This window comes from Phaseolus vulgaris, chromosome 2 (assembly GCF_000499845.2).
Source record: "Phaseolus vulgaris cultivar G19833 chromosome 2, P. vulgaris v2.0, whole genome shotgun sequence".
Lineage (NCBI taxonomy): Eukaryota > Viridiplantae > Streptophyta > Magnoliopsida > Fabales > Fabaceae > Phaseolus > Phaseolus vulgaris.
Genome location: NC_023758.2, coordinates 16800899 through 16872532, shown reverse-complemented (window position 1 = coordinate 16872532; position 71634 = coordinate 16800899). Strand labels below are relative to the sequence as shown.

At 41.5% G+C, this 71634-nt stretch overlaps 3 protein-coding genes across 3 annotated transcripts; 2 read left to right on the top strand and 1 right to left on the bottom strand.

Annotated features, from left to right (window-relative positions):
• The first annotated feature begins 20117 nt into the window (after positions 1-20117).
• Positions 20118-36554, top strand: LOC137809110 (uncharacterized). Its single transcript, XM_068610251.1, has 5 exons — positions 20118-20304; positions 29322-29401; positions 29765-29844; positions 31124-31364; positions 36189-36554. The coding sequence occupies exons 1-5, from the start codon at positions 20118-20120 to the stop codon at positions 36552-36554; spliced, it is 954 nt and encodes a 317-aa protein (XP_068466352.1).
• A 7158-nt stretch (positions 36555-43712) lies between these two features.
• LOC137809109 (uncharacterized) lies at positions 43713-44258 on the top strand. Its single transcript, XM_068610250.1, has one exon. It carries the CDS (start codon positions 43713-43715, stop codon positions 44256-44258), a length of 546 nt encoding a protein of 181 aa, XP_068466351.1.
• A 13302-nt stretch (positions 44259-57560) lies between these two features.
• Positions 57561-58169, bottom strand: LOC137809108 (uncharacterized). The gene is made up of 2 exons (XM_068610249.1): positions 57951-58169; positions 57561-57803 (listed from the first exon to the last, which is right to left on the bottom strand). The coding sequence occupies exons 1-2, from the start codon at positions 58167-58169 to the stop codon at positions 57561-57563; spliced, it is 462 nt and encodes a 153-aa protein (XP_068466350.1).
• Between the last annotated feature and the right edge of the window lie 13465 nt (positions 58170-71634).

Sequence of the window (71634 nt, the reverse complement as noted above, 5' to 3'; positions counted from 1 at the left end):
CAGGAAGAGTTCAAACAGCGGCGAGAAGGTTAAAAGACCTGTTTGATGAAGCAGGTCGAGTGGAGCGGTGTTTAAGCCAGCAACTGAGTTACAGTTCGTTGCTTGAGGGATATTTTTACGATAAGGTTAATTGCCTTAAGATTACAAGTTGATTAAAGTGATTGTTGCTTAAGTTTGATGTGGTTCGAAGCAGTTAAGTCAAAAGTCGTGTTTACAAAATCGTTAAGTTAAATCCGATGAAGTTAAACACGCAAAGAAGGTTAAAGCGGTTAAAGAAGCCATGAGAGGGAATACCCAGACTTTGTCATTAAGATAAGTATCAGTTAAAGGCACATATACATGAGTTTATTACAAAATGGTATACAAGGGAAAGCACGAAGGTAGCAGATGAAGAAGAGTTGATTAATCTTCAGCAGGAACGACTTTTCCATCCACTACCTCATTATCCAGAGACACCATGCTGAGATCCAAATCAGGGAACAAGCAGGCGAACTGTTCCCGCGCAGCTTCGAATCCAGCAGCCAGAATCTGAGCAGAGTTCAGCTTGAGTTCTTCAATCTGCTCCTGAAGTTCCTCAATCCGCTTCTTGAGATCTTCAGTTTGCTCTTTCAGCTCCTTATTCTGTTGCTCCAGCTCTTCAACCTGCTTTTTGAGTCGTTCATTGGTCTCTTGAGCCTGGAGAAGGTCTTCAGCAACCTTCTTGGATTCCGTTTGTGCTTAGGCCAATTCAGCAGCTACCTTTCCTTTCTCTTTGTTGGCCTCGGCGAGATCAGCTATGGCGTCGTCCCTTGCCTTTTCCACTTGCCCAAGGAGTTTCTCTCGGTCGGCTGACCTTTGCTCCAATTTTTGCACCTTATCGGCGTCAGCATTTATGAGAGCCTCCAGGTCAACCACCCGGACGCGATAAGGCACGATCTTGCTCTCCAATTGACCTTTTCTTGAGCAAGTTGATGCACCTTATGGCGGAGATCAGTGGCCTCCTTGCGCGCCAATCTGAGCTCGGTGCTCATTGCGTCTTCTACTCGGGAGTGTTCAATCTCCGCGAGTGTCAGATTGGCGGACAACTTCTCCACCTCGACTCTGATGGTGCTGTTCTCGATTTTGAGGGTGAAGAGGTCGTCTTGGAGCCTCCTGGTAGAGCTCTCCACAGCTCTGGTTATGATCGCCGGGATGTCTTCTGCTATGGTTTTCAGCTTAGCAGATAGAGGCTCCCACATCCTCGTAACCTCAAGGGGGAGGTTTGCTGCTTGTAGAGGCACTAGAGGCACTGTGGGGGCCTGTTGTGGGTTTTCGTCGCCACCTTCCTTAGCTGGTTCTTCAGTGGGCACTTCTCGGCGTGGTGACGACATCGGGGATTCAGTGATTAGAATCGGAGAGGTGTGGGCAACCTCATCCCCGATTGGAGCGGCATCTGCAGCTGAGGCGTTAGAGGGAGGACCCCCTCCAGCTGATACATATGGCGTGGAGGCGCTTGGGGGGTCCTCCAAGAAATTGTCTTCGGCGGCCTCACCCGCGGGCGGCGCAGTGGCCAGCGGGATCGCTTGGACTGGTGAAACAGGAGCTTGTGGGGGTGGCGATGATGGAGGAGGAGCAGGTGTGGATGGTGGCGTTGACGTGGGAAGAGGGGGTGGTGCAGGTGGTGAAGAAGGTGCCACCCTATTCCTCTTTGTAACGAGGTCGTCCTCGGTGACCTCGTCATCCTCTTCTTCCTCCTCGTGGATAACTTGAGGGGCTTTCCTTTTAGGTCTCTTGAGGACCAATTTCTTGCGTTGGGCGGCAGGTTGGACCTCGGAGGGAGCTGATTCCTTAGGTGGCGATCGTCCGTGGACGATGGCTTTCTCCACCACCGAGTTGGGCACTGTTTGAGAGCCCGTCGCCAACCTGTGGGTTCGGGCGAGCGCCTTCAATTCAGCAAGCATACCCCTGCCCAACATGTTGTCTGCATGGAACGAAAATGCATGGGTTAACTCAAGGAGAAAATGAGTGCATAAGGCGGCATGCGGCGAAGCAGATGAGTGATGCAGAAAAATAAAACCAAAGTCTTGCGCATAACGCACAAGACGCCCAGAAACAGCTAAACAGAAGCAGCATTAAAACAACAGTTTAAATGTTCTAACCTATTCGAATTTCGAGTTGATCCTCGTAGAATTTGAAGCAGATCAGGGTGGTGGTAAGGAAAGTAATGTTGGCATCCGCGACCCTTTTCCAGAAAAGGCAGAGATCTCGGTCCGACACTCCCATGCTGTCAGGACTTCTGGGTCTCCTGAAGCAGCTCTTGGACTCTTTCTTCCCCTTATCCACCCAGTACAAGGGGAAGCCGTCGAGAAGGGAGGCGTCCTTGTCATTAGGGCACACTTGAACGAACCTCCCTTTCCAGTTTTATAGGACTGCTGGAAGATGGCAAAGATCGACCTCCCAGCAATCCCATTCAAGCTGACCCACAGGCGGTCTCCTGGGTGCTTGGCTTCGAAGAGGAATAGGAATACGTCCACCGATGCGGGCAACCCCAGATGGTCGCACATCACTTGGAACGCTCGCACAAACGCCCAGCTGTTGGGATGGAGCTGGGCGGCGGCGATGTTGAGCTCGGTAAGGAGCTCCCTTTCGAAACGGGTGAAAGGGAACTTGAGCTTCACCTTCTTGAATAAGGTTGTGTAGACGAAACCTTGTCATCAGCACAAACGGGCAGATCGGGGGGGCAAGGCAGCACTATCATTTTCTCATCGTGCTCCTTATGAAACGTTTGGTTAGGCTCATCCCCCTTTGTCAGCCGCAAAACTGCCCCAGCAGTGTTCACCGACGATGTCTCCCTCAGAAGGGTCGAGTTGGCCCAGGGATACAGGGTTTTGAAGTCTGGCAAGGGAACGGGGGCTCCTCCGGCGATAGGTGGAGTCGCCTGGGCCAGGTTAGGGCGGGAAGACGCAGGCCTCTCAGCCTGGGAAGATGAAGCGCCACGAACTCGTGGTGGGTCGTGTGCTTGTGAAGGGGGGTTTCGTGATGAAGGAGGAGGATTCAGGGTGATCTTTGTGCGAGTCATTGTTGCAGCTGCAAAGGAAGAAGAAAAGGAAAAATGATCAGGGGTTACAGAGGCTGACTCGATCACGAAAGGAAGGTGAAAAATGAACGAACGTAGGTTCGTTGCGATGATTGACGAAGCCCTAAGTTACGTAGGAGGAGAAATGAAAAAAGCAACCCACAGCGTATGCACCAAGCAGTTACAGGATGATGCGAATCGATTAAAATGCAAGAAAAACCAGCAGAAGAAGGAAAGTAGGTACCTTTCGATGATCAGGAAGACGATGAAGGATGATGGTGATTCGGAATGTTCAAGAGCGCTGAGAGAGTTTTTGCAGGAAAAGGTGAGAGCGTTTGAAGATACGAAGAAAAGTGATGGAACAGTGTGGAGTGAAAATGGGTTTAAGGGTTTTTTCGAAATGGGTTTAGGAAGCGCAAACGGCAACTGAAGAGAGCCGTTGATGAAGCCACGTGTCGAGCGATGGGTGAGGGGTTTGGTGGAGCGTCAGATAAGCAGAAGGTACAACCGCTTGGAATTCTGCGACAGGGCCACGCAGACCGGTGTTGACATGACTTTTTCAGTCTTTTCGCTGGACAAGTCTTCGCTTAAGACTGGGGGGCTTGTGTACCGCCCTGGTAGTCGGGAGTGATGACGTGGCAACAAGCTACAGTATAGGCGTGTTGACAAGGCGCCAGGTTAGCAGAAGGGAAGGAAGTCGGGGGGCTCGTGAAGTCGCCAGTTGTTAAGTTGGCGTGCTCCGATCTCCAGCATACCAGAACCGGCGATCACCCAGTGAAAGATGAAGTCGCCAGATGTAAACTCAGGCGACCACATGATTGGAGATCGCCAGAGCAAACACAACGCCAGAACTAAAGGTGGCACAGATTATGAAGGCGGCCGGCGAGACCACATGGAAGGTGTATGAAGGCACCCTAACTCGCCAGTTCCAGTAGAGATCGCACTCCCAAGTTAGCTATGTACTGGGCAGCACCATGCATAAATAACTTAGCCAAAAAGAGAGTCAGAAGCAGCGCCCAAGTCAAGGAGGCTCCAGATGATGGCACGTGTACAGTTGGATGCGAGCCACGTGTTCAAGTCTGTAACTGCCAGGAGAGAGAAAGCAGCCAGGTATATAAGAGTTCTCAACGAACTTTCTGAGGTACGCACGTTCAGAATACACTCTTTACGCTTGCGAGTTATAGAGCTGACTGTGAGAGAGGATTTGCACGGTTCTTGTTCTCTTAGTATTTGGTGATTCGGTTACTGACTTGGGCGTTGGAGTGCGATCGGCCGCAGCGGCGCCGCTCTGTTTCTTTGCAGGTTCTTGAGGTGGATCTCGAAGAGGAACGGAGGTGTGAAGCGGTGCACACGTCGATCCTTTGACGAGGCAGTTTCCAGCGTTCCGGTCAACAGGTAGGATCAATAAACAATGATGATGATTGTTTAATAAAAGAAAAAATAAAAATAAAAATAAGGCTTAGTGTAGCTATTTTCAATAAATTATAATTCATTTTGTGTGTATATATAGTATAATTATTTTAACTATTTTGTTTTGCAGTTGCCATAACATTATTTATAAGTTTTTTTTTCAAAGTTACGACAAAATACACTACAAGATAAATTGTTTTTAATAGGGGTTATATTTAGTGTTTTCGGCAATTTTAATCTTTGTTAAGTGTGTTACCCGTGATTTTTTTCTCTTAGAAGATTTAGTGTCATTAACGAATTATCAGCGGTTTTGAGTAACCATTGGAAGATCAATTATTTTTCAGCAGTTTTGTACCCCTAGTTACTTCCAGGGTTTTTCAAACCCCCATTAATTACATTGGTTTTCTAATCCCCCTTTACTTCTAAGGTTTTCCCAACCTTTGTTATTTCATGGAGTTTTCTAAACCCTCGTTACATTCAGGGATTTTAAAAAATCTCATTATTTCCAGGGGTTTTACAAACTCCTATTACTTTCATTTTATGTTTTTTTTTTTAAAATTGGTTGTGTTTTTTAATGCTCATAAATCCTAAAATAGTTGAAAAATGATAAAATCAAATATTTTAAAAATTTGAAAACTTAATTGGCTCCAACTTTTGAAATTTTTGTTCTTAAATGAAGAACCTAAACAAGTTCCCTAAATGCCACATATATTTATGTATATGGAATCATATTTCTTTTGGAGTTAGCTTATAGTTTTAGGTGAAGTGGTATAATAGTATAACTTCAAATCAGAAGTAGTTTTGATAACATTTTCCAACATTTACCATATTTTATATTTCACTTATTGCTTTTATTTTTCAGTTGCTCCCAACTAAGGGTGACAATGTGGGACAAACTCACTAATGTAGCCCACTAACCCGTTTTGGCCCGCTCCACACAACCAGCAACCCGCGTGGACCAACAACGAGGTAGGACGAGTTGACCCACTTACTCGCATAAATAAAAAAATAATTATTTATTTTTTTTGTAAAAAGAAAATCATACCCTATTAACCCATTATTGCAGTGTGACCTTTATTTTATTTTATTTTAAAAATATTGAATTTAATGTACTAAAAAATGATTGTTTTATTTTAATCATCTAAAGGAGTTAGTATTAATAATGACAGTGAATTTAATTTTAAGTAAAGTCTTATATTTAAAATTTGTTAATAAAAAATAATATAAAGAAGATATTTCAATAGGATAGTTAAAAAATTAGTCATCTTCATTAAAATATTTTGTAGCAAAACTTTGATAAGATACTCTTATACATTTACACATATATAGGAAAAAATAGATGCAAAACAAAAATTTAATTATTTTTAATCAAATCTTCTAACAACCCTTATACTTTAATTTTAATTTTTCAGTAGTAGGAATAAGTTTTTTTATAATTTAATAAAAATGTAATTTTTGAAAGAAAAAGGGTTGGTCCGCAAGCCCGCGAGTTACTTCTTATATGGGCAGGCCAGTGAAATGAGCCTGCAATCCTTGCGCGGGGCGGGCTAATCTGGCACGCATTTTGCAGGCCAAACGCGGGGCGAGCCAGCCCGCATTGCCACCCTACTCCCAACAAGTGATAACACTCAAGAACGTGAAAATGCAGTAGCTGAAGAGAACATTGTTTTTTATGAGTAAAGAGATGCTCCAAGCATGGTAGAAGGGAGTATAGAGGAAACCACTGACACACGTGATTCTCAAGTACCCAAAGAAAATGGTTCTAATAATTACATTTATAGGGAAAGTAGTTCTAGAAATGAGATTACTTCACCACCACAAAGAGGAGTTCCTAGAATAATGTCAAACATGTCATCTCCATTTAGACAACCAAAATCTCAAAGCATAGCTTTGAATGAGAATATTGTTAATTATTCAACAAAAGCTTCTCTGTCAAAATTTTCATCTCCAACATCTTTAAGTTTCTTGGCTTCAAAGTCTAATCTTACAAAGAAGTAGCTTTGGCTCTACCAGGTACAATATTAAAACCATTGTTGGAAAAGGCTTAGATGGACAAGGTTAATGCTAAAGAAGAGATATGCAATAGTCCATTTGTGACATCTATCAATGAATGTATGTGCCAAAGTGCAAGCCACTGCAAGCTCCGCCGTCCCTACAATCGCCGTGAAGACCACCGTCGCCACCACAAGTGTCGCCCACCACCATTCTGCAACTGCACGAGTGTCGCGAAGACCTCCGCCACCACCACTAGTGCCGCCACCACAAACTTTTCCATCCCAAAAACCTCCGTGACCCGCGCTGCGACGGTTAGTGCGACTATCGCCGCCACCACAAGTTTTGCCATCACGACAATTGTCGCAACGACGCCTTGCCGTATGACCACCGTGACTCCCACTGTGCTGTGTCGGTGTTCTCCCTCACCGCCAACATCTCCTCCTTGTCTCACTTCTTAACAAAGTTCCCGTGCGTAAGTGCTTGCTTCTTTTCCATTTCAGCTTCGTTCCACTTTTCAGGTTAGTATGTTTTTATTTATTATTTAATAATATATTAAATATTATTTACTACATTTTGAGCGTGTTTGTTCTAAGTTAGATATTGATTTTATATATTGAACACACTGAGTTTGATCCCAGGTTGTCCGACTTTCGGCAATCTGAATTTAGTTTTTAATGAATACATATTTTTTCTATATATTGAACATCCTAATTCTGAGTCCGGGGTGTTTGACCTTTCCACAATTTTGATTTAGCTTTTAATGATTAGATATTGTTTCTATATATTGAAAAAACTGATTGAGTCCGGAGGTGTCCGACCTTTGACAATTTTGATTTAGTTTTTAATGATTAGATATTGTTTTGACATATTGAACGCACTGGTTCTTAGTTTAGCAGTTTTATGGATCAGAGTTGGATGAATACACCACGAATAAGTGATGCTTACGAAAAAGGGGCCGAAGAATTCTTACAGTTTGCACAACATAATGTCGTTAGTAGTAATAATGGAATAACAATAAAGTGTCCTTGTCTCAATTGTTTGAATGGAAGGATATTGAGTGTTTTCGAAATTAGAGAACATCTTTGGTGTGATGGATTTTTTAAAAATTATACAACATGGACGTGGCATGGTGAATTGTTAGACTTTCGAAGTGCGTGGAGTTTCATAGGAAGTTCATTTCTCTATGGACGATAGATTAGAAGACATGATTCGTGATGTCAGAGCAGAATTTTTTGCTAATGCAGTTTTTGAAAATATTTCTAATGATGCTGAAATTGATGAATTCACAAAGAAAGGTCCTCATGCTAAGGTTGTTTGATATCTTCCAATAATTCCAAGGCTTAAGCGTTTGTTTGCAAATACAGATGATGCTAAAAACCTTAGGTGGCATTGCAGATAATAGAAAATGTGATGGACTACTTCGTCATCCAACTGATTCTTTGTAGTGGGAAAAGATTGATAAAGAATTTCTTGGATTTGGAAAAGAATCAAGAAACTTAAGACTTGGATTGGCAACTGATGGAATGAATCCCTTTGGAAATTTAAGTAGTAATCATAGTTCATGGTCCATTTTGTTAGTGATTTACAACTTACCTCTTGCTTTGTTTATGAAGCGCAAATACATGATGTTATGTATGATGATCTTTGGCCAAAACAACCTGGAAATGACATTTTTATCTTAATCCATTGATTAAAGATTTGAAATTATTGTGGAATGAAAGGGTTGATGTGTTTGACGCGTTAAAGAATGAATCTTTCCAATTGCGTGCAATATTATTTTGTATGGCAAAACAAAGGATGTTGTGCATGCACGTTTGGATTTGATTGAGATGAATATACAAGAGGAATTGGCACCGCAAGAAGTTGGTAAACATACATACTTGCCTGCAACGTGTTACACTTTGTCAAAGAAAGAGAAAACAAGTTTTTGTGAATGTCTTAAAGGTGTTAAGGTACCACAAGGCTACTCTTCAAATGTGAAGAGTCTTGTATCTATGAATGATTTGAAACTAATTGGCTTAAAGTCTCATGATTGTCACGTTCTAATGCAACAATGACTATCGGTGGCTATTCGTGGAATCTTACCAAAAAATGTTAGGCATATAATCACTCGACTATGTTCATTTTTCAATTCCATATGTAGTAAAGAGATTGACTCTCAGAAGTTGGATGAACTTGAAGAAGAAATAATTGTTATCTTGTGTCAACTCGAGATGTTTTTTCCTCCATCTTTTTTGATATCATGGTACACTTGGTTGTTAGTCTTGTAAGAGAAATCAGATTATGTGGGCCAGTTTATATGCGATGGATGTATCTTAACTGATTTCTGGGATCACGTGACTGAGCACTAGAATAACATGATTTGACAAGATATTCAAGTATGTAATTTTTTTTACTTTGTTCAATTTGAAGTTCTTTTATACTTTGTTCAATCTGAACTTTGTTTATGAACTAATTATCCCAAATAATGTAGACGCATTATGATATGATTCCAATAGCAAGATATAGATGATTCTTTGACATTTTATGGAATCAACTTGAGTTGGAGAATGAATAAGCACTTTTAATAGAAATGGATCAATGTTCTATGTTTCAAGAACTCACCAAAACTTGCACCAAACACCAAACTCACATGGAAGACCCATTTCTTGCCAATTGAACCGATTAAAAGAGATAAGGAAGCAAATGAACCGTTTAAATTGCTTAGAAATTGAAAAGCATCGACCAAATCAGTAAGAAATGAAGAAAAAACAATTGAATCCAGCAAAAGAGAATAAGAACCGAACACTACATGAAATTAAGCTCAAAACACCGAATAGAAGGAACCTAGACATGTTTTTGAATTCGTATGAACATGGAGATGAAAGGAAGAGATGGAGAAGAGAGGAAACTTATGTGAGTGAAGACTTGGTTGATGAACACGCCACTTGAAGTATGAATGCTCCAAGATAAGTGTGGGTTTCCGCCACTTGAGGGAACCAAGGCTCTCAAGATGAGACTAGGAAGAGGAGAAGACAAGTTCTGACACACTCAATCACCAATTTGGGAGAGTTTTGCTAATTCAATTATCAAATCTGAATTATGAAGGACCCAAGCCCTCCTTTTATAGGAGCAAGGGCCGGTCAAAAGCTTACAAAGCTTATTCCATAAGCTACCCAAAAGACTCCTAAACTCACGCCCCTACTAAGCTCACTCCCCAAGCTTCTAGAATTTCCTAAACTAAAGCCTAAAGATGCTTTTACAAAAGAGGTGTCTAATGTTTCCCTCTAAGCACCTTTTAATACAAAAGATACTATAAAAAGAGAAAACAACCTTCCACTATTTCCTAATTCCTTAAACTTGCTCCTTGTAAGCCTATGGGGTGGGCTAATGACTTCTTGAGCGTCTACAACTTGGGCCTCTACCTCTTCTTTTCCTTGATTATTGGCTTCTATTTCTTCTTGATCTTGTTCTCCATCACATTACGAGATCCCGAATGTGGAAACCTTGATAGCGAAGGTTCTTTCTAATGTGAGTGTCAAGTTTCGTCAGTTTAAATCAAAATTGACAACAAAATTTATATATGGTGAAAGGAAAGAAGAAAATCCTTGTACATTATATGCATCCCTTGATGAAGAAATTTGGCAGCAGTGTGTGAAGATTCGAGAAACTGAGAAATGGCAGGTTAATATCACTTCTTATATTTGGATGTAGTTTATATTAACTTTTGAATGTTCATGATAGGATGTTCGAAAGAAAGCAAAAGCCAATTAGGCACATAGTGAGACCCCACACTATTGTCCCGTGGTAGTTATAAGATGTTAGAGCAGAAGATGCTTGAAGAAAAGATTAAAGCACATTCTACTTCCATTTAGGAAGGGAATAATGTAGATTCTTCGAGGACTCCATCCCCACCACCCCGACATGAGATGTGGAAGGGTGTCCGTATAAAGCCATTAGGGACATGGAGTTCCAAGTCTTCAAAACAAACAGTTGAACGAATTGTAAGAAATATGTTCTCTATGTGTTATTTTAAATTCAATGTGTTCAAGTTTGACAATTTCTTTTAATTTGTTTTAGGATTCTATTTCTGAGCAATCAACAAAGAGGACTTTTATTCGATGTGGTCGCGAAGATATTCTTAATGTTGCTATCAGACGACTTGAGCACCCTGGACGTGTTCGTGTAGCTAGATATGGGGTTGGGATTCGATCATACTTTGGACCTTCATCACATAGTAAGGAACAATCGTCTAGTCAACCTATCCAGGAGTATTTACTACAGTTACATGAACAAATAAAGGCTGAGGTAACTCAAGAGATCAGAGAAACTTTAATGGAGGAATTTAATAAGCGGATGGATAGGGAGTTTGAAAAGCGGTTGGAGGGTTTAAGACTCTCACAGCAACCACCTACTATGGTACAAAATGAACCACCTTCGCCTCCTATTAAGAAAGTCAATAATAAAGGGAGTTGTTCGACGATTGATCTATCGGGGGATGACTTTGGCTCAACTAGCCAATGCGAGTTATATGTTGAGAATAATTCTTTGACCCGATTCGTTGCCCTGGGTAAATGTTATGAAGGAGTCACAATGTGCCTCTTCCTTCTAATTTCATAAAGGTCATGGTGGAGAAGGTCCTTTATGGTGATGTTGCAGTTCCTGTGCCAACATTAGAGGTGACAATTGTATCAGAGGCATTACATTCTTTCGTTGCCTGGCCTAGACATCTCGTCAAACCTATAGAAACTACGGTATATCTTTTCACTAATAGGATTATATATTAGATATATTAGATTCTAAGTAATTTAATTATTTGTTTGTTTATTGATGAGTAGCAGGAACCTAAGAAAAAACTGCCTCTGCGAATGAAGAAAAAATTCTCCACTGATGATCTTGTGGCAGCATTGGTGACAGTTGCTACAACTTTAGATACAACCGTCGTAGAGGTTCCATGGGATGCCAATGTTTTTGGTAGGCATAGTGATGTACCCTTGTACTTTTACATGTCTGATTTGTTGGACCTTGCATCCAGAAATCAAAAGATTAACATAACAGTTTTGCAATTATGGATGATGTAAGTTCAAATATTAAAATCTTTATACTTTTGATTTATTAAATATATTAGTACTAACTTATTGAAATTTAGGTATATTTGAGGATTATGCATCAATAATGGAAAATATATATATATATATATATATATATATATATATATATATATATATATATATATATATATATATGGGGTTTTTAGACCCTCTACTCATTCAATCACTTGGAAACAAGACGTCAGAAACACAAACATACATTACCACTGCCTTAAAGAATGGAGGAAAACAAATTTATTTTGCTTCATACATCCATGAGTAAGTCCATATTTATTAAATAAGTTATACTAAATTATTGAAATAAGAGAAACTAACTGATTTGTTATATAGGCTTCATTGACAACTATTGATTATATCTGTTCAAGATCATACCGCTGCATGGTTTTGCTCCTTGCATAAGAAACCCCCTACCTATTTTAAACACATTATAGATAGGTACGACAATTTCATTTAACATTTATTATTATTTATATATAATATAATTTTATGTATTCTAACATGAAATTTTCTTATTTCAGTGCTTACTCTGGATATAACATGTTGAGTGGGAGGGGAAGTGCAAACACACAAAACTTACTTGGATGTACCTTAAGGTATTTAAAGTATATATGTTCACTCAATTTAATGTGTCTCATTCATTCATTTATTACATTTATTTTCACATGCAGTCCAACCGACAATCTGAAAGTTATGAGTGCAATTATTATGTTATGCAGTGGATGACGACTATTGTGCGAGCTACAATTGATAGAGGTTGGAATCAGGTAAATACCTCAATACAAAAAACACTTTAAAATTTAGGGTTTATTATTTTTACACTAATTAAAAAAAAAATTCAAATGTCATAGATTTTTAATGACCAATAGTCGCTAGTTTCGAAAGCATTGGAGTACCTGAGGACAACACGGTCAAAGTATTTTGTAACCATATATAACAACTTAGGATAGATAAATTAATTGTATTTTAAAAATAACAATTGTTGGGATAGATAACAACACTTTCCTTAAAAATAATTGTTTTTTTAAATATGAGACACACTTCCAACGATGCCGCCCTTAAAAATATATATTTTTTTAAAAAACTTATTTACATCATAGCAAGAACCGTCGTTATAAGTGGCTTATTTATAACAACACCCAGAAAACCGTCTTTACATATATTTTTTTAACCGTCGTTATTGTACCTTTTGTACTAGTGTATGTATGACACAAATGTTAGTCAACACATGCATGTGGTTTGGAAAAGGATAAAATGTAGTAACAAAGATTACTGAATTCTAGAATTAAAAATCATAAAGATTAGCATAGTAACAACCATCTCACCTTGTGTTTTCCTTTGATAGGATCATAAGATTCGATAACACCTTCATAAAACCTAAAACCTGTAATGAATATTTTAAAAAATAAAAATTACTGAACAAAATAAAGCAAGCAACAACAGCACATATACATTAAATAAGATAAATATTTAGTATTCTTAGAGAAAACTTCCTAAACATAGCATTTAGCTCTAAAGCTAAACTCAGAAAAAAAACCTAATTTAAATTATTTATCTAAATCACATAGCATATTTCTTAATTCAAGTGTTCAAACACAATCCAATGAGCCACCCTAGAGAAAAGAGATGGTAGATGACCATATGTGCCTCCACTCTATTTTCATAAGCACATGCAATCATCTTACGAGCCTACTGAATGAGTTAGCTAAACATGGATAGTGATTTTGAAATCTGAAAATTCAAAGAGAATGTATCAATTATAAACCTTTACAATTATTTTTTTAAACAATCCCCACCACAATATAAAAGATATAGCACATGAGAACTGTATTAAGAGTTGACACAGCAAGTACAAATCATAAACAGATGCTTACGGTAAACCTTCATCCTTCGTTTTGTACGTGTCTATGGATTCCAAACCCAACTACCATGTATACTATAGTTTCTTCTAAATATAGGTATTGTCCTAAACTCATAGGTCATAAGCATGAAACTACATGTTAGAGCCAAGATGGCTTAGCTTCCCCTATTGTGTTTTTCTATTCTCTTTTCTCACTGCAACATGAAAGGACCTAATGCAGTTGAGGCTATAGTATGCTTACATAGAAATTGACAACAGAGGAGTGCAGAGATATAAATAGGTCATGATTTTGTCAAACTTATTTAGAGGTTGATTGGGATTAATTTAATATAACCAGTGATAAAAAATAATTAAAAGTTATTATTTATCATTATTTCAATATTCACCACTCTCAAATGTTATTTGACACTATCCATGTTCCATCTTATTGTAGTAAATTAGGTGCTTAGTTATAAAACTAGGATTTATGATTCAATGTTGGGTCATCAATACTACTCCATTTGTTAAGCAGTGAATTAAAGTAAAAGACTGTTGAATAACTGTTTTTTTAAATAATTATAATTCTTCTTTTTACAAAAATGCAATTATAGTTCTTTGGTTGATGTGAATGTCATCATATCATATCAAATAAAAAGAAAGGCGTGATTTTTTTGTTAAAAATTTTATATAAATTAGAGATAAAAGTATTTTATAATATATAATAAATATAAATTTTATTATATAGTTTTGTAAAGTTGAATTATATTTAAAGTTTGTTTCTTAAGAATTTTTTTATTTATTTCTTATTATAGTTTTATAGTAATGGATCAGTTATGCAATTATCATTATATAACATGATTTAGCAAATTCAGTCAACTCAAACTTCAATTATATTACAAAACTATAACATTACACTTGAAATAGAAGACTTTTTGGCAACTATTGTCATGCCATTAGAATAATGATTAATGAATGGGTCAGTAAATAATTTAAAACTTTTAATTGAAAGATCAAATCAATAACATTAAATGTTATATTTTTCAATAAACGGTTTCTATATATAATTCTATAACTATTATACAAACTAATTTATAAACAGGCAACATTTTTTTTAATAAGCTTACTTATAACCCTTTAAGTTTATTCGCACTCTTGATGATGCTCTTAATTAGTGGGGAAAAAGGTTCAAAGTGGGGAGATGCCACTTCTCAAAGAAGTCCTTACAATATTATTATTTTAATGTGGAGTGTAGAGAATTTTACTTCATGATTAAAGAGTATGAAGGCATAAGAGAAATCAAAAGAAACATAGAATATTTTTTATTATATGTGACTTCATGATTGGCTATAGCATCAATCCAAAAATTACATTGGAATTCCTTTCCAATCTTCTTATTCATTCTATAATCGAAATACCAAGTAGAAATATGGTGGAAGAAAAGAGATTCTACTACAAAAATTAAAGGCAACTAGGGTGTAAATTTTGTCAACTTAAAGTGAAAATAAAACAAAACATACACCTATATGGAGATTTTGCTAAGCTGAGTGAACAAATGAGTTGCACAAGTCTCGTTAATTAATAGTATTGTCAACAATGTTGGGTCTAATTAATTATAGAAAATACTTTGTTGTATGCCAAAAGAAGAATTGTGTTATCCTAATCTTTATACTTTGAAACATCTCAAATTAATAAATAATAATAATAATAATAATAATACTTTTTGATACTTTTATAGATAGCAGAAAGACAACACGCTTGTTGAATAACTTGAGACGTGGCCCCAACAATTAGTTTTTTGTGATGCTTTGAGGGTTTACATTGGATGATCATTGACTCATATCTTATCCTTTCCCTTTTATTCGATTAATGTCAATTAATTATTACAAACACTTTTCAACACACAAAAAACATTCCATCGTGTTGCACATTCTTTTCTTTCAAATATAATTATAAACTTTAGAACAAAATATAGGTCCAATATCTTAGATGTTCATATTGATCTATAATTCAAAATTCAAATTTTGTATTTAAAAAATATCAAAAGGTGAATGTTTTGTTTGGCGTTGAAAATGTAGTTCAAACAAAAAAGTTAGATTAAAAACTAGTTAAAAACTGAACATTAAAAAATCAAACTAAAAATGTTAGAGAGAATAAACTAATTAACTAGTTAAAAAATATAAAAAAGTACATGATTAATTATTAAATTAAATCTTAATATTAAACGATGACATATATTTAATAATTATAAATTTATATTCTTAATTTATTTAAAAAATTTACATTCTAAAAATTTTATGTAAAACTAATTTTCATGCAATATTTTCTTCAACTTTTATAATTTATTATAATTTAAAATAGTTATCCAATCAATAAAAAATATTTTGTTAAATTTAAAAAAAAAGATTAATAATTAAAAAAGAACAAAAAAAAAATGATATTAAATCAATAATCCAACAAAGTGTAAGTATTAAACAACTATTAAAAATTATAGTCATAAAATATGATTTTGACAATAATTATTTTATTCACTATAAGAAAAAAAGTTTTAAGGAAGTTATTTTGAGGAGGTTAACATATCTAGGAATTGATTTAATTAATGGAGGTTTTTTTAATCTTCTTTAAGTTCCAAAAATTTATTTAAAAACCTAAGCAAAATAACGAAAGTTTTTTTAACCTTCGTTTAATTTCAAAGGTTTATTCTAAATCCTCAGCAAAATAACGACGAAGGTCTTTTTAACCTTCATTAAATTCAAAAGGTTTATTCTAAAATTTCAGCGAAATAACAGAGGTTTTTTTAACTTTCAATTAGTTCCAAAGGTGTATTCTACAACCTCAACAAATTAACAGAAGTCTTTTTAACCTTTGTTAAGTTTCAAAGGTTTATTCTAAAATCTCAACAAAATAACAGAGGTTTTTTTTAACCTTCATTAAGTTCCAAATATTTATTGTAGAACCTCCATAAAACACTTCAGATTTTTCAAACTTCAATAAATAAATATAAATAAATCTATTTATAAATAAATAATAATAAAATTTATAGTTTTAATATATTTTTTATAATTTATGACTAAATTCTCTAAAATTTTGAAAGTGTAACTTTACATTACAAATAAGTTTTCTATAGTTTCAAATATTTATTTTAAAAACTCAGCAAAATAACCTTGGATAATAAGTATTTCAACAACTAATCTTGAACAATAAGTATTTCAACAATATTTGCATAATTCTTAAGATTGTTGTAGTTTGTTTATATAATTCCTAGTTTTTTTTTACGAGCTCATTCTTCAAAAAAATCTGACTTATTTTATTTCAGCTTTTGATCTACTTATATTTTATGTGCAATTTTTGTTTTAGTTAAAATTGTAAATATTTAGTTCTCATAATTTTGAAATATTTTAAATTAAGGTCTTTATTTTAAAATGCATCTAAGAATTAATTCACTGTGAAAGTGAAAAGTAGTAAAGTTATTATCTCCTCGCAATATGTTCTTGCAATCTTTAACCAAGAACACACATGGCTTTGAAGCCCATATATGAAAAATAATGCAATTATATATAAAGCAGTGATAAACACTAATTGTTGTCGAGCTAGGTAACGAATGCTTGTGACCCAAGTTGGTGAGTAAGGTGATGAAAGAAGAAATATTGGAGTAAGAAGAAGATAGTGCGTTATTTAGCGTTTTTTTCTCCTTAGATATATTAGGCATAAGTGTGGTTGAATTGTGATTCCTTGCTAGGACTGCTGTCGGTGACCATTGAGTCTGTGCCAGAGAGCACTGTGTCTACGATGGAAGAGAGAAGTCTGGAGGATCGTTACAGATGGTGGAAAATGGGGTTGAAGGTTATTTCAAACGGCAAGTCATTTCATGAAAATTTTGAAACCCAAGGTATTTTACGGTGGGTTTTTAAACCCATGGTATTTAACAAAGATTTTGAAACCCATGGTATTTTACGAAGATTTTGAAACCCATGGTATTTTACGAAGGTTCTTTTTCTAATAAAAAACTTTCATGTTAAACATCACTACGCAACTTAACATCTCAGCTAGGATGACACCTCAAATAACAACAATCATCTGCCATCACATGAAAAAAAAAATTATTAAAAGAAAAAAAGAAAAGAAAAAAAAAACAAAATATGGGGGGATTAGACCAAAACCCATATGTTAACAAAAACGATACATAGGTAGACTATACCTATTCATAAAGAATTTTCAGAACAAACTAGATGGAAGCCTATTATACCAATGAAATGATTCTCTATGAATAAATCCTAAATTAACTAACTTATCAGTACACGCATTCCCTTCACGAAAAATATGAGTAACCCTAAACCTGATTTTCCCACAATAATTAAGACAAGTATTCCATAGATTACGAAGCATCCACGAAACATTAGTCCTAGCAGTAAAAATAGCACATACCAAGGCAGAATCACATTGAAGCCATACATTATTAAGCCCCATTGATGTGATTTGATTTTAGGATTGCATATTTTATTGGTTGCTCTTTGTTTAAGATTTTTGAATTAGCAATTTAAGGTGAGAATTCTAAGAAGATTCCCATTGGACACGAACTTAACCAAGTGGTTAAGTAAGTGTGAAGGTTCACTTCAGAAGGGCAAAAAGAAAAGACAATTATAAGGTGACAAATGATGCATCAAAATTAGAGACAAAGAACAACTGAAGAGAACCAACAATTTAAAGACAACATGAAGGAACATAGAGGAAGGGGAATGGAATGAGCAAAAAGTAAGGGGAAGAGATGAAGAGAACTTATGGGGAGAAAGGAAGCCACACCACTTGGAGTAGAGGGTCTCTAAGATGAGTGACACAAGAGTCGCCACTTGAGATATTACCCACCCAAGATAAAAGCAGAGCCGCCACTTGGGATGTTACCCACCCAAGATAAGACCTAAATAACTCAGAGTACTCAGACTCACAAATTCACTCAAGCAGAGTTTCTTTACTTCCAATTTCAAGTTGAAAATACATGAGGCAAGACACCCTATTATAGGAAGGGGTGCCTTGGTGGGCAAGATGGGTGAAAGGTAGAAATGGCAAGGGAGAGGGGTTGCCTAGGGTGTTGACCATTGTCAAAACCGCATCTTTAGGCATAACTTCTAGAAGGAAGGTTAAAAACTCTAATTCTAGGTGCCTTGTCTTGAAAAAGTGGGCTTGGTACAAACCCATTTCGCTAAGTACACTCCCTTTTATGCTATGTGAACCTACTTTAGCCTATTTTGCTATTTGGACTCCAAAAGTGAGCCCAAATTATTTACAAACATGTTTTTGTCTTTTAAGAACACCAGAAGAAAGAACAATTGTTGTTCTGGTCTATGCCAAGTTCTTCTTCTAGTAAAGTCTGTCTGATATTTGGTGGGGCCTTGACTTGATTACTGAGATGAGTGATCACAGTGTGAATTGTCTCTTGAGTCCTTGGTCATCTTCTTGGCTACTTGGATTATATTAATTCGAGTGCGCGAGGGAGCGGGCAGAGGAAGCTAAGAAGAGCGCAAAGGGTTTTTGGAGGTTTTAGAAATGAAACAATGAAGGTGAAATGGGTTTCAAACGTTGGTTTATGCGATTGAAGGAATGTTAAGCGGCAACGGTTTCCTACCATTGATGAAAGTGCCATGTCTACGCCTAATATTGAGTGTGGTGAGACGTCACCTCAGACATGCTTCGTGCACTGTGCCACACCTAACCCACCGAGAAACTGCCGTGTCAGCCACCAAAGCACTAAAAAAGCCTCTTCGCTCAGCCAAGCTTTGCTCGAGCCTGGGGAGCTTGTGTACCGAATATAGCGCTCAGTGCTCAGAGCTCGGTGCACGGGTGTGGGTAGGTCATCTTGGTAGTTGGGACCATGGTGCGGGTCGTGAGTTTTGGCCCAATTATATTGGTAAGCCTGTTAAAGAATAATTAAGATAATATTTTTATTATATGTTAATATAAGGTTACTAGTAGAATATATTTTAACCTAACTGTGCCTTTGAGGGCACATAGTGGTTAAGTTACATGCATGTTGAAAAGATAACGTTGCACCGTGAGTAAGGGTGCCCATGTAAATAGAGTATTTCCCCGCTGTTAGCGCCTAAGGTGGTGTCCTGTTGGCAGGTGGTTTTTTTGTTATTATTTTATACTCTCAGTAGAGATAAAATTCTTTTATGTTGTAGCACCGAGAGTGAAGGTGGCCATAAACATTTTTTTTTGTTACGTATGCTTTCGGTTGAGATTAGATTCTCGTGGATGAAAGTTGTTAAACGAGTAAGCTATAAAAGGGGTTTGAGACCCCAGATAAAGGTACGTTGTTTCTGAGACTGAAACTGAATACTTATTTTATTTTAGTAAGCTCTCACCAACTTGATCGTTAGAGTGTGATCAACAGGTAGAGCCCCCTCTGTTTCAACGGAGCCACGTTCCAGTGCAACAAAAAGACGTAGAACAAGATTCAAGAGGAGAAAGATCGTAAGTGGAGCTTCTCACCAGAGTCAACCGGTGAGAAAGTCAAACAACAAGAACATTTGGCGCCTACTGTGGGGCTCGATAAAACTTGATCCCATCCATAATTGTGTTTGAGTTTTCCAGCGATATGAGGAACACTAGGCAAGGACCTATGGGATCTGAAGGAAGTGAGGTCCCCACCTTACAACAACTCATGTACACCGTAAGAGCTCTCTAGGAAGCCAACAAGAAGTACAGGCAAGAGCAGGAGAGGATCCAACAAGAAGCTAAAGTCAAGCAGAAGAGGCCAATGGCAAAAGCTAAAGATGAGCAGGAGAAGCTCATTGTGGAAGCCCGTGATGAGCAAGTGCTTAGGCAAGATCAACTGATGGCAGAGATAGATGCTTCGCAAGCAAACAGTGAGGAGTTGCGCAAGGCCAACGAGGAATTGCGTAAGAGTCTACAACAATGTGATCAACGCTCCACAAGGGAGCGAGGTTTGAATGCGCCCTTGAGAGTTTGTGATGAGAATCAAATAAAGGAGGCTTTTATTAATGGAGGAAGAGGACATCCACCCTCACATTTGAAGTTCTTCCTTCTAGTCTTCTCAAAATTAAAAGAAGAAATAAAATAAAGATGAGGCCCAAGCCCAAAGCCCAAGCCCAAGCCCAAGAAGGCCAAAGCCCAAAGAGCCCAAGTCCATCCCATGAGGGGCAAGGCCAAGCTTTGAAATACTCTTGTATAGTTTTAGGAGGTTTGGTTATTAAATAAAGGTGTGTGAAAATGTAAAATAAAGTCACATTGTCCATGTGACTTAGGAGAGTGGTGTAGGTGTAGTTTTTGGGAGGTGTCATAGTAGAAAAAGGTCACACCTCCCATGTGACTTGTTTTTGGTGGGAATTTCAAATGAGTTTATTTGAAATTTCCCACCTATTTTTCAGCACCTTAGGCTATAAATAGAGGTGCTTCCTTTGTAAAATTGAGATTTGAATTCATCTAAAGAAACTATACTCAAAATTGGAGTGAGCATTTGGAGAGCTTTTGAGCTTCTACTCTAGTCTTATCTTGAAGGACCATGGTTTCCTCAAGTGGCGGCTTCCACACTCATCTAGGAGCATCCATACTTCTAGTGGCGTGATCATCCAACCTATCTTCCATCTTCATGAGCATTCTCTTCTCCTTCCTTTCTTCTCTTTCAATTACTCTTGTTGTCTTGTGTTCTTGAGCATTTTTTGGTTCGGCTGTCCTTAATTTTCCAGCACCTATGTTTTGGTTTTCTAAATTCTGTTTGGTACATTTGTTTGTGTTTTAATTCTGTTCGGTCTTCTCTTTTATAATTCCTTTGTTGATTCAATTTGACAATATTTGGTTCATCCAAATGAGTTTGGGAATTGGTACTTGTTTTGGTGAGTTCTTGACTTAGAACCATGATCCAACTTCTAAGAAAGTGCCTCTTTATTTTCCAGCTCAAGGTGATTCCTCAAAGTGTCAAGAATCTTGTTCTATGTGGCTATTGGAATCACATCATGTGGTATCATGAGTCTTAGGTTCATTCTTGTTTAATTGTTGAGTTGTGTGCACTTTATTTCAAGAGCTCTTTTTAATTTCTTGCAATTTAAGTTTCTGTTTTAGAATTTTAATTGAGTTTTCTTGCTGTTTTTCTTTTGCTCCAAGTGTTTGAGGAAAGGTTTATGGCACTCATAATTCTTATGAGTATGGTTGCTCTTTTGGAATGGCATTATCCTTCCTAGAGTTTACCTTAAGCTTCCTTTCATTTGTTACAATTTGTGTTGTGTCTTTTAATTTTTGAATCATGTCAAGTTGTGTCTTAGTCATGTTATTCCATATATGTCATTACTTCTAGTAGTACTTTTATTGTTTTGATTGTTTCTTGCTTTGGTGTCATATAATTTTCTGAATTGATGTTGATCCTTTGTGCATTTTCTTTTTAGAATTGAGTTCATACTTGTATTCTAGACCTATACAAGTTCCAATACATCATTTTCTATTATGTCTTTGCTAGTTCATCATTCTGTTTTTTTTATTCCTATTAGGTTTCCTCTGTTTCTGAAAAGAGTGCTTACTGTTTTTCCTTATTGCAACTGATTTACGTACTGTAAAATTCTGAAATTCTGGATTTGAGATATTCAAAGTGTTAGAAAAGAATAGAAAAAAGAATCATTCAAAAATATGAAGTACACAAAAAATGATAAATAAAATAAAAAAAGTGTACATTCCTGCCGAAAAAAATACGGTAATCTGGCAGTGATTTTAAAAAAATTTATTTCTCTCAATTGGCTTACTGTTTTTAATTGATTCCAGTGCCATTATTGAGTTAACATCTTGAAGTTTCTGTGGTATAAATTTCATAATCCAGTTCGCTCTACAACGTTCCAGTTAAATCAGTGAATATCAAACACAGTTTGCATAATTTTTTTTTTTTTTTCCAGTAGCTAATATTTTTGTTTTCTTCATCTACTCTAGTGCTTTTCCTTAGGTATTCTTTTGTGTGCCTACTTTTCTCATTGAGTTCTTTATTTTCTTGATTGTCTTTCATTCTTATTCTTTGAGTTTGTCTTACATATAGTATTCCTTTTGCAATTACCTTTCCTTGCTTATACCTTTTCTTGTTTGTCTTTATTGTTTCTTTGGTTTTGTGGTGGTTTGCTCTTAAGATTGGTGTGCTTGCTTTGACATATTTCATTTGAGGATTCCAAGGCCTCAAGATCAGATTGGTGCAAGAACATTATTTCTTTGAGAGTGATCTCTTTTTTCAGCCTCATTTCACTTCGGCAGTTTCATTGCCAAGCTCACTGTTTTTGCTAATTTTGTTTCTTAACTTGTTTGCTGTTTTTGTGTGTTTGCTGTTTTTTATTTGCAAAATGGCTGGCTATTCAAGTGGTGCATCTTACAAACAGCATTCTCCTTCCAAAGCTTCAGTCCTTGGTGAAGAAGAACATAGAAGAAGGAGGCATCACCATCATTCTCATGAAGAGAGCTATAACCGTGACCAAAGATATCACCAAGTGTTCAACATTGCTTGTAAAAAAGTCCCTAGTTTTAATGGTGATAGTGATCCTAATGTGTATTTAGAATGGGAGACTAAGGTTGATCATTATTTTCATGTGTATAAGGTCCAAGATGACCAAAAACTTAGAATAGTTTCTTTATCCTTTTTGGGCTATGCCAAAGAATGGTGGCATAAAATTGTAATGGACATTATATATCGCAAGAAACCTCCCGTGGTTTCTTGGAATGCTTTGAAAGAGTGTATGCGCGCGAGGTTTGTTCCTCCTTCTAGGAAGGAACACTTGTTGAAGTTCCAAAGGCTTCCTCAAGGACATAGGATGGTAGAAGAATACATTAAAGATTTTGAAACAACTTTGACTAAAATGAATATGCATGCTAATGAAGAGTCAAAGCTAAAATGGTTTGTACGTGGTTTGAGAAGAGATATTAGAGAAATTGTAGAATTAAATGAGTACTCTTCTTTAAAGAAAGTGTTTCGCCAAGCCATCAAGGTACAATCCTATCTTTTGAAAACAACTTTCAAAAATACTCATGATTATAATTTCTACAACTCTTCTAGGAAGGATGCCAACAAAATGTCTACTCAAAATTGTCCTTCCAATTTTTCCAAACAAACCATGTTTCCAAACAAAGTTTCTACTACAAATCTTTCTACTCCTAAGTCACCTACCAAAACTTCAAATATCAAATGTTTTAAATGTTTAGGTTTTGGGCACATAGCTCTTCATTGTCCACAAAAGCAAATCTTAAAGATAAACAAGGTAACACAAGACCTAACTCACCCACTTCCCACAAGTCAAAATAAAAAAGACAAAGAAGAACAAGTTGACATGAGTCTTCTCCTTTCACCTCCAAGGTGTTTTCCTTCCTTATCTTTTTCATTACCCAAGGTTTCTATTTCAACACCATCTTGGTTAAAAAGTGTTAGGGATGATTTCATACCTCCTAATGGTTTTCACCATTTAAGATGCCTTTTCCCAAAAGATATCATCATTCCCAAACAAATTTTTCCAACTTGGTCGATTTATAGAACCTCCTTTTCTGAAATCCCATTGTTTACAAAAGATAAGTCATGTTTACATTTTTCTTCCACTTTTAATTGTAAAACTAAACTGACTTTGTTATATGCAGGGATTCAGAATTCGTGGACGAATTCTCTCCAACTCGAGGAGTATGATGAGAATCAAATAAAGGAGGCTTTTATTAATGGAGGAAGAGGACATCCACCCTCACATTTGAAGTTCTTCCTTCTAGTCTTCTCAAAATTAAAAGAAGAAATAAAATAAAGATGAGGCCCAAGCCCAAAGCCCAAGCCCAAGCCCAAGAAGGCCAAAGCCCAAAGAGCCCAAGTCCATCCCATGAGGGGCAAGGCCAAGCTTTGAAATACTCTTGTATAGTTTTAGGAGGTTTGGTTATTAAATAAAGGTGTGTGAAAATGTAAAATAAAGTCACATTGTCCATGTGACTTAGGAGAGTGGTGTAGGTGTAGTTTTTGGGAGGTGTCATAGTAGAAAAAGGTCACACCTCCCATGTGACTTGTTTTTGGTGGGAATTTCAAATGAGTTTATTTGAAATTTCCCACCTATTTTTCAGCACCTTAGGCTATAAATAGAGGTGCTTCCTTTGTAAAATTGAGATTTGAATTCATCTAAAGAAACTATACTCAAAATTGGAGTGAGCATTTGGAGAGCTTTTGAGCTTCTACTCTAGTCTTATCTTGAAGGACCATGGTTTCCTCAAGTGGCGGCTTCCACACTCATCTAGGAGCATCCATACTTCTAGTGGCGTGATCATCCAACCTATCTTCCATCTTCATGAGCATTCTCTTCTCCTTCCTTTCTTCTCTTTCAATTACTCTTGTTGTCTTGTGTTCTTGAGCATTTTTTGGTTCGGCTGTCCTTAATTTTCCAGCACCTATGTTTTGGTTTTCTAAATTCTGTTTGGTACATTTGTTTGTGTTTTAATTCTGTTCGGTCTTCTCTTTTATAATTCCTTTGTTGATTCAATTTGACAATATTTGGTTCATCCAAATGAGTTTGGGAATTGGTACTTGTTTTGGTGAGTTCTTGACTTAGAACCATGATCCAACTTCTAAGAAAGTGCCTCTTTATTTTCCAGCTCAAGGTGATTCCTCAAAGTGTCAAGAATCTTGTTCTATGTGGCTATTGGAATCACATCAGTTTGTCCCAAGCCATTCACGCAGGCAATCATGGATGAGTTTGTGTCACCATATTACATCACACCCAATATCATTTTCACGGGGGTAGAAGACCCTGAAAACCATCTCACGGCGTTCAATGCCCAGATGATTATTTATGAGGGAATAAATGTTATCCATTGCAAGATGTTCATGGGTACATTCACAGGTACAATGTTGCAGTGGTTTAGTGGGCTTCCTGATGGCCACATCACCTCTTTCGACCAGTTTTCTGAGCTGTTCAGGCACAATTCTCTGTCAACCAGGTCAAACCTCCGATTTTATATGACCTTTTTAGCGTGAAACAGAGGCAAGAGGAGTCTAAAAAAATACTTAAACAGGTTCTGGGCATTTACAGTGAAGCTCCAAACCCATGACGAGGTCGTGAAGGTCAACTCCTTCGAACAAGGAATCATGGCAGGACCATTTAGCGACTCACTTATCAAGAATCTAGCAGAGACATTCGTCAAAATACGTTGGCGGGCTGTCGCTTATATCAACGCAGAAGAGGCTGTGTCCGTGAAGCACAATAACTCGTATTCAGGGTAGACTAAGCCCAAGGAGGGTAGCCGATCCTGAGCTCTAAGGATCAGCAAAACTTTGAATGAGAAGAGAACGGACTCGAGGCACGCGCCATACCTAACCAGGAAGAACGTGCCCAAGGCGAAGGCCCGAGAAGACTTGGCATTTCGACCCAAATTTCGAGTATCTTACAAGGAATTGCTGAGAGTACCAGGGGTCATGGAAAAGATGAAGTTTCCTCAGAAGTCTGACAGGAATCTAGGGCCACGAAAGTAGGTCTGGTGCGAATTCCACAAGGGATTTGGGCACGACATTGAGCGATGTATAACTCTGGGTTACAAATTGGCGGGCTTGGTGAAGCACAAATTCTTGAAGGAATACCTTGAGACAGACCAGGAAGAGCCGAAGGGAGAGGTTGCTCCCAGGGACCAATGTTGATATTTCTCGGCAAGTGTACCGAATCAACTGTAATATAGTACTATTTAAAGTACGAATGTCGAAGCCACAGAGAACAATTCTAATTAAGATGTTCTGTTATAAAACTCATTGAGTATAGAAAATAATTTTGAGACTTTGTTCATAACCAAATTAAAGATTTCACAAATAACTCGGAGAGTTAGGGTTTGATTCAGGACGTAACAAAACTAACTTATCAATTACAGAGAAAGATACTTGGGATTGAATTGCGTCTATCTCAATCATTTGTATTTTGGAATAATATAATACATAATACTCAAAACTACTTATTCTTGATGCTTAATTTAAAGTCATTCATCTAGATTCCTCACAGATGAAATTCATAAGATAATTTCTCAAACACTAATTCCTCAGATATTTAACAAATTATCCAGCTTTAGGAAAAAAATTATAATGCAATCAATAACCTGGAATCTATTCCTAACATTACAAGTTATCAAGTATTTTAGTTTATTTTAGATCCTTAAAGGTACTTTACAATTAAATTTAAGGATCGAAATCAAGACTCTATTGATCAGACAGAATCAAGCAATAAGCATAAAACGAAAATACCAAGAACAAGTAGAAAAGAGAATTATATATATATATATATATATATATATATATATATATATCACCAAGAATACATTTGATCAAGGTAAATTACATTCAATCCCAATTTAGAAAGAACTTAGCCATGTTGAAGATGGATGAAGCTCATTTCTACCTAGTCTTAGTGTGTTTGATGTAGATGTTAGCTAGTTTGCTTTGTAGGTTGCTATATGTTTTAGATGATTCTGTTGTTTAAGCTTGTGTGTTGTCAAGGTTGCCTTTTGCTGCATGACCCATCCTAGATGCCAAATCAAGGTAGTAAGATCAAGCTCATGATGTGGTTAAACGGTTTTGGAAAAGCTTTTTGAAGTTTTCTTAAATGGTTTGATTCAGTACAAAAATAAATCTGTTTTATTGAGAAGCAATCGGTTTATTTCTTCTCTGTTAAAGGCTTTTCGAAATTCTGTTAGGGCACCAAAGGTACAGCTCAGTCTGTTATTTCAGTTAAGTTGAGCTGGCAGCTTTATCAACTTTTAACCTGTTGTTTTTTAGAATCAATCTGTTGTTTTGCTAACTGCTTTGTAACTAATTTTTAAAAGTGGTTAGAAACTGTTCTCTATAAAATAAAATGTCCTTCTCACGTAAAGGGATGCTGAGGAATCACAGTTTTAACAAGAGATACAACATTTTGTGTGTGAGAAAGTGATTTGAAAAGGTTTTGCAAAGGTTTTTCAAAAGTGAAATACATGTGAGCTTGTTCTTGAAGAACCTTGTGCTGGATGAAGGTGTTGGTACTGTCTTTGAGCAAATAGAACAACTGGTTTATGTTCTTGCAACATTGTTTCAGGTGTAATCTCTTCCTTATTCATTCTTGTATTGGTTTTAAGTGTTAGTCACTCTAGATAGGGTTTCTTGGAGTGCAAGGTATGCTGGAATAGTGTTTTTCAGCCTTGATTGTTGAGGTTCTTGAAGGGTTCAAGAACTGCTGTGTGTTTGTAATTGATTGTATCAGTTTTTAGTGGATTACACCTTGGAGTGAGAACCAGTATAAAAATTCTTGTGTGTTTCTTTTCTCATCCCTGCTCTTATTTCTGTAATTTCACATAATCTATCAAGAAAGGAATTTGTTATATTGAAACTAAATCTCTTAATTCTGGACTTGGTTAAATCTGCCGTTCTAACTTGTTAATCAATCCTCTAATCATAAATCAAGTTGCTGTGTGAATCTGTAATAGGATAAGAAGGGTGAACTGGTTCCTTTAATTAAACTGTGACATTTGGTTCATTATTCTAGATGGATTATGTTAAGTAAAAATTGATTAATCTTGTACCTTAAACTGAAACTTTATAACTGAGAAAGTGAATCAATTTGGTTCTGGTATTGCTACTGGTTGATCTAAACTATGCCGATCTTGTTTTAATTGTGATAGATTCATCTGTAAAAACAATCTGTTCCATTTAATATCAATCTGTTCTTTTCACCTCTGTTATATAGTAAATTAGATTGTTTTGCGAAAATTTGATTAGCTCAATTCACCCCTCCCCTCTTGATCTTAGACACTGGTTAACTCTAACAATTGGTATCAAGAGCTAGGGCTTGTATTTTGCTCAAGTGTATGCATGATGTCTGAGTTTAAAATGCCTTTTGCTGAAGGTGCGTCTATTAATAGACCTCCTATGTTTGGTGGTGTTAACTATGCTTTCTGGAAAATCAGGATGAAAATCTTTATGGAGTCTATTGACATGGGGATCTGGGATGCAGTGGTCAGTGGACCTTTTATACCTATGCAGGTTGTCAAAGAAGAAACAATAAAGAAGCCTTGGTCTGAATGGAGTGAAACCGAGAAGAAGAAGGCCCAATATGACTCCTTAGCCAAGAATATCATCACCTCTGCACTGAATATGGATGAGTTCTTTAGAGTCTCTCAATGCAACTCAGCTAAGGAGATGTGGGAGGTACTAGAGGTAACTCATGAAGGGACTGATGATGTGAAACGGGCAAGGAAGCACTCACTAATTCAGGAATACGAACTGTTCAGAATGCAATCAGAAGAAAGTATTGCAAATGTGCAGAAATGATTTACACATATTGTAAATCACCTCACTGGCCTTGGTAAAGTCTTTGACAAGGAAGAGCTCAAAATAAAGGTGCTAAAATGCCTTGATAGGAGCTGGCAGCCTAAGGTAACAGCAATACCAGAATCCAGAGATTTATCCAAGATGTCCACTGCTGCACTTTTTGGAAAGCTGATGGAGCATGAAATAGAGCTGAAAAGATTGAAAGAACAAGAAACTGTGGAGAAGAAAGCCAAAGGAATTGCCCTAAAAACTACCATGGAACATGATACAAGTGAGGAAGAAGATGATCCTGAACATGATGAGACTTTGAGTCTGCTCACCAGAAAATTCAGTAGGTTTCTTAGAAAGAAAAACCGTGATAGAACTCAACAAAGAAAGAGGTACTCTAAACCCAATGATTCAAATTCTTCCAATTACACTTGTTTTGGATGTGGTAAACCAGGTCATATAAAGGTTGATTGTCCAAACAATCAAAACAAAGAAAAATCAGCAAGCAAGAAGAGTGAAAGAAGCAAAAGCAAAAGAGCATACATCTGATGGGAAGAAAATGATGTATCCTCATCTAGTAATTCCTCAACCGAAAGTGAGGAAGCAAATCTGTGCTTTATGGTGAATGATGAAGAATCTAATTCTGATTCAGTAAGTGATTTTTCTACTGATTTTGAAAATTATGATCAGCTGTAATTGCATTTAAGGAAACACATGATGAAGCAAACAGATTAGCTGTAATTTGCAACAAATTGAATAGAGTAAATAGGGTACTTGAACCTAAGGTCAAAGCTCTTGAAGAAGAACTGCACAAAGCTAAAACTGAATTGGTAAGCCTTGAATTAACTTGTTTGCATGCATCAATAAAAACCTGTGATAATTGTAAGAAGCTGGAAAAACAGGTTGAATATTTGTTAAAAACACTTTCAAATTTCACCAAAGGAAGAGAAAATCTTGAAACTTTATTAGGTTCACAGAATGCCGTTTTTAATAAAAATGGTCTAGGATATAATTCTGAAATGAAAAGCAATGTGAAAAAGTTATCCAGTTTTTTGGTTCCTTCCAAAATAGGTTTTTCTTCTTTTAGTTGTTCAAAAACAATGCATACTGCAACATGTTTTTACTGTATGAAGTCTGGTCATATATCTAGAACGTGTAAAGCTAGAAGGTATCTTGTTCCTAAAGGATTGGCCAAATGGCTTCCTAAGGAAAGGTATTAATCATGGTGGACCCTAGACTAAAAGGGGTACCATACATGCTAAATATGTTTTTTTGCAGAAAAACAGCAGGAAAAATCAGTGGTACCTGGACAGTGGCTGCTCAAAGCACATGACTGGTGATGTGACCCAATTCATAAATCTGAAACTCAAAGCTGAAGGGCATGTCACATATGGGGACAACAATAGAGGAAAAATTCGTGGAAGAGGAGATGTTGGTACTAAAGACTCAACCACTATTGAGAATGTACTGTATGTTGAAGGGCTAAAACATAGTCTTCTAAGCATTAGTCAGCTGTGTGACAAGGGATACAAGGTCAATTTCGAAGCCAACACCTGTACAATTTCAAATGAAATTTTTTGTAAGGTGTTGTTCACTGGAAAAAGGGTAAACAACATCTATCTCCTAGATATTATAAAGAGCTGTTATGAAAATGAGTGTTTGTTGTCTAAAAGTGATGAGTTATGGCTGTGGCATAAGAGGCTAGCTCATATTCACACAAATCACTTGAATAAGCTAAAGTCTAAGGAACTAGTTTCTGGTTTACCAAACATAAAATTTTAGAATAACAGATTGTGTGATGCTTGTGTAAAGGGAAAACAGATAAGAACTTCATTTAAATCTAAAGATGTGGTTTCTACAAATAAAGCTTTGGATGTTTTACATATGGACTTGTTTGGACCATCTAGGACTGCTAGCTTAGCTGGAAATTACTATGCCTTGGTGATTGTTGATGACTTTTCAAGATATACATGGACCTTGTTTCTTGCTTCTAAAAATGATGCATATAAAGCCTTTAAGAAACTTGCTAAGGTTCTGCATAATGAAAATGAAAATAGGATAAAACAGATTCGTAGTGATCATGGGGGAGAATTTCAAAATGCAAAATTTGATAGATATTGTGAAAAACATGGGATCACACATAGTTATTCTGCTCCTAGGACACCCCAACAAAATGGTGTAGTTGAAAGGAAGAATAGGTCACTAGAAGAGTTAGCTAGGACCATGTTAAATGAATCTGGTTTACCTAAATATTTTTGGGCTGATGCAGTATACACTGCTTCTTATGTGCTTAACAGAACTTTGATTAGACCAATTCTTAAGAAAAATCCCTATGAATTGTATAAAGGTAGGAAGCCTAGCATTAGACATCTTAGGGTTTTTGGCTGCAAATGTTTTGTTCTAAATAATGGTAAAGACAATCTGGGGAAATTTGATCCTAAATCAGATGAGGGAATACATATTGGATATGCTATAAATGGTCATGCTTATAGAGTGTATAACAAAAGATTGCTTGCAGTAGAAGAATCTATACATGTTGTATTTGATGAAACAGATTTCTCTGTACCCAAATCTGTTCTGGATGAACCTGGTATGGATGATTTAAGAACCATTTTGCAAAAGAATCAATCTAGTGAGCTTGATGCAACTAATCAAAATTCTGTCAAAGAATCTACTGTGAATGCAGGATTGCCTAAGGAATGGAAGACACCCAGGGATCTTACACTAGACAATGTAATATGTAAAATTGAGAAAGGAGTCTCAACAAGGAATTCACTTAATAATTTTTGCAGAACAGTGGCCTTTGTTTCACAGATTGAGCCTAAAAGTCTGGAAGAAGCACTGCAAGACAACAATTGGATAACAGCAATGCAGGAAGAACTGAACCAGTTTGAATACAATGAAGTGTGGACTTTGGTTCCAAGAAAGCATGAGATGAATATCATAAGAACCAAGTGGGTGTACAGGAACAAGATGGATGAACATGGGGCTATCACTAGAAATAAAGCAAGGCTGGTTACTAAAGGTTATAACCAAGAAGAGGGAATTGATTTTGGTGAAACCTATGCACCAGTAGCACGTCTTGAAGCTGTCAGATTACTCCTAGGATTTTCCAGCTTACAAGCCTCCAGGGTCCGAAGATCATAAAAATCCAAAGCATGTGTACATGCTTAAGAAGGTGTTATATGGATTGAAGCAGGCACCTAGGCAATGGTATGAGAGGCTAAGTGAATTTCTGCTCTCTAAAGGATATAATCGTGACAATTATGATAAAACCCTGTTCATAAAGAAGAAAAGAGAAGACATTATACTTGTGCAAGTCTATGTGGATGATATTATCTTTGGATCCACAAATGAAGAGATGTGTGAAGACTTTGTAAAAACAATGAAGAGTGAGTTTGAGATGTCAATGTTAGGGGAAATGAATTTCTTCCTTGGACTACAAGTGAAACAACTCAAGGATGGAATTTTCATAAGCCAAGAAAAATATTGCAAGGAGCTGCTTAAGAGGTTTGATATGGATCAATGCAAAGCAATCAACACTCCTATTTCAACAAGCTGCCAGCTGGATCAAGATTCTGTAGGAAAATCAGTGGACCAATATAAGTACAGGGGTTTAATTGGTTCTTTATTATACTTAACTGCTAGCAGGTCTGGCATTATGTTTGTTGTGTGCTTATGTGCTAGATATCAATCTGATCCAAAGGAGTCACACTACAATGCAGCAAAGAGAATTTTGAAATACTTACAAGGATCTAAGGATGTTGGGTTATGGTATCCTAACAATGTATCTTTAAATTTAACTGGTGTTCCGTCCAGTTGACTGGGACGTCTTCATGCGGGACCTCAACCGTCAGCTAGGGACTCCTTCCCACTGGTTACCTGTGGATTCCTGCAAAAAGAGGACAAAAGGGCGCCCTAGCGGCCGTTTGCACTCCGACGCTCAAGTCAGCCAGCAAGAAACACCAAAACTGGGCACCTCCGTATCTGAGCACCGCGTAGGGCACTCTGAAGGTGGTAAAAAGAACTGTGTATTGTGTGTATATTCTCGCTCTAGAAAACCACCTCTTTTCCAGTCCCTTGTGTGTAGCCTCACGACTTCGAGCAAGCAACTGGAGTGTATTTTGGGAAAATTTGCCAAAACGTCCCCCCCCCCCGTTCCCAACATTCTCTGCGCTATTTAAACTACCCAAGCATTTAAAGCGCCTTAAAGCGCTTTTATTCACAAACGTAACGCGCTCAATTAAAGCGTCTAATTAGAAAACGTAGCGCATTTAAGACGTTGAAACGCTTGGGAGCCATTATAGTACCTGAACGCTCGAAACGGAAACTGTATCGAATGACTTTAATTACCTGGCACCTGACTAAAGGGTGTTTCTATTCTGACCTGGCTGTCATACACGTGGAGGGCCTCACGACGCCATAACCCCATCTGGGGACGTTTCTACGTGTGAGTCCTCCTGCCTGGGAGTGCTACTGCGCTAGGGGTGACTTTTTGGGTGCCAACTCATGCCCCCAATCATCTAGTCACTTACTTTGAGAGCGTATCTGCCTTCCTCTCGTACCCTGCACCCGGCTACCCTGGGCGTGACCTTCCTCTTGAGTCGTATCTGTCCCAAAGGCGTCTCTGGGGCGGCAGGGGTACTTTACGAGTCAGGCTGCCCTACACTGGTGCTATCACTATGGCCTTGAAGCCACCTTTTCCTTCTCTTTATCACTGCCCCGGATTATCGGGACCTGAGGCCTTCCCACGGCGTCGCTCCCTCCATGGTCTTTCCTACCCATGGGTATCGGGGAACCACACTGTGATTGCCTTGCTTTAGTAATGTTTGATCTGGCGACGCCCTGGTTGGGCGACGCCTTCACCTAGGCGACGCCTTCTCCCTTGGCGACGCCTTCTCCCTTGGCGACGCCTCTTCTTGACGATGCTGACACTTAGCGTCTCTTCACCTAGGCAACGCCTTGTGTTGACTTTGACCCCTGGTGTTGACTTTGACCTTGACTTAGTCAACGCCCGGGTACGGGACGGTACACAAGCCCCCCAGTCTTAAGCCGAAGACTTGTCTTCAGCGTAAAGACTAAGGCCTCGCCCACGCCGTCCACGTGCCACCCTGATGACGTGTCGCTCCCTGCTGACTCAACAATTCTCGAATTATTGACGTGACACTCTCTGAACCATAGGAGCGCTCTTAATGACTGATTGGACATCCTCTGAAACGGGGAGAATAACACCTTTTGGGGCTACGCTTAATCGCGTGCCACGTGGTTCATCATGCGGTCATCCTTAAGAACCTCTTGCGCTCCTCTTGAGTGCTTAATCCTTTGACACGTGGCACGATCTCACGGCTCTTAGTTAGCGCCTCTTGGGTTGCAAATGTAATGTTCAAGTTACCCGCAAACCCCACGCTCACCCCACTGTTACATTCATTCCCTCTGCGTCTCTACACTGTTCATCGTCTTCAAACCTCTTTTCTCTGCAATTGCTGTTCTCTCCTTCCTGTGCTCTTCTTTCGCCTTCACTTTGACAGCAAAGGTATGATTTTCGAATACTCACGACTCTTCCCTTTCGTCGCATTGTATGATTTATTGAACTGCCTGGGACTGTTGACATTCATGCATTACTGCGTTCTTCCGCTTCTCCTTCCTTCTCTGTTCCCTTCTCCTTCTTTCTGGGTTTTCTCGCGTGGGTGATGTTTCCTGGGGTTCACCCCCCTTCCTGTCATGGCTACACTTGTTAAAACCTTTTTCCTCTCTTCTTTCTCCAGCTATTTATTCACACCATGACGCGCATGAACGCGGAGCCTGATTCCTCCCCCAAGACCCCCAAGTCCAACTACAAAGCCTACTACCCATGGGCCCCCGATGAGCTCTTGAACGAGTGTACCAGCCTGACTACCTTCCAGGACCTGGAAGCTCACCGTGGGGATCCCCATTTGTATAACTTTAACGCTTTCTGCCGCACTCACGACGCCCACATATCCGTCCGTCCCGGCAGGCCTGGGGAACCTGTCTGCGTGGACGACAGACCTAGAAAGGGGAACCCTTTCTTCTTTATGTACCAGACGGTGTTTAAACGAGTAGGGGTGCGTCTCCCATTCACCCCCTTTGAACGGGAACTCCTCACCGAAATCAATACCGCCCCCGCCCAGCTCCATCCCAACAGCTGGGCATTCGTAAGGGGTTTTCAAATCCTTTGCGGGCACTTAGGCATCATTCCCTCCGTAGACGTTTTCCTGCATTTCTTCGAAGTGAAGAAGCAGGGGAAAAGCTTCTGGGTAAGCTTTTCCGGGATCGCGGGTAGGATCCTCCTCTCCCTCTTCCAAAACTCTTACAAAAACTGGAAAGGGAAATTCTTTAGAGTGTGCAGCGCCAAACACGACCCCACAGCCTTGGACGGCTTTCCCCTCTATTGGACGGAGCGCCCTAAGCTGCTTAGGGCCAAAGCCCTGGAAGAGCTATCTCCTGCTGACAGGGAGGTAAGCAAGGCCTTGGCTGGGCTGGGGATCGTTTTTGATACCTTGAAGCTTGTTGCTAGCGAATACAATGCTCACGCCCTAACAACATACTTTGGTAAGGAGACTCTCCCCTTCTCCCCTTTGCTGTGAACACCCTGCTACCGGACGTTTGTTCCCACGACTTCCTCCCCCTGTTTCCCATGGTGTCATGTTGCTTGCATCTCACGCATCTATGCGCTTTGTAATTTTGTATAGTTGCTTTGGCCTTGATTTCTGCTGCTTGGTCTATTTCGATGTAGGATCGGTGATGGACGCCTCCAAAAGGATGATGCTGGCGAAAGCGATGAAGGAGGCTCGTGCCGCCAAGGCGGGCGCCTCCTCCGCCCCTGCTGCTGATCCGATCCCTCCACCAACTCTGTCACCGCCGCCTCCGTACACCACCGAAGCCCCCCTAAGCTCATCTCCGTCATCTCCACATAGCCCCGAGGCGCTTCTGACTCCCGGCTCTCCTCTGCCCATCGCCGCCGTTCCCCTAGCCGCGGCCTCGTCGCCGGCTCCAACCCCCCTTGACAAAGGGAAACGGGTCTTGGAGATTTTATCGGATGATGAGGACTCGGAAGGTGTGGCACCCTTCAAGAGGAGGAAATCTGCGCGGGTTCCTCTTCTTCTAGAGGCGTCGCCCCAGGGAGGGAATCCCTTCATGGACGACCCTCCAAGCGCAACCTCACTTCCCCCCACAACAGTCTAAGAGGAAGGGGGCGAAGGCGCTGAGTCTGCCCCGCCCCCGCCACCGGTAGGAGCCTCTGCTTCCCCTGCTCCCGTCGCTGCCGCCCCCGATCTCATCACCATCCCTCCTCCAATCATGCATCTGATGAGGGGCTTCAGTGGCGGAACTATGCCAGATGGCACCGACAGGAAGGAAGGCATGCCTTTCTACTTGGGGGCCTTCTTGGCGGTGGCCCTTGAATGGCGCGCCCAGGCCAGAAATGCTGTCCTGCAAGCTCAAACCCTCAAGACCTTGGAAACAAGGGTAACTGCTCTGGAGGAGGAAAAGAAAACCATGGGATGCCAGAACGAAGCTTACCAAACCTTCCTGAAGCAGGCGCAAGAGTCCAAAGCAGAAGCTGAGGGACAACTGGCCGAGGCGTTGGAGCTCCAGACTGACTTCTACGCCCGGGAAGTCGCCCTCAAAGTTCAGGTGACGAGCCTTCAAAACATAGTCGAAGCTTACGAAAAAGTTCAAAAGGACTTGAAGGCCCGCTGCTGTGAGCAAACTGGTGCAATGGAGCGGATGGAAGGGGAAATGGCGTCCCAGACCCAAGCTATGGGCCTTCTCCGGGCGGACTACGACAAACTGCAAATCGAGGTCAACCGACTCCGCGTGGAGAAGGAGGCTTTGGAGAAGCAGGTGGCTTCCGGGGACACCATCATTGGAGAACTAGAGAAGGACAAGAAGACCCTCATCTAGGAGATGGCGGGTACTTTCGAGGAGGGATTCCAAGAAGCTCTGGCTCAAGCAGTCTGCACGAACCCGGGGATCGACATTTCCAGCTGCGATTCCACTTACCACATTGTCGATGGAAAGGTTGTGCCTCTGGAGATAGACGATTGAGCCGCCACCCTCGATCACCAGCCCATTCCTTTATACTTGTTTTAACCTTCTCTGATAAATTTGTAATTCTTTGAACTGTCTGCACGCTTGTTACAACTCTGGGTTTTTGTATGATTACTTTCGTGTCCTCGCGATGTAGAATTCTGCTTGTGTGATTTTATTCTCATTCTTTGCCTTCGCGTGCTTCGGTTGTTTTGCTCGTATTATACCCGCTTCTTTCACTTCGTTGGGCGGCCTTGTATGCTCGGGAAAGGTCACGCGCCAGTGCCCACGCGCATGGAGTGGCTCACCTAGTGGAGCCGTATCGTCCACGGGGTATCTCTAACACCCAAACGGTCCTTTCCTTGACCCTTAACGCCCGACGCCCACGCCTAAGGAGAGGCCTGCTACAGCAACGCCGTGTCGTCCTCGGGTGTCTGAAACGCCGAGTGTTTAGGAGGGGGGGTCGTTCCCTCCATGGTCTTTCCTTCCCATAGGTATCGGGGAACGCCCTGTCAGTGATTCGCTGGCGTTCTGGCGGTCTCATCTCCCTCCACAGTCTTTCCTACCTGTGGGTATCGGGGAGGTGACGCCAGTAACTAACTTTGCCCTCTTCGACTTCGTCTCCCTCCACAGTCTTTCCTACCTGTGGGTATCGGGGAGGCAACCTCGCTGATATTTTGGTGGGCGACGCCCGCGACGTCTCACGCTGGCGTCGCCCTTTATGTCTTTCCAGGCGACGCCTCGGGCGTCTCATGTTGGCGTCGCCTTGGGCGTCATCCTTACCTTGACATTGACTTTGACCTTGGCCTTGGTTGACGTCTGAGGACAGCGGAGAGCTCAAGGTTCTCCCCGTTTCATCCTCGTGGCACTTCTTGTATGGCTGATGGGACGTTCAGTCATTCGACTTGGTCCACGTGGCGCTCCTTGTATGGCTGATGGGACGTTCAGTCATTCGATTTGATCCTGACTCCTACTGTGCCCCTAATCCACTTTCGACGGCGCATCGTACCATTGGGCATTCTGTCGATACGACGGGTTCTGAGTTTAACCAGGGATGCCAGGGCCATCCTTCCATCTGCTGCCACGTGGCTCGATCGTGCGGTGCATCCATTCGTGTCGTTCAATGCTCTAACTGCCATACTTCTACTTGCGTCGTTTGGCGCTCTAACCGCTTTATTTAACTCTTCAAACTCTGAAGCTATTCTCTGCTACCATCCTCGACGGGCGCCGCCTCTTCCACGGGCGCCGCGTCGTCAGGGCCTTCCTCCATGGGTTCATCTGCTTCGGGCGTCGCCTTCGCCGGTATGGCCTCGTTAGGCGTCGACCCAGCGGGCGTCGCCTCAATCATCGTCGTGTCCGTGCTCGGTGGACGTTCATATACCATGAACACGCCTCTCTTCGTTTTCAGGCTGTTCTCATAGCATTTCCTTGCCTCCTCCTGGTCTGACTTGATGACTATCACCTTGCCACTGAGGTCCGGCAGCTTCATCTTCATGTGGCGTGTGGAGGACACCGCGTTCAAACGGTTTAACGCCGGCTTGCCCAGCAAAATATTGTAGGCGGAGTTGGCGTTCACGACCAGGTACCGGATGCTTTCGGTACGTGAGGCCTCTCCATCCGTGAACGTAGTCCTCAACTCCAGGTAACCCCGGACTTCCACCTGGTTATCCGCAAACCCATACAGGCACCCCGTGTAGGGCCTCAACAGGTCGGGGGCAACCGTAACTTATTAAATGTCGACAAGAACATGACGTCTGCCGAACTTCCCTGGTCGACAAGCACTCTGTGCACCTTTCTTCCGGCTGTGACGACTGAGATGACAACGGGGTCGTTATCATGGGGTACCACATCTTGGAGATCTCCTCTCGTGAACACGAGATCCGACTCCCATGGCTCACCCGAGATTCTCTCTTCGATTGAATTGACCCCCCTCGCGTATTTCTTCCGCTGGGAGGCGGTGGGTCCCCCGCCGGAAAAACCTCCAGCAATGGTGTGGACCTCGCCAAGCACAGGCATCTCGTGTGCTGGTTCTTCCGCCGGCGGCGGCAAGGTGGCGGTCGTTGTGGGCTCCGCGATATAATCCTTCAAAAACCCAGTTCTCACCAGCTCATCTAGCTGGTAACCCAACGACAGGCAGTTATCAATGTGGTGCCGAAAGCCTCGTGGAACTCGCACCAAGAGTCTTTGCGAGGCCCTAACACCTTGTCAGTTTTCGCCGGTCGCCTCAGCCTCTCAGCTATATTAGGCACGGCGATCAGGTCCTTCAGCTCCACCACATGCTTGGATCAAGTCTAATCTCTTGGCATTGCAAGAAACAGGCTTGTGTTGCTCTCTCTACAGCAGAGGCAGAATACATAGTTGCTGGAAGTTGTTGTGCTCAAACGTTATGGCTAAGGCAGCAGCTAAGTGACTTTGGAATTTTATTAAACAAGATACCTATAAATTGTGATAATACTAGTGCTATAAATCTGTCTAAGAATCCTGTCATGCACTCAAGGACTAAACATATTGAAATTAGACATCACTTTCTAAGAGAACATATAGCTAATGGAACTTGTGATATAAAATTCATTGGCACTGAATTTCAATTAGCTGATCTATTCACTAAACCTCTTGCTAAAGACAGGTTTTATTTTCTTCTAAATGAATTGGGTATCATTAGCTTAAATTGTCCTCTGCAGTAAAAATTTCAATCTGTTACTTTATTTTTTAACATGTTTTGTTCCCTGTTTCAGAATCACAGCTGTGACTAGGAAAGAGAAAGATTTATTTTCTCTCTCTCTCTCTCTCTCTCTCTCTCTCTCTCTCTCTCTCTTTATCTTTGACTGCTTTTACGATTATTAACCAGCAGGTCTATGCAAATTAGCGTGTCGGTATCCTAACTGATTGGATACTGTGTAGGTGCAACAGATTTGATTTAACAAAATCTGGTTCCAATATATTCTTACGTAAATCAACACCTGAACCTGTTGCACCACAAGAATAAAATCTGAAGCATATCTGTTTGATTTGATTTTCTTTTAACCCATAATTCTTGAAATCTGATTAAATTGATTTCCTCTAAAATTTGTGATTTTTTTTTTCTGAGTTAAAGCTCTATATAAACCTAGCACTAATCAATTGTCTCTCACACCTTCTCATCTAAGCTACGTGTTGTCCAGGTTCAAAATAGATTACTGTGCTTAATTTCTATTTTGAAGTGATCATGTGAAATGTTACTAACCCTTCTTCTAGCTGATTTTTCTTTAGGTGACTAAGTGCAGATAACAACAGATCAAGCATGGCATCCTCCTCACACAGAAAGAAGAAATCCAAAGAACAATCTAACAGTAGCCAAGGCATCCTGGAAAAATGGTTTGCAGGAGATTCTGAAGCCATGACTAGGTTCATCCATGAGACAAGCAGAAAGCAAGTCAATGCGCCCAAGGTGCTGGAATTTTCATGGTTGAGGGAAGACAATCTGACTGAAGCAAAAACTCTGCTCAAGCATCAAAAGCTGAAAAACTTCCTAGAAATGACTGGAAATGTCTATCCAGACTTGGTGAAAGTGTTCTACAACAATCTGGTTCAAGACGGCAAAAATCTGGTCTCCCATGTGAAAGGTGTGAAGCTGAAAATTACAAGAGAAATATGGAGCAATGTGGGAGGAATCAAGTATTCAGGAATGAAGGTTAGCAAAGGGAATACTGCTGGAATTCAAGGGTTCAACAAAATGCAGTTTTATAGGAGTTGTGTTAGAAACCCTGCTGAACCAGTAGCCAGATTTCATGCTGGAAATCTCAGAATAATTCCAAGAATCCTAGCCTACATAATTGCTTGGCAGCTTACTCCAAACGGAAGTAATCATGCTACTCTTCATGGAGAGGATTTGATTCTGCTGTACTGCATAATAAATCAACTCAAGGTAAATTGGGTGAGTACAATGGTAGAGCATATGCTCAAATCCACAAGGCTTCCAGATTACTGTTTTCCATATGCTATTTTTGTGTCAAAGCTAATTGATTATTTTGAAGTTGACACTGCAAATGAGAGAAATGACACCATTAAGGCAGCAAGTGAAATAGACAACTCCACTCTCTTGAAGATGGGGTTCCAAAAGGAGGATGACAGCTGGGTATTTAGAAGGAATGCTGCAAATAGAGCTGAGAATGAAGCAGCTGATCCAACAAATGAAGAAGAAGAAAATGCTGATGGGGTGCAGCATATGGATGAATCACCAGTGCCCTCTTCTGGAAATGAGGATGTTGCTGCTACAAGCCAAAATGCATTGGTTGCATATGAGGAACCTGTGTATAGAGGTGAACCTCTGTCCATGTTCGAAAGACAAGTTCTAAGCAGGCTGGACATACTCACATATGACCAAAAGGCACATTATGAAATGGCTCAAACCAGGTTTCAACACTTGGATGACCAAATTGAAGGAGTTCAAGAGCAGCTAGCTGAGCTTTACTACCACAACAAGTGATCCTATTTCATAGTCTTTATCTTTTATATCTTGTTGAATAATTTGGGTTTAGTCTGTTTGTCTTTATTTTGCACTGGTTTTAATTGGTTTTATTTTGGGTTGTAATAGAACTCTATACTGGTTATTTGTTTGAACTGTTATGAATGTCTATGGTATGTCTTTATCCCATGCCTTATTCTGTTTGATGAATCCAAAGGGGGAAAATAACAGAGAAACAACTAAAAAAGGTTGATGTTCTGGTTCAAGCTGCAGGGAGGTAGCACAAAACTCACACAATGCTATATTCTGTTTTTATTTCTAAATGTTGTTGCTGTGCAGGTTTTGGCAGTTAGTACAGTGCTGGTTTTGATCATCAAAGTATGAAAAGCAAAGGGGTTTTGTCTCCATCAAACAAGGGGAGATTGTTGAAGATGGATGAAGCTCATTTCTACCTAGTCTTAGTGTGTTTGATGTAGATGTTAGCTAGTTTGCTTTGTAGGTTGCTATATGTCTTAGATGATTCTGTTGTTTAGGCTTGTGGGTTGTCAAGGTTGCCTTTTGCTGCATGACCCATCCTAGATGCCAAATCAAGGTAGTAAGATCAAGCTCATGATGTGGTTAAACGGTTTTGGAAAATCTTTTTGAAGTTTTTTTAAATGGTTTGATTCAGTACAAATATAAATTTGTTTTATTGAGAAGCAATCGGTTTATTTCTTCTCTATTAAAGGCTTTTCAAAAATTCTGTTAGGGAACCAAAGGTACAACTCAGTCTGTTATTTCAGTTAAGCTGAGCTGGCAGCTTTATAAGCTTTTAACCTGTTGTTTTTTAGAATCAATCTGTTGTTTTGCTAACTGCTCTGTAACTGTTTTTTAAAAGTGGTGAGAAATTGTTCTCTATAAAATAAAATGCCCTTCTCACGTAAAGGGATGCTGAGCAATCACAGTTTTAACAAGAGATACAACATTTTGTGTGTGAGAAAGTGAATTGAAAAGGTTTTGCAAAGGTTTTTCAAAAGTGAAATACATGTGAGCTTGTTCTTGAAGAACCTTGTGCTGGATGAAGGTGCTGGTACTGTCTTGGAGCAAATAGAACAACTGGTTTATGTTCTTGCAACATTGTTTCAGGTGTAATTTTTTCCTTATTCATTTTTGTATTGGTTTTAAGTGTTAGTCACTCTAGATAGGGTTTCTTGGAGTGCAAGGTATGCTGGAATAATGTTTTTCAGCCTTGATTGTTGAGGTTCTTGAAGGGTTCAAGAACTGTTGTGTGTTTGTAATTGATTGTATCAGTTTTTAGTGGATTACACCTTGGAGTGAGGTGAACTGGACGTAGCTCTTGATGAGTGAACCAGTATAAAAATTCTTGTGTGTTTCTTTTCTCATCCCTGCTCTTAATTCTGTAATTTCACATAATCTGTCAAGAAAGGAATCTGTTATATTGAAACTAAATCTGTTAATTCTGGACTTGGTTAAATCTGCCGTTCTAACTTGTTAATCAATCCTCTAATCATAAATCAAACTGTTGTGTGAATCTGTAATAGGATTTTTTTTTTTTTTTTTTATCGGCAATATAATCTGTAATAGGATAAGAAGGGTGAACTGGTTCCTTTAACTAAACTGTGACATTTGGTTCATTATTCTAGATGGATTATGTTAAGTAAAAATTGATTAATCTTGTACCTTAAACTAAAACTTTATAAACTGAGAAAGTGAATCAATTTGGTTATGGTATTGCTGCTGGTTGATCTAAACTGTGCCGATCTTGTTTTAATTGTGATAGATTCATCTGTAAAAACAATATGTTCCATTTAATATCAATCTGTTCTTTTCACCTCTGTTACATAGTAAATTAGATTGTTTTGCGAAAATTTGATAAGCTCAATTCATCCCTCCCCTCTTGATCTTAGAAACTGCTTAACTCTAACAAGCCACTCATGACAGCTCCTTCAATCTTCATTCTTGATCTGGATTGCATAAGAAGGGCTGATATGAGCAAGTTCTTCTCTTTCTCTCAGTAGTCTCTCTCTATAAAAACCTTATCTTTTTCCACCTCTTCCTTTTGAGTTGTGTTTCAAATTTATATAATGAACTTTAGCTCAAGCTAGCCAATTTAGCTTAAGCTAGATCTTTCGGTGCATTTTTAGCTGGACCTTTAATCAACTATGGACAGTTTTAGCTTGAGCTAAATCCTCTAGCTTGAGCTAAATCTTCTTGTGATCCAAGCTAAATCTTCTTGTGATCCAATTAAGTTTTTACTTTTTTTTCTTTCAATGCCAGCTTGAATACATTCTTTCAATGCTTCATATTCATCTGCAATTTACACAAATTTGAGATTAAATTTCTTCATTTGTTTCTTGTTTCAAAATATATAATCAGATTCAATAATTCTCAGATTAGGGTAATTTTCTTACATTAAGCAACAATTAAGTTCCAAAGTGTTCAATTTTATCAATCATAAAAACTACACATTGGCACTTATCAACCAAACACATAAGATACCGATCCATGAGAAACTGAACACCATCTCGGGAGGAGTTTTTGGAGGAGGGAGTTCTGCTTCCAAGTGTAAGCGATACGCGAAAGTAGTAATGACTGTGGAGGCAAGGATGCCCAACCATCAATCAAAGCCCACTCTCTGTTTTACGAGCTCTGACCTAGAGGACATGGTTTCTCACGAGGATGATCCAGTGGTGATATCTGTTGTCACCGTGGGAAGGAAGGTACACCGAGTTCTCATTGATCAGGGAACCTCAGCTGATGTGATGTTCTGGTCAACATTCAACAATTTGCAGTTATCTCCTGACCAGCTAAAGTCGTACGATGGTTGCTTGTTTGGCTTTGCAGGAGATCAAGTGGAAGTGCGGCGATACTTCGAGCTAAGGACGACATTTTCTGATGGCACCATAGCTCGGACAATTAACATTAGGTACATTGTGGTTAATGCCTCTTCAGCTTATAATTTGCTTTTGGAGAGACCTTTTTTGAATAGGTTGGATGCAGTGTCTTCAACGAGGCACATGAAGATGAAGTTGCCTTCACTTGATGGAGGAGTGGTCACCATCAAGTCTGATCAGAAGACGGCGAGGAAATGCTACGAGAGTAGCTTGAAAAGTAAAAGGGGAAAATGCTGTTGAACATGGGAGCTTTGATGTTTCAAATCAACATGAAGCCTGAAGATGTCCTGCTTTTTGGTTTGGGTTTAAATTAGTATGTTTAGAATCTTTGTTAAGATCAGTTCTAATTCCTACACAAAGCTTGATCAATCAGTTTTAAAAGAAACAAAGTGTTTTTCCAAGCATAGGGAAAACAACCAGTTGATTTATCGAGATAATCGGTTGTTTGTCACTTAGTTGGCTTGAGGTTTTTAAAACTTCTTTTTGAATTAGTTATGCAACTACTTGACTCATTCAACCGGTTAAATCGTGGTTTCAACCGGTTAAATGTGTGTTCTCATAACAATTTTTTAAAAATTTGTTATAACTGATTCAGTGATTAAAATTGCCTTAAACGACTACATTTCAAAGCTATAAATATAGTCTCTCTTTCAAAGAAAAATACACATTCAAATACAAAAAGTATTGATACAGATTTGATATCAAAGAAAGAGATTTGTTTTTGAAAGGAATTTTTCAAAAGTGCAAGATTGTTCTTCAAGCTTTGCTGTGGTAACAAGTTTTGATCATAGGAGTTTCCTGTATTGTGCAAATCCAGGTGTTTTCTATCCTTGTTTAGTTACTTGGAATAGTACTTCTTTTTAACTGCTGTGTGTGTTTGAAATCCTGTAAAGACAGAGGGTTGTTCTGTCTTGAGGTGTTTGGTGTTTCAAAGAGGGTGAGTGAATCTTTTGGGTTGCAAGGTTACCTCTTTGCGTGTGTTGTAATCTGGTATTGGTTACTAGTGGAACTCAGAGGTTTTCTGAGAACGGGATGTAGCTCCATGTGAGTGAACCAATATAAACCTATTGTATAAATCTCTCCTTCTCTCACACTCTCCATAACTGTTTGATAATTTCATTTCGGCTGGTGGCATAAACAACCGATTAAAACGAAGGTTTAACCGGTTAAAATTCTGATATCTGTTTTTGTTGGATTGTTTGATTGCTTTCCTTAATTGCTTATCTGGATTGTTTGATAAAGATTCATTCTAAATCAAGAGTTTGCGAAAATCTCTCATAAAAAAATTCACCCCTCTTGTTTAAGCCATCAATTCTTACAATTGACATCAAGAGCTAGGTTCTTGAAAAATACTCAAGTTCTTGTTTCTGTTTTTTTTTTTTCTGAAAAATCTTTTTGATGGCTGACAAAATGTATTTTGGGGAAGGTGCTTTTTTTGAATAAACCACCTCTGTTCTGTGGTAAAATATATCCAATATGGTGCATAAGAATGAAGTTCTTTATTGAATCATTAAATAAGGAAATTTGGAATGTTATTTCAAACAATGCCTACATGCATATGCCTGAAAATAACTCTGCATCATCTAAAAAAGAACACCTTGACTGTATTGCAAAGAATGTAATTGTTTCTGCTCTAGATTCTGATGAATTGCTCAAGATTGCAGAATGTATCTCAACTAAAGAGATGTGGGATACGCTTGAGAAATATCACAAGAATCCAAGGAGTGCTTTGGTAGACAAGGAAAAATCTTTTGCTGATTCATCTTCTTCAAAAACCAAGATGGAGGTCTGTCTCATGGTAAAGGAAGAATCTGGATCAAACCAAGTACATCTTCTTCCAACAATTGTGAAAATTATTTTCAACTTCTTGATGCTTTCCAAGAAACTCATAAAGAAGCTAAAAGATTAGCCCTTTTAAATAACCGATTGAAAAGTGAAAACAACAGGTTGAAAGAGAAAATCACAGTTCTGGAAAATGATTTGAATAATTCAAATGCTGATTTAAAAAATCTTGAACTGATTTATCAAAACTCATCTTGTAAATGTGATTCAAGTTTTTGTAAAAACTGTGAGTCTTTACAAAAGAAAGTTTTATATCTTGTGAAAACGGTTGATAAAATTTCAAAAGGGAAATCAAATTTTGAAGATGTGTTAGCATCTCAAACCTGTGTGTCCCGACCAGTCCTCGGTCATCAACCCCAGTGACTAACCTTAGACATCGGACACCAGTGCCTAATAGTGGAAGTGGACCATGTAAAGTGGGCCCCAGACGCACCTATCAGGGTATTAGTCAGTCTTCGGACATCAGTACCATAGACCTCGACGTCAGAAGGAGAGATCGGACCTCGCCAACAGAGGGAGAGATCGAATGTCGACGACCTAAATAGTTATACCGGGCCACGTAAAGTGGGTCCCATAATTATACTAAGTTATTAGTTAAACATCGTATAAGAGGGAAGCCTAAGTCACGAGGGATCCATGAACGTGGCGTGTATAGCGCATACAGGCGCGACACGAGTAAATAATCCTTGGAGGCGCTAAGGCCCATTAGGGTTAGGGTTTCCAGGGGAAGTTGCATGCATGGCACGTAAATACTTAGGGCACCCGCAAAAACAGATGGCGCCAAAGATTAGGTGCACAAGTTTGTACCGAGGTAGCCACTCTGTTAGTCGTTGCACTCCAGTTAAAGGAAGTTCTATGTGTCAGATACGCTAAGATTATGTAAATAGCGGCGCAAGGACGTTCCCCAGTGAACCCTAGACAAGGGTAACAAAAACTAAGGTAAACCCTAGTTTCAACCTCTATAAAGGGTGCTAAGAGCCCTAACAAGGTACACAGTTTCTAAGGCTGAAACTACTTTACACACTTGGTGTTTCTTTGCCCTAATACTGACTTGAGCGTCAGAGTGCAAATGACCGTCAAGGCGCCTTTTGTCTTTGCAGGTGAGAGATTCTCTAATCAAGGAAGTACGATTCTGCGGCGAGAACATTTGGCGCCCACCGTCTGGCTCGCTAAAACAAGGTCTCACTCACAATCATATTAAGAGTTCTTACCAACAATATGAGGGGCATGAGCAAGGATCTGTTGCGCCCACTGGAGGGGACAACGTTAGCACGCAACAACTCCTGGAGACCAGGCGCACCTTCCAAGAGGCGGTGGTAGCATCTAGGGTTGAGATTGCTGCATCACGTGCAGACAACGAAGAACTGCGCAGGAATTTGCAACAAGCAGGGAAGCGCGTGGTGGACGAGCGTGCCCCACCCATATCGCTCAGGGCACGCCCCATGCCGTTCTCTCAGGCGATTATGGATACGGTGTTGCCAACCACATCTCTAGGTCGAAGGTCACCATCACAGGTGTAGAGGACCCAAAGGTTCATCTCACGGTGTTCCACACCCAAATGATGCTCACAGGGGGGTCTGACGCTGTGTACTACAAGCTGCTTATGAGCACGTTGGCAGGTGCGACATTGGAGTGGTTCGTCAGCCTCCCCGATGGAAACATCACTACCTTTGACCAGTTCACGATGCTGTTCAGAGAACAATACCTCGTTAACAGGGCTTCCACTAGAATCTTTTATGATGTCTTTGACATTAAACAATACCAGGGTGAGTCCTTAAAGGAGTTCTTGAACAGGTTTGGAGTCCAGGTAGTGCGGTTGAAGCCCACAGATGAGGCTATGACGGTGCACGCCTTCGTCAAGGGAATGCTACCAGGACCTCTCAGTGAATCATTGCTAAGGTTTTACCCAAAGACGTTTAGCGAGATCTGGCATCGGGCTTTTGCGCACATCGCTTCAGACGATCGAGTTACAGAGAAACGTGGTCTCATTGATCCTGTCCGACCTCGAGCAGCAGGTCGACCTTAGCCCATGAGGGTGCACGAGGCGACCACAGAGAAGAAGGGCGCGTGCAAACCCTACGAAAAGCCTTAGACGGGAACGTGCACGTGAAGGGACCCGCCTCCAAAATATGACTTTTGTGTAGAACTCAAGGAGTTGATCGCTATTCTTAGCATAGCAGTAAGACTGAAGGTACCCGCAAAGACCGACAGAGAGATGGGGCCCAACAAGAACACTAGGGTGCGAATTTCACCAAGCATATGGCCACTATATAGGCAACTGCTTGGCCTTGGTGCACCAACTGGATGAGTTAGTGAAAAACGGCTTCTTGAAGGACTACCTTCAGGAGCCGTAGGATGATCAGGCGTTGGTAACCGCAGGGGCAGATCAGGGGCACGAGGTGCCCATTCACGGGGAAATCAACACCATTTCGGGAGGATTTTCAGGAGGAGGATGCACCGCCTCCTAGCGGAAGAAGTACGCGCGATAGGTGATGGAAGTAGAAGTACATGAGGTAGATCAGACTCCCGATGTCGACCTCCTCTTCACCAAGGATGATCGCCAAGATGTCATACCCCATGACAATGACCCGGTAGTGATTTCGGTAGTTATAACAGGGAGAAGGGTGCATCACGTCCTCGTAGACCAAGGAAGTTCGACCGACGTGATGTTCTGGTCGACCTTCAACAATTTGTAGTTGTCTCTAGACTAGTTGAGACCCTATACCGGGTGCTTGTATGGTTTTGCTGGAGACCAGGTGATGGAGATCAAGATCAAGAGAACATAAAGGCCAATCAACAAGATCAAGAAGAGGTGGAGGCACAAATAGAAGACGCCCATGGAGGTCAAAGTCCACCTCAAAGGCTTACAAGAAGCATGTTTAAAGCTTTAGGAGCTAGAGGACATTTATTTTCTCTTTTTGTAATTTCTTTAGTTGAAGGTGCTTAGAGGGAAACTTTAGAAACCTCTATTGTTATAGCATCTTTTAGGCTTTAGTTAGGAGCTTTAGGGGGGGTGTGTTAGTAGATAGGTGTAGAAGTAGAATAGGAGGTGCCAAAGTGCAGGAAGGAGTCACACCTTCCTCATGACTTGAAATAGGCGCCGGTTTTAGCTTGCTTTAGGAGGGAAATATGAATTGTTTTAGCTTGCATTTTCAGCACCTTAGGCTATAAATAGAGGTGCTCTCTTTGTAAAATGGAGATTTGAATTTATCTAAAGAAACTATACTCAAAATTGGAGTGAGCATTGGAGAGGTTTTGAGCCTTCTTCTCTAGTCTTATCTTGAAGGATCCATGGTGTCCTCAAGTGGCGGCAACACTCTCATCTAGGAGCAACCACACTTCTAGTGGCGAAATCATTCATCATTCATCCATCTTCATGAGCATTCTGTGGTTTAAATTTCCTAATCCAGTTCGCTCTACATCATTCCAGTTAAATCAGTGAATATTAAGCACAGTTTGCATTAAATTTTTTTTTTCAGTAGCTAAATTTTTGTTTTCTTCATCTACTCTAGTGCTTTTCCTTAAGTATTCTTTTGTGTGCCTACTTTTCTCATTGAGTTCTTTATTTTCTTGATTGTCTTTCATTCTTACACTTTGAGTTTGTCTTACATATAGTTTTCCTTTTGCAATTACCTTTCCTTGCTTATACCTTTTCTTGTTTGTCTTTATTGTTTCATTGGTTTTGTGGTGGTTGCTTTTGAGATTGGTGTGTGTACCGCCCTGGAAGTCGGAAGTGATGACGTGGCACCAAGCCACAGAGTAGGCGTGTGGATAAGGCGCCAGAGTGGCAGAAGGGAAGGAAGTCGGGTGGTTCCTGCAATCGCCAGTTATTAAGTTGGCGTGCTCCGATCTTCAGCATGCCAGGCGATCGCCCAGTTGAGGATGAAGTCGCTAGATGTGAACTCAGGCGACCAAGTGATTGGAGATCGCCAGAACAAGCACATCGCCGAAGATGAAGGCGGTGCAGATTATGAAGGCGGCCGGCGAGACCACAGGGAAGGTGTACGAGAGCACCCTAACTCGCCCGTTCCAGTAGAGATCGCACTCTTAAGTTAGCTATGCATTGGGCAGAACCATGCATAAGTAACTTAGCCAAAAGGAGAGTCAGAAGCAGCGCCCAAGTCAAGGAGGCTCCAGATGGTGGCACGTGTACGACCGGATGCGAGCCACGTGTCCAGGTCTGTAACTGCCAGGAGAGAGAAAGTGACCAGGTATATAAGAGTTCTCAACGAACTTTCTGAGGTACGCACGTTCAGAATATACTCTTTACGCTTGCGAGTTCTAGAGCTTACTGTGAGAGAGAACATTGCACGGTTCCTTGAGATTTCTTGAGTGTTCTTGCTCTTAGTATTTGGTGGTGCTGTCACTGACTTGGGCGTTGGAGTGCGATCGGTCGCAGCGGCGCCGCTCTGTTCTTTTGCAGGTTCTTGAGGTGGATCTCGAAGAAGAACGGAAGCTTGAAGCGGTGCACACGTCGATCCTTTGACGAGGCAGTTTCCAGCGTTCTGGTCAACAGGCAGGATCATCAGGCGCTCACCGTGGGGCCGTGTAAAACTTGCTCCCATCCACAGCGTGAGTTCTTGGAGGTTTTCGAAGTTTTCTGCGTGGTTGTGTGCTGGTGCACCCATCGTTCGCTGTTTGCTTGAGATTCGTTCGGTGGAGTGAGGTTTTTCTGCTGTTTACGCGTGATTTGTTCGGTGGAGTTGAGTTCTTGCGATCGTTTGGTTATCCGCGGGAAAAACGGTGGTTTCTGGTGGAGTTGCAAGTTTGTTTGAAGGTTTGTGGTGTTTTCGAGTTTTCTTGCGGAGTTTCGCACAGTTTTTTCCGGTTGATCGCTGAGTCGATCGTAGCTGAAGTAAGTGTCGTTCGCTGCATTCTGTGATTCGCTGAGTTTCATGAGAAAAATGAGAAGCAATCGTTCAAGTCCAGTTGCGCCCGTCGCTGCTGAAGGCGCCACAGCCATGACCATGGCATAGATGGCAGAGAGGATGCGTTCGTTGCAGGCAACTGTGGAAGCCTCACGCCTAGAACAGGCGAGAATGCATGAGGACCTGGTCGCCTCTCCCGCCAGGAATGAGGAGCTCAGCAAGGAGACTGAGGAGCTGCGTCAAGCTCTTCAGGAGCAGCAAGGGCGTTCTTCTGCTGAAGAGGTTGCGCCGTCGTCGCCACCTCGTGTTTTTCCTATGCCTTTTGTTCAGGCGATTACTGACACGCCTATTCCTGCAAGCGTGGTTCCGGTTAAGGCTGTTTTCACCGGCGTGGAGGATCCTGAAGCTCATCTCACCACGTTCCATACGCAGATGATGCTGTCAGGGGGATCAGACGCCGTGTATTGCAAGATGTTTGTGAGCACGCTCCAGGGAACGGCGCTGGAATGGTTTGTGAGCCTGCCCAACGGTCACATAACCAGTTTTCAACAGTTCTCGAAGATTTTCGTCGAGCAGTACATTGTGAATAAGGCACCGCCCAGGGTGTCTTATGATTTGTTCGATATAAGGCAATATCAGGGAGAGTCCCTCAGAGACTACCTGAATCGCTTTGGGGCGCAGATGGTCAGATCGCCGGCCAAAGATGAAGAAATGCTGGTCTATGCATTCAAGAAGGGCGTGTTGCCGAGACCATTCTGTGAGGCGTTGATCAGGGCACACCCCGCCACGTTTGCTGAGGTTAGGCGACTTGCGGTGGCCCACATCGCCGACGAAAGCGAAGTCGCCGAGAAGAGGGGAAGCGTGGCTCCCGCCAGGCCACGCGCCCAGACGAGGATCCAGCCGCAGAGGGTGCTGGAGACAGATGCGGCCAGGAGGGATCAGAGGACTCGCCATCCTTATGATCCAAGGAAGAACAAGGGTAGGGGCCAGGGACGCCAGCAACCAGCACGCCGGGAATACAATCGCCCGCCTAAGCACAAGTTTGTCATGGGATTGGCGGATCTGATCGCCATTCCCAATATATCTGCGAGGTTGAAAGCGCCAGAAAAGGTGGGCGACAAGGTGCTGGGACCAAAACCAGACGCCTGGTGTGAGTTTCACCAGGGCTTTGGCCATACAGTGGACTCGTGCTTAGCATTAGGATACCAGCTCGACGATCTGGTAAAGAGCGGGTTCCTAAATGATTAGTTGCTGGACAGAAGGACGGGGGGTGCGTCGAGCTCCCAGCCAGCAGGTGCTGAAGCTCAGCAGCACGAGATGCCTACGCACGGAGAAATCCATACGATTGCAGGGGGTTTCTCAGGAGGTGGATGCACCGCATCACAGAGGAAGAGGTATGCAAGGTCTGTGATGACGGTGGATATGTTTGAAGACCACTCGCCGGAAGTGGATATCACATTCACCAAGCAAGATCTCCGGGATGTTGTGCCTCATGACAACGATCCCATAGTAATTTCGCTGATAACAGCAGGAAGAAAGGTCCACAGGGTGCTGGTGGACCAAGGAAGCTCGACAGATGTGATGTTCTGACCGACTTTCACGCAGCTAGAACTGCCCCTTGACCAGCTGAGGCCCTATGGAGGGTGTTTGTATGGGTTCGCTGGTGACCAGGTGGAGGTCAGGGGGTACATAGAACTCAGGACAACGTTTACAGATGTGGCGGGTTCAAGAACGGAGAAAATCAAGTACCTCGTTGTAAACGCTCCTTCAGCATACAACATCCTGTTGGGAAGGCCCACGCTCAACAGGATAGGTGCCATACCATCGACCCGGCACATGAAGGTGAAGTTGCCATCCATGGAGGGGGTGGTTATCACCATCAAATCCGATCAGAAGGAAGCAAAGAAGTGCTATGAGAATAGCCTGAAAAACAAGAGATCGGTGAGTTACGTAATAACCACCCCGCCTCCTGGCGTGAAGCCCAGATCGACGGTAACAGAAGAGACCGCCAGAAGGGACGTGGAGATGGTGGATGCTGAGCCAGGGGATGGGAATGCCGTTCTGGAAGAGGAAGAGGCAAGGAATCGCCCTGAGGAAGCGAGAGAACTGGGAATCGCCAGGGCGGTGATCGCCAGAGAAACCAGACCGAAACCTGTCGAGCAGTGGCTCGAGAGAGAAATCGGGGGAAAGATCTTCAAGCTGGGAAGATCCCTGGAGGTTGAGCTCCAAGACGAGATCGCCAAGGTGATTGAGCGGCATCTGGACGCATTTGCATGGTCCGCTTTGGACATGCCCGGGATCGACCCCGACTTCTTGTGCCATCATCTGGCGATGGATAATTTGGTGAGACCAGTGCGACAAAGAAGAAGAAAGTTCAACGAGGAGAGGAGGCAGGCGATCAGGGACGAAACACAGAAACTCCTCACTGCGGGCCACATCAGGGAAGTCCAGTACCCTGAATGGTTGGCAAATGTCGTGCTGGTGAAGAAGAGCAACGGGAAATGGCGCATGTGCGTCGATTTCACCAACCTGAACAAAGCTTGCCCAAAGGATTCGTATCCTTTACCAAGCATAGACGCCCTGGTAGATAGTGCTGCAGGGTGTAAGTTGCTGAGCTTCCTGGATGCCTTCTCGGGGTATAATCAGATCAAGATGCATCCCATGGATGAAGAGAAGACAGCCTTCATGACGGAGAGATCATGCTATTGCTATAAGGTGATGCCGTTTGGGCTGAAGAACGCGGGGGCCACGTACCAGAGGCTGATGGATCGAGTACTTGCACCAATGTTGGAAGGAACGTGCAAGCGTACGTCGATGACATGGTCGTGACCTCGCCGGAAAAGTGCAAGCACGTTGCAGACTTGGAAGAATTGTTCACGACGATCGCCAAGTTCAGCTTAAAGCTCAATCCAGAGAAATGCATTTTCGGCGTGGAGGCTGGAAAGTTTTTGGGTTTCCTCCTGACTGAAAGAGGCATAGAGGCCAACCCTGATAAGTGTGCCGCCATCTTGGCGATGAGGAGCCCAGCTACGGTGAAAGAAGTCCAGCAGCTAATAGGTCGGATGGCAGCCCTGTCTCGCTTCGTGTCAGCTAGCGGAGAAAAGGGCCATCCCTATTTTCAGTGCCTGAGGCGCAATAATAAGTTTGTTTGGACGAAAGAGTGCGAGGAAGCTTTCGTCAAGCTGAAGGAGTATCTGGCGAGCCCGCCGGTTCTGTGCAAACCGCTGGTGGGAACCCCTCTCAGGTTGTATTTTGCTGTAACTGAGAGGGCGGTGAGTGCGGTGCTCGCCCAGGATCAAGATCAGGCTCAGAAGCCTATTTATTTTGTGAGTAAGGTGTTGCAGGGCCCCGAGACGAGATATCAGGCCCTGGAAAAGGCTGCGCTGGCGGTGGTATTTTCGGCGAGGAGGTTGCGCCACTACTTCCATAGCTTCACAATACTGGTGATGACTGACCTGCCAATCCAGAAGGTCTTGAAGAAGCCGGACGTTGCGGGAAGGATGGTGAAGTGGGCAGTAGAATTGTCAGAGTTTGATATTAAATATGAGCCCCGAGGCCCGATTAAGGGGCAAATCTTTGCAGATTTCGTGGTCGAGCTCTCATCTGAGGCAACGCGAGTTGAAGGGGACGATTTCCGTTGGGTACTCTCGGTGGATGGATCGTCCAACCAGCAGGGTAGCGGTGCTGGAGTTATTTTGGAAGGACCCAACGGTGTGCTGATCGAACAATCTCTGAGGTTTGCCTTCAAAGCCAGTAATAACCAAGCAGAGTATGAAGCGCTGATCGCCGGGATTTTGCTGGGTAAAGAGATGGGAGCCAGGGTGCTGATGGCTAAGAGTGACTCGCTGCTAGTCACGGGGCAAGTAACAGGCGAGTTCCAGGCTAAAGATCCACAAATGGCGGCTTACTTGGAGTATGTGCAGGAATTGAAGAGTTCCTTTGCCTCCTTTGAAGTAGTGCAGGTGCCCAGAGAGCAGAATGCCTGAGCTGACTTGCTAGCCAAGCTCGCCAGTTCAAGCAAGGGGGGTAGACAGAGGACGGTGATTCAAGAAACTCTGAAGACGCCAAGAGCATTTGTGGCAGATCACCTGGTTCTTCAGATAAGCAAGTCGACGGAGAAGGCAGCGAGAAGTCATAAGTCCCTGACGCAAGAAACGTTGAGATCGCCGAGAGTTAGAGCATGTCGAGGTGAGAAGGTGAACATGACGCAGGTATGTGCCATCCATGAGCCAGACACCTGGATAACGCAGTACAAGCGATGCCTGGGAGATGGCCTTCTCCCACTGGATCCGACAGAGGCTAGGAAGGTAAAGAAAAATTCTAGCAAGTACACGTTGATTGATGGTGATCTGTACAGGTTTGGGTTCACTCACCCACTCCTGGAATGTGTACATGGCGAGAAGTGCACGAGAATCATGGCAGAGCTCCACGAAGGTATATGCGGAAGCCACGTCGGGGGTCGAGCTCTGGCCGCGAGGACTCTCCGTGCAGGTTACTACTGGCCATCGATGAGAGAAGATTGCAAGAAGTATGCCCAATGTTGCAAACAATGCCAACAGCACGCCGATTGGCATAAGGCGCCTCCCGAGGAGTTGAAGTCGATCTATAGCCCTTGGCCGTTTCATACCTGGGGAATCGACATCCTGGGGCCTTTCCCGCTGGCGATCAGGCAGATGAAGTACTTGGTGGTGGCGATTGAATATTTCACCAAGTGGATCGAAGCAGAACCAGTGGCCCAGATCACCGCACACAAGATCGAAGGTTTCGTGTGGAAAAACATTGTGTGCCGGTTTGGAGTGCCTAAGCGCCTGGTGTCGGACAATGGGACTCAGTTTGCAAGCCATTTGTTGAAGAAGCTTTACGAAGGGGTGGGAATTCAACAAGTGTTTGCATCCGTCGAGCACCCTCAGACAAATGGCCAGGTGGAGTCAGCTAATCGGGTGTTGCTGAGAGGATTGAAGAGAAGGCTAGAGAAAGCCAAGGGAAGCTGGGCTGAGGAAGTGCCCCGTATAGTCTGGGCATACCACACCACCGAGCAGTCAGGAACCCACGAGACCCCGTTCAGCTTGGTATGGGTGTGATGCGATGATTCCAGTAGAGATTCAGGAGAGCTCGCCGAGATTCCAGAACTTCGTAGAGGAAGACTCGAATGAAGAGAGAAGGCTGAACCTGGATCTACTGGATGAGGTCAGGGAAGAGGCGAGATTGAAGGCTGAAGCGGTGAAGAGAAGGGTTGAACGAAGGTACAACTCGAGGGTGATGCCAAGGCAGTTTAGAGAAGGCGACCTGGTGATGAGGAAGGCCCACCAGTACGAGATGGAGAATAAACTGTCGCCCAAGTGGACTGGACCGTTCAGAATAATCGAGGCGCTCGGGAATGGCGCCTACCGCTTAGAGACATTGGAAGGAGGGGCGATTCCTCGCACTTGGAACGCCACGCACTTGAAGTTGTATTACAGTTGAGAACTTTGTAAGTAAAGATAAACACGAGTTACATTACAATGTCTCTGTTAAAACAGTTTGAAGGGGGCACTCTTTTTTCCCTAAGGAGGGTTTTTAACGAGGCCACCCAATAAAAGAAGAGTTTTCAAAGTACAAGTTGTTTTAGATTGCGTGCCTGTTCTTTTTAGAAAGTTTTGAAGAAAGACCTTGTCACTTATATGCGACTCAAGGCGAGTTAAAGATATATTGCATGCTTTCTAAAAAGTTTTAAGCCCGCATTGTTTTTCGGCGATCGGAGGCACCAGTTAAAAGACCTCAACGCCCTCGCGCGTCCTGAGGCAAGTTAAAGACCTCCTCGTCGTCGAGCGAGTGCGGGCAAGGAAGAGTGAAAAGTCCTCAGTGCTTCTGGGGGCGAGAAGATGTAACCCCTGGAGCAATGTAGAGGCACCAGTGAAAAGTCCTCAGTGCTTCTGGGGGCGAGAAGATGTAACCCCTGGAGCAATGTAGAGGCACCAGTGAAAAGTCCTCAGTGTTTCTGGGGGCGAGAAGATGTAACCCCTGGAGCAATGTAGAGGCACCAGTGAAAAGTCCTCAGTGTTTCTGGGGGCGAGAAGATGTAACCCCTGGGGCAATGTAGAGGCAAGTAAAAGACCTTCTCGCCTATGAGCGAGTTCAGGCGAGTAAAAACCTTCTCGCCTATGAGCGAGTTCAGGCGAGTTAAAGACCTTCTCGCCTATGCGCGAGTTCAAGCAAGATAAAATCCTTCTCGTCTCGAACGAGTTCAGGTATGGTGTTAAGGGTGGACGAAGTTTGGAAGGTGGCTAAGGCAGGTTCGAAGAGAGCGCCTAGCCACCCGGCCTGTGGTCCTGAAGTTCGGGAAGGTAGAGGAGGATCCGAAAGGCGCCTCTACCCCCAAATCAAAGAACAATGGCCAAGGCGTGAAGCCAGAAAGAACCTGATCGCCAAGAGTCTCTGGCGACCAGGAAAAGTTCAAACAGTGGCGAGAAAGTTAAAAGACCCGTTTTGATGGAGCAGATCGGGTGAAGCAGTGTTTAAGCCAGTAGCTGAGTCAAAGTTTGTTGCTTGAGGAATATTTTTACGATAAGGTTAATTGCCTTAAGTTTACGAATTGTTAAAGTGATTGTTGCTTAAGGCTGAAGTGGTTCAAAGCAGTTAAGTCAAAGGTCGTGCCTACAGTTTTGCTAAGTCATTTCTTTGGAATTAAACACGCAAGGAAAGTTGAAGCAATTGAAGAAGTTATAAGAGGAAAAGCGTAGACCTTTCTCATTAACAGTGAATATCAGTTCAAAACATATATACGAAAAGGCATAAAGTCTGTTACAAGTTATATACAAGGGAAAGTATAAAAGCAATGGATGGATTAAATTGATCAGTCTTCGGCGGGCACCACTTTTCCATCCACCACTTCATTATTCAGAGACACCATGCTGAGATCCAGATCAGGGAACAAGCAGGTGAATTGTTCCCGTGCAGCCTCGAATCCGACAGCCAGAATTTGGGCGGAACTCAGATTGAGATCTTCAATTTGCTTCTTAAGCTCTTCAATCTGTTTCTCGAGTTCTTCAGCTTGTTCTTTCAGCCCCTTATTCTGTTGCTCCAGCTCTTCAACTTGCTTTTTGAGTTGTTCGTTGGTTTCTTGAGCTTGGAGAAGGTCTTCAGCAACCTTCTTGGATTCCGCTTGCACTTGGCCCAATTCAGCAGCTATCTTTCCCTTCTCTTTGTTGGCCTCGGCGAGATCAGCTATGGCGTCGTCCCTTGCCTTTTCCACCTGCCCAAGGAGGGTCTCTCGGTCGGCTGACCTTTGCTCTAGCTTCTTCACCTTGACGGCGTCGGCCTTTATGAGAGCCTCCAGGTCAGCCACCCTGACGCGGTAAGGCACAATTTTGCTCTCCAGTTCAATTTTTTCTTGAGCCAGTTGCTGCACCTTATGACGAAGATTAGTGGCCTCCTTGCGCGCCAACCTGAGCTCAGTGCTCATCGCGTCTTCTACTCGGGAGTGCTCAATCTCCGCGAGTGTCAGATTGGCAGACAACTTCTCCACCTCGACCCTGATGGTGCTATTATCGGTTTTGAGGGAGAAGAGGTCGTCTTGGAGCCTCCTGGTGGAGCTCTCCACCGCTCTGGTTATGATGGCAGGGATGTCTTCTGCTATCGTCTTCAGCTTAGCAGATAGAGGCTCCCACATCCTCGTAACCTCAAGAGGGAGGTTTGCTGCTTGTAGAGGCGCTGTGGGAGCCTGTTGTTGGTTCTCGTCGCCACCTTCCTTAGCAGGTTCTTCAGTAGGCGCTTCTTAGCGTGGCGACGGAATCGGGGATTCAGTGATCAGAATCGGCGAGGTATGAGCAACCTCATCCCCGATTGGAGCAACCTCTGCGGCTGAGGCATTTGAAGGGGGACCCCCTCCAGCTGATACATATGGTATGGAGGCACTCGGGGGGTCCTCCATGAAATTTGGTTCTTGGGCCTCAACCGCAGGTGGCGCAGTGGCCAGCGGGATCGCTTGGACTGGTGAAACAGGAGCTTGTGGGGGTGGTGATGATGGAGGTGGAGCAGGCGTGGATGGTGGCGTTGACGTGGGAAGAGGGGGTGGTGCAGGTGGTGAAGAAGGTGCCACCCTCTTCCTCTTCGTCACAGGGCCATCTTCAGTGGCCTCGTCGTCCTCCTCTTCCTCTTCGTGGATCACTTGAGGAGCTTTCCTCTTAGGCCTTTTGAGGACGAGTTTTTTACGTTGGGCGGCGGGTTGGACATCAGAGGGAGTCGGGCCCTTAGGTGGCGATCGTCCGTGGGCGATGGCTTTCTCCACCACCGAGTTGGGCACTGTTTGAGAGCCCGTCGCCAACCCGTGGGTTCGGGCGAGCGCCCTTAATTCCGCGAGCTTGCCTTAGCCCAACATGTTATCTGCATAAAGCGAAAATACAGGAGTTAGTTCAAAGAAAAAAGTCAATGCACAAGGCAGTATGAAACAGCAAAGCGGATAAAGAGTGCAGAAAAATAAAACCAAAGTCTTGCGCGCAACGCACAAGACGCCCAGAAACAGTTGACAAAAGCAGTATTGAAACAACAGTTTAAATGTTCTAACCTATTCGAATTTCGAGTTGGTCCTCGTAGAATTCGAAGCAGATCAGGGTGGTGGTGAGGAAGGTGATGTTGGCCTCCGCCACACTTTTCCAAAAGAGACAGAGGTCCCTGTCCAATGCACCCATGCTGTCAGGACTTCTGGGCCTCCTGAAGCAGCTCTTAGACTCTTTCTTCCCTTTGTCCACCCAGTACAAGGGGAAGCCGTCGAGTAGGGAGGCGTCCTTGTCGTTAGGGCGCACTTGGACGAACTTCCCTTTCCAATCTTTATAGGACTGCTGGAAGATGGAGAAGATCGACCTCCCAGCGATCCCATTTAAGCTAACCCATAGGCGGTCTCCCGGGTGCTTGGCTTCGAAGAGAAACAAAAACACGTCTACAGATGCGGGCAACCCCAGGTGGTCGCACATCACTTGGAATGCTCGCACAAACGCCCAGCTATTGGGGTGAAGCTGGGCGGCGGCAATGTTGAGCTCGGTGAGGAGTTCCCTCTCAAATCGGGTAAAGGGAAACTTCAGTTTCACCTTCTTGAATAGTGTTGTGTAGACGAAGCAGAAGGGCCCGTCAGCACTCGCCTTATCATCAGCACAAACGGGCAGATCGGGGGGGCAAGGTAGCACTATCATCTTCTCATCGTGCTCCTTATGAAACGTTTGGTTAGGTTCATCCCCCTTAGTCAGTCGCAAAACTGCTCCAGCAGTGTTCACGGAAGACGTTTCCCTCAACAGGGTCGAGTTGGCCCAGGGGTAGAGTTTTTTGAAGTCTGGTGGGGGAACGGGGGCTCCTCCGGTGGTAGGTGGAGTCGCCTGGGCCAGGTTCGGGCGGGAGGGTGCAGGCCTCTCAGCCTGGGAAGATGAAGCACCGCGCGCTCGCGGCTGCGGGTTGAGTGCTTGAGAAGAAGGGTTTCGCGATGAAGGAGGAGGATTCGGGGTGATCTTTGAGCGAGTCATTCTCGAAGCTGCAAAGGAAGAAGAAAAGGAGAAACGATCAGGGTTCGCAAAGGCTGACTCGATCATGGGAGGAGGGTGAAAAACGAACGAACGAAGGTTCGTTGTAACGATAGACGAAGCCCTAAGTAACGAGAAAGGAGAAATGGAAAAACAACCCACAACGTATGCACCAGACAGTTACAGGATGATGCGAATCGGTTAAAATGCAAGAAAAACCAGCAGAAGAAGGAAAGTAGGTACCTTTTGACGATCAGGAAGACGATGAAGGATGATGATGGTTCAGAATGTTGAAGAGCGCTGAGAGAGTTTTTTTCGCAGGAGAAGGTGAGAGCGTTTGGGAATACGAAGAAAAGTGATGGAACAGTAGAGTGAAAATGGGTTTAAGAGTTTTTTCGAAATGGGTTTGGGAAGCGCAAACGGTAACTGAAGGTAACCGTTGATGAAGCCACGTGTCGAGTGATGAGCGAGGGGTTTGGTGGAGCGTCAGAGAAACAGAAGGTACAACCGCTTGGAATTCTGCGTCAGTGCCACGTAGACCGGTGTTGACGTGACTCTTTCAGTCTTTTCGCTGGACAAGTCTTCGCTTAAGACTGGGGGGCTTGTGTACCGCCCTGGAAGTCGGAAGTGATGACGTGGCACCAAGCCACAGAGTAGGCGTGTGGATAAGGCGCCAGAGTGGCAGAAGGGAAGGAAGTCGGGTGGTTCCTGCAATCGCCAGTTATTAAGTTGGCGTGCTCCGATCTTCAGCATGCCAGGCGATCGCCCAGTTGAGGATGAAGTCGCTAGATGTGAACTCAGGCGACCAAGTGATTGGAGATCGCCAGAACAAGCACATCGACGAAGATGAAGGCGGTGCAGATTATGAAGGCGGCCGGCGAGACCACAGGGAAGGTGTACGAGAGCACCCTAACTCGCCCGTTCCAGTAGAGATCGCACTCTTAAGTTAGCTATGCATTGGGCAGAACCATGCATAAGTAACTTAGCCAAAAGGAGAGTCAGAAGCAGCGCCCAAGTCAAGGAGGCTCCAGATGGTGGCACGTGTACGACCGGATGCGAGCCACGTGTCCAGGTCTGTAACTGCCAGGAGAGAGAAAGTGACCAGGTATATAAGAGTTCTCAACGAACTTTCTGAGGTACGCACGTTCAGAATATACTCTTTACGCTTGCGAGTTCTAGAGCTTACTGTGAGAGAGAACATTGCACGGTTCCTTGAGATTTCTTGAGTGTTCTTGCTCTTAGTATTTGGTGGTGCTGTCACTGACTTGGGCATTGGAGTGCGATCGGCCGCAGCGGCGCCGCTCTGTTCTTTTGCAGGTTCTTGAGGTGGATCTCGAAGAAGAACGGAAGCTTGAAGCGGTGCACACGTCGATCCTTTGATGAGGCAGTTTCCAGCGTTCTGGTCAACAGGCAGGATCAGTGTGCTTGCTTTGACATCTTTCATTTGAGGATTCCAAGGCCTCAAGATCAGATTGGTGCAAGGACATTATTTCTTTGAGAGTGACCTCTTTTTCTACCTCATTTCACTTCGGCATTCTTGTTGGCCACACTCACTGTTTTTGCTAATTTTGTTGCTTAACTTGTTTGCTGTTTTTGTGTGTTTGCTGTTTTTTATTTCCAAAATGGCTGGATTTTCAAGTGATGCATCATACAAGCAGAATTCTCCATCCAAAGCTTCAATCCTTGGTGAATTACATGAAGCTCAAAGAACCATTAGACGGTTGGAGGAGAAATTGCAAAAGATGGAGGTGCAACAAGCTAGGCCATCTCCTTCAATTCATGATGAGCATCATAGACCTTCCACAAGAGCTTCTTCAAATGATTTTGGCCGTGAAGATGAGCATAGGAGAATGAGACCTCCACCCCAAGTCCATGGACAAAGACATCATCATCAAGGGGAAAGAACTCACTATGGCAATGGCTTCTATCATGATGCAAAGTCTAGGCTTCCTTCGGTCAAGCTACCTTGTTTTAATGGCTCTAGTGATCCAAATGTATATTTAGATTGGGAGGCTAAGTGTGAACAAATTTTTGAGATCCATGAGATCCAAGATGAGCATAAGCTTAAGCTAGCCACCCTAGAGTTTAGTGATTATGCCATGAAATGGTGGCATGGAATTGTAAAGGACATTATCTATCACAAGGGTCCTCCGGTGGACTCTTGGAACTCTTTGAAGGATCATATGCGCGCTAGGTTTGTGCCCCCACATGTTAGGAAAGACCTCATGTTGAGACTCCAACGGTTTCAACAAGGCACGCTAAATGTGGATGAATATTATAAGGAGCTTGAGACGCTTGTGCTTAAAATTGAATTAGAAGAAAGTGAGGAAGCTATGATTGCTAGGTTTGTGAGTGGTCTTAGGAAGGATATTCAAGACATTGTTGAGTTACAAGAGTATTCATCATTGGGCTCTTTAGTTCATCTTGCAATGAAGGTGGAAGCCCAACTTGCTAAGAAAAACTCTTTTAAAAATGTTTCCAATGATGGATACTACTTGATGAGAATCAAATAAAGAAGGCTTTTATTAATGAAGGGAGAGGTCATTCACCTACACATTTGAAGTTCTTCCTTCTAGTCTTTTCAAAATTAAAAAGAAGACATAAAATAAAGAGAGGATCAAGCCATAAAGCCAAAGAAGTCTACAAGCTTTCAAGAATAGGCTTCATTTAAATATCTCTCTTTATAGTTTCTTTTATAAATTTGTAAATAATATAAAATGTTTAAATACATAGTTTTTAGGAAAGGTGCTTAGAGGGAAACCTTAGATACCTCTTTTGTAAAAGCATCTTTAGGCATTAGTTTAGAATTTTCTAGAAGGTGACTCTTCATGCTTCACTTTAGGTGCTAAAAGTGAGTAGCATGCAAGGGACTTTTGGTTAGCTTGTTTTGTAAGCTTCATGACCAGCCCTTGCTCCTATAAAAGGAGGGCTTAGGTCATTCACAATTCAGATTTGGAATTTGTAGTAAAGAAACTCTCCCAATTTGGTGATTGAGTGAGTGAGATTTGATTTCTCCTCTTCCTAGTCTCATCTTGAGTGCCTTGGTTCTCTCAAGTGGCGGCATTGCACACTTATCTTGGAGCATTCACACTTCAAGTGGCGTGTTCATCAACCAAGAACTACAACCACATAAGTCCTCTTTCTTCTCCATCTTCTCATTCCATTTCCGTGCCTATTTGAATTCCTAAACATGTCTTAGGTTCCTTTCTTGCTTTCTATTCGGTGTTCTTGCTTATTTTCATGTTTCAATCGGTTCATCTTCTTTCTCCTTGGATTTGTTCGGTGCATTTCAGTTTTGAAGCATTTTAATCGGTTCATTTCATTTGTTAAGCAATTTAATCGGTTCATTTGCATTTTTACATCTTTTAATTGGTTCAATTGGCAAGAAATGGGTCTTCCATGTGAGTTTGGTGTTTGGTGCAAGTTTTGGTGAGTTCTTGAAACTTAGAACATTGATCCAATTCTATTAAAAGTGCCTAAGCTATATCCAACTCAAGTTGATTCCATAAAATGTCAAAGAATCATCTATATCTTGCTATTGGAATCACATCATGCGGTATCATGAGTCTTAGGTTTGTTCTTGTTTAATTTTGAGTTGTGTTGCACTTTTAATTCAAGAGCTCTATCTTCTTGTTGTTTCTTTTCTGTTTTTAGGATTATAATTGAGTATTCTTGCTGTTTTCTTAATTGTGCCTACCAAGTGTTTGTGTTTTTTCCTTTTTGAATCCATACAAGTTTTGTCATAGTCATGTTTTTCCAAGAATGTCATCACTTCTTGTAGTACTTTTATTGCATTTTTTGTTTCTTGCTTTGGTGTAATACAGTTTTCTGCATTTGTATCTTGATCCTTTGTGCATTTTCTGTTTTAGAATTGAGTTCATACTTGTATTTTAGACCTATACAAGTTCCTATACATCATTTTCCATTATGTCTTTGCTAGTTCTTAATTCTGTTTTTCATTCCTGTTAGGATTCCTCTGTTTTCTGAAAACGTGCTTACTGTTTTTCCTTATTGCAATTGATTTACTCACTGGAAAATTCTGAAATTCTGGATTTTTGTTCTTCAAAGTGTTATAAAAGCATAGAAAAAAGAAGTACTCAAAAATTCAAAGTACACAAAAAATGATAAATAAAATACAAAAAGTGTACAATTCTGCCGAAAAAAATACGGTAATCTGGCAGCGATTTTGAAAAATTTATCTCAATTAATTGGCTTACTGTTTTTAAGTAATTCCAGTGCCATTATTGAGTTAACATCTTGAAGTTTCTGTGGTTTAAATTTCATAATCCAGTTCGCTCTATATCATTCCAGTTAAATCAGTGAACATCAAACACAGTTTGCATAAAAAATATTTTCCAGTAGCTTGTTTTTGTTTTCTTCATCTACTCTAGTGCTTTTCTTTAGGTATTCTTTTGTGTGCCTACTTTTTCATTGAGTTCCTTATTTTCTTGCTTGTCTTTATTCATTAATCTTTGAGTTTGTCATACATCTAGTTTTCCTTTTGTTATAGCCTTTCATTGCTTATACCTTTTCTTGTTTGTCTTTATTGCTTCATTGGTTTTGTTGTGGTTGGCTTTGAGATTGGTGTGCCTTGCTTTGACATCTTTCATTTGAGGATTCCAAGACCTCAAGATCAGATTGGTGCAGGGACATTATTTCTTTGAGAGTGACTTCTTGTCAAGCCAAATTCACTTCGGCAGTTTGCTACCAAATTACTTTTTGCTAACTTTGTTTTCTTAACTTTGTTTGTTGTTTTGTTGTTTGCTGTTTTCTTTTATACATGGCTTCATATTACAGCAGTGGTTCTTCCAAACAGCATTCTTCTAGCAAAGCTGCTGCTCTTGATGAATTAAAAAAGGCAAAACGAACCATTAATCTCAATGATGAAGCTATAAGAAAGTTGGAGGAAAGATTACAAAGACTTGAAATGAAGCAAGCTAGGTCTTCTCATTCTATTCATGGAGAGCATCATCATCATAGACCTTCATCAAGAGGCTCTTCCAATGATCATGGACGTGAAGAAGATCATAGAAGAAGGAGACCTCAACCCAACTTTCATGGATTTAGACCATCTCATGCTCATGAAGATAAACGTGAAGATGGCTACTACCGAAATGCAAAGGCTAGGCTACCTTCGGTCCAGCTTCCTTGTTTCAATGGCTCTAGTGATCCTAATGTATATTTAGATTGGGAGGCTAAGTGTGAACAAATATTTGAGACCCATAAGATCCTTGATGAGCACAAATATAAGCTAGCCACCTTAGAATTTAGTGATTATGCCAAAGAATGGTGGCGTACAATTGTAATGGACATTATGTATCGCAAGAAACCTCCCGTGGTTTCTTGGAATACTTTGAAAGAGTATATGCGCGCGAGGTTTATTCCTCATTCTAGGAAGGAACACTTGTTGAAGTTCCAAAGGCTTCCTCAAGGACATAGGATGGTAGATGAATACTTTAAAGATTTTGAAACCACTTTGACTAAAATGAATATGCATGCTAATGAAAAGTCAAAGATAAAATGGTTTGTCCGTGGTTTAAGAAGAGATATTAGAGAATTTATAGAATTAAATGAGTACTCTTCTTTGAAGCAAGTGCTTCGCATAGCCATCAAGATGGAATTATATCTTTTGAAAACCACGTCTACAAAACAAGTTTCTACTACAAATTCTTCTACTCCTAAGTCACCTACCAAAACTTCCAATATAAAATGTTTTAAATGTTTAGGTTTTGGGCACATAGCTCTTCATTGTCCACAAAAAACCTTAATGACAAACAAGGTAAAACAAGACCTACCTCACCCACCTCCCTCACGTAAAAATGAAAAAGACAAAGAAAGCCAAGTTGACATGAGTCTTATCCTTTCACCTCCAAGGTGTTTTCCTTCCTTATCTTTTTCATTACCCAAGGTTTCTATTTCAACACCATCTTGGTTAAAAAGTGTTAGGGATGATTTCATACCTCCTAATGGTTTTCACCACTTAAGAGGCCTTTTTCCAAAAGATATCATCATTCCCAAACAAATTTTTCCAACTTGGTCGATTTATAGAACCTCCTTTTCTGAAATCCCATTGTTTACAAAAACTAAGTCATGTTTGCCTTTTTCTTCCACTTTTACTTGTAAAACTAAACTGACTTTGTTATATGCAGGGATTCAGAATTCGTGGACGAATTCTATCCAACTCGAGGAGTATGATGAGAATCAAATAAAGAAGGCTTTTATTAATGAAGGGAAAGGTCATTCACCTACACATTTGAAGTTCTTCCTTCTAGTCTTTTCAAAATTAAAAAGAAGACATAAAATAAAGAGAGGATCAAGCCATAAAGCCAAAGAAGTCTACAAGCTTTCAAGAATAGGCTTCATTTAAATATCTCTCTTTATAGTTTCTTTTATAAATTTGTAAATAATATAGAATGTTTAAATACATAGTTTTTAGGAAAGGTGCTTAGAGGGAAACCTTAGATACCTCTTTTGTAAAAGCATCTTTAGGCATTAGTTTAGAATTTTCTAGAAGGTGACTCTTCATGCTTCACTTTAGGTGCTAGAAGTGAGTAGCATGCAAGGGACTTTTGGTTAGCTTGTTTTGTAAGCTTCATGACCAGCCCTTGCTCCTATAAAAGGAGGGCTTAGGTCATTCACAATTCAGATTTGGAATTTGTAGTAAAGAAACTCTCCCAATTTGGTGATTGAGTGAGTGAGATTTGATTTCTCCTCTTCCTAGTCTCATCTTGAGTGCCTTGATTCTCTCAAGTGGCGGCATTGCACACTTATCTTGGAGCATTCACACTTCAAGTGGCGTGTTCATCAACCAAGAACTACAACAACATAAGTCCTCTTTCTTCTCCATCTTCTCATTCCATTTCCGTGCCTATTTGAATTCCTAAACATGTCTTAGGTTCCTTTCTTGCTTTCTATTCGGTGTTCTTGCTTATTTTCATGTTTCAATCGGTTCATCTTCTTTCTCCTTGGATTTGTTCAGTGCATTTCAGTTTTGAAGCATTTTAATCGGTTCATTTCAATTGTTAAGCAATTTAATCGGTTCATTTGCATTTTTACATCTTTTAATTGGTTCAATTGGCAAGAAATGGGTCTTCCATGTGAGTTTGGTGTTTGGTGCAAGTTTTGGTGAGTTCTTGAAACTTAGAACATTGATCCAATTCTATTAAAAGTGCCTAAGCTATCTCCAACTCAAGTTGATTCCATAAAATGTCAAAGAATCATCTATATCTTGCTATTGGAATCACATCACTACTCCAAGTCTTGGAGAAACAAAACTTCTTTTTCTAAACATCCTTCCAAAGATTCTTCTTTCAAACCCAAGGAATCTAAGCCATCTACTTCTAGGCCTAAATCTCCCACTAGAACGTCTAATACTAAATGCTTTAAATGTATGGGTTATGGTCATATTGCTGCAAATTGTCCTTCCAAACGAAGTATGTACATGCATGAGGGCATTGTAGTTAGTGAGCATGATTCGGATTCTCCTAAGCATTCATTGCATTCTCATACATCTAGTGAGGAAGAGAGCGAATGTCCACTTGAAGGAGACTTGTTAGTTGTGAGAAGACTTCTTGGTCAAGTTTCACAACCTTTTGATGAAAGTCAAAGGGAAAACATTTTCCATACAAGATGTCTTATTCAAAACAACATTTGCTCTTTGATAGTGGATGGGGGTAGTTGTGCAAATGTGGCTAGTACAAGAGTGGTAGACAAGCTTGGATTGCCTACTATCTCTCATACAAAGCCCTACAAATTACAATGGCTTAGTGAGGTAGGAGAAATAGTTGTCAATAAACAAGTCCTCATCCATTTCTCCATTGGAAAATATCAAGATGAGGTATTATGTGATGTTGTGCCCATGGAAGCCACTCATGTTCTTTTGGGAAGGCCTTGGCAATTTGATAGAAAAGTTTTACATGATGGCTTTACCAACAAACTATCTTTTGAATTCCATGGTCACAAGGTTACTTTAAAATCTCTCTCTCCAAGAGAAGTCCATGAGGACCAATTTATCATGAAGAAAAAGAGGGAGAGTGAAAAAGATAAAAAAGATAAGAGTTCTAAGCCTACACTCCTTGTGTCTAGGTGTGAAATTGAAAGGGAAATAGTGGCTCATCATCCTCTTTTTTTAGCCATCCCTAGAACTCTTAGAGTAGAATCACTTGTTGATAGTTCTCATTGCTTGGAAAATTTGGTAGAAGAGTTCCAAGATGTGTTTCAAGATCCTCCAAATGGACTTCCACCTTTGAGAGGGATTGAGCACCAAATTGATTTGATATCGGGCTCTTCTTTACCAAATCGTCCAGCATATAGGACCAATCCAAGTGAAACCAAGGAAATTCGCCAACAAGTTGAGGCTTTGATTGAGAAAGGGTGGGTGCAAGATAGCATGAGTCCTTGTGCTATGCCTATCATCTTAGTGCCAAAAAAGGATGGCACATGGCGAATGTGTTCGGATTGTAGGGCCATAAATAACATAACCATTAAGTATAGGCATCCCATACCTAGACTAGATGATTTGTTGGATGAATTACATGGTTCTAAAATCTTTTCAAAGATTGATCTTAAAAGCGGCTACAATCAAATCCGTATCAAACCGGGTGATGAATGGAAGACGGCTTTTAAGACCAACTTTGGTTTATATGAGTGGTTAGTTATGCCTTTTGGTTTAACTAATGCACCAAGTACCTTCATGCGCCTCATGCATCATGTTCTTAGACCTTTCATTGGTAAGTTTGTTGTGGTTTACTTTGATGACATTCTCATTTATAACTTATCTTTGAATGACCATAGGTTGCATGTTAGGCAAGTTTTGGAAACCCTTAGGAAGGAACATTTGTATGCTAATATTGCTAAATGTATGTTTGCTCTTGATCATATAGAATTCCTAGGGTTTGGTTTGAGTTGCAAAGGGGTCCATGTGGACAAAACAAAGGTGATGGCCATTCAAAATTGGCCTACACCAAAATCTTTGAATGAGGTCTGAAGTTTTCATGGACTTGCTTCTTTCTATAGAAGATTTGTCCCAAACTTTGGTACCATTGCCGCACCACTCAATGACATAGTGAAGAAGGATGTGGTCTTTCAATGGGGAGAAGCACAACAAAATGCTTTTAACACTTTGAAAGAGAAATTGACTAAAGCTCCCATCTTGGCCCTTCCTAGTTTCACTAAGACATTTGAGATTGAGTGTGATGCTTCAAGCATAGGTATTGGGGTTGTTCTCCTTCAAGAGGGCCACCCCATAGCCTATTTTAGTGAGAAATTGAAGGGGAGTCATCTCAATTATTCCACCTATGATAAGGAATTATATGCACTTGTTAGGGCTTTGTTTACTTGGCAACACTATCTTTTTCCCAAAGAGTTTGTGATCCATAGTGATCATGAATCTCTTAAATATTTGGAAAGCCAAAACAAACTTAACAAGAGACATGCTAAGTGGGTGGAATTCATTGAGCAATTTCCTTATGTGATCAAACACAAGCAAGGCAAAGTAAATATTGTGGCGGATGCTCTTTCTAGAAGATACACTTTGCTAAATCTTTTAAGTTCTCAATTTGATCACATTAAGGAACTTTATCATGATGACCTTGATTTTTCTCTCATCTATCAAGAGTGTCTTAAGGGAGGACACAAACATTTTTTTATACAAGATGGCTTTCTTTTTAAAGGAAAACGTCTTTGTGTTCCTCAAAGCTCTATTAGATTATCTCTTGTTAGGGAAGCTCATGAGGGGGGTTTGATGGGACATTTTGGGGTTGCTAAAACTTTGGATGTGTTGCATGAACATTTCTTTTGGCCTCATATGCATAAACATGTTCATAGTTTGTGTGATAAATGCATAGCTTGCCGCAAAGCTAAATCTAAAATGCATCCCCATGGTCTATATACTCCTCTTCCTATCCCTTCAATGCCTTGGGTAGATATATCTATGGATTTTGTACCGCCCTGGTAGTCGGAAGTGATGACGTGGCACCAAGCCACGAAGTAGGCGTGTGGACAAGGCGCCAGAGTTGCAGAAGGGAAGGAAGTCGGGGGGTTCTTGGAATCGCCAGTTACTAAGTTGGCGTGCTCCGATCTCTAGCATACCAGGCGATCGCCCAGTTGAAGATGAAGTCGCCAGATGTAAACTCAGGCGACCAAGTGACTGGAGATCGCCAGAGCAAGCACATCGCCGAAGATGAAGGTGGTGCAGATTATGAAGGCGGCCGGCGAGACCACAGCGTAGGTGTACGAGAGCACCCTAACTCGCCAATTCCAGTAGAGATCGCGCTCCCAAGTTAGCTATGCACTGGGCAGTACCATGCATAAATAACTTAGCCAAAAAGAGAGTCAGAAGCAACGCCCAAGTCAAGGAGGCTCCAGATGGTGGCACGTGTATGACTGGATGCGAGCCACGTGTCCAGGTCTGCAATTGCCAGGAGAGAGAAAGTGACCAGGTATATAAGAGTTCTCAACGAACTTTCTGAGGTACGCACGTTCAGAATATACTCTTTACGCTTGCGAGTTCGAGAGCTTACTGTGAGAGAGAACATTGCACGGTTCCTTGAGATTTCTTGAGTGTTCTTGCTCTTAGTATTTGGTGGTTCTGTCACTGACTTGGGCGTTGGAGTGCGATCGGCCGCAGCGGCGCCGCTCTGTTCTCTTGCAGGTTCTTGAGGTGGATCTTGAAGAAGAACGGAAGCTTGAAGCGGTGCGCACGTCGATCCTTTGACGAGGCAGGTTCCAGTGTTCTGGTCAACAGGCAGGATCATTAGGCGCTCACCGTGGGGCCGTGTAAAACTTGCTCCCATCCACATCGTGAGTTCTTGGAGGATTTTCGAGGTTTTCTGCGTGGTTGTGTGCTGGTGCAACCATCGTTCGCTGTTTGTTTGAGATTCGTTCGGTGAATTCGCGTTTTATACCGTTCGTTTGGGTTTTTGATCGGTGAAGTGAGGTTTTCTGCTGTCTACGCGTGGTTTGTTCGGTGGAGTTTTGAGTTCTTTCGCTCGTTTGGTTATCCGTGGGGAAAGCGGTGGTTCCTGGTGGAATCGCAGGTTTGTTTGAAGGTTGCAGTGTTCTTGAGTTTTCTTGCGGAGTTTCGCACAGTTTTTTCCGATTGATCGCAGAATCGATCGTAGCTGAAGCAAGTGTTGTTCGCTGCATTCTGTGATTTGTTGAGTTTCATGAGAAAAATGAGAAGCAATCGTTCAAGTCCAGTTGCGCCCGTCGCTGCTGAAGGCGCCGCCGCCATGACCATGGCGCAGATGGTAGAGATTATGCGCTCGTTGCAAGCAACTGTGGAAGCCTCGCGCATAGAACAGGCGAGAATGCACGAGGACCTGGCCGCCTCTCGGGCCAGGAATGACGAGATTAGCAAGGTGACTGAAGAGCTGCGTCAAGCTCTTCAGGAGCAGCAGGGGCGTTCCGTTGCTGAAGAGG

What these genes read in the sequence shown, in the direction of transcription:
- LOC137809110 (XM_068610251.1), top strand. Translation starts at nt 20,118, where the DNA reads ATGGCAAAAGCTAAAGATGAGCAGGAGAAGCTCATTGTGGAAGCCCGT. An exon ending in ACGCTCCACAAGGGAGCGAG is followed by an intron (nt 20,305 to 29,321) that starts GTTTGAATGCGC and finishes AATTATGATCAG; the next exon opens with CTGTAATTGCATTTAAGGAA. An exon ending in AATTGAATAGAGTAAATAGG is followed by an intron (nt 29,402 to 29,764) that starts GTACTTGAACCT and finishes TACTGTATGAAG; the next exon opens with TCTGGTCATATATCTAGAAC.
- LOC137809109 (XM_068610250.1), top strand. Translation starts at nt 43,713, where the DNA reads ATGACTGTGGAGGCAAGGATGCCCAACCATCAATCAAAGCCCACTCTC.
- LOC137809108 (XM_068610249.1), bottom strand. Translation starts at nt 58,169, where the DNA reads ATGAGCACTGAGCTCAGGTTGGCGCGCAAGGAGGCCACTAATCTTCGT. An exon ending in TCCTTGGGCAGGTGGAAAAG is followed by an intron (nt 57,804 to 57,950) that starts GCAAGGGACGAC and finishes CAACTCAAAAAG; the next exon opens with CAAGTTGAAGAGCTGGAGCA.